At 33.9% G+C, this 72,089-nt stretch overlaps 2 protein-coding genes and 2 long non-coding RNA genes across 4 annotated transcripts; 1 reads left to right on the forward strand and 3 right to left on the reverse strand.

Annotated features, from left to right (window-relative positions):
• Positions 1–1,205: 1,205 nt before the first annotated feature.
• Positions 1,206–2,616, reverse strand: LOC123302435. Its single transcript, XR_006535516.1, has 3 exons — positions 2,503–2,616; positions 2,238–2,421; positions 1,206–2,054 (listed from the first exon to the last, which is right to left on the reverse strand). It is a non-coding gene; the product is annotated as an uncharacterized LOC123302435 (long non-coding RNA).
• Positions 2,617–3,910: 1,294 nt separating this feature from the next.
• On the forward strand, positions 3,911–4,603 carry LOC123302436. Its single transcript, XR_006535517.1, has 3 exons — positions 3,911–4,045; positions 4,152–4,315; positions 4,404–4,603. It is a non-coding gene; the product is annotated as an uncharacterized LOC123302436 (long non-coding RNA).
• A 3,974-nt stretch (positions 4,604–8,577) lies between these two features.
• Positions 8,578–13,372, reverse strand: LOC123302890 (apolipophorins-like). The gene is made up of 6 exons (XM_044885983.1): positions 13,014–13,372; positions 10,721–11,165; positions 9,899–10,010; positions 9,699–9,830; positions 8,668–8,867; positions 8,578–8,589 (listed from the first exon to the last, which is right to left on the reverse strand). Exons 1-6 carry the CDS (start codon positions 13,370–13,372, stop codon positions 8,578–8,580), a joined length of 1,260 nt encoding a protein of 419 aa, XP_044741918.1.
• A 44-nt stretch (positions 13,373–13,416) lies between these two features.
• Positions 13,417–28,086, reverse strand: LOC123302891 (apolipophorins-like). The gene is made up of 4 exons (XM_044885985.1): positions 27,807–28,086; positions 26,135–26,546; positions 13,797–14,178; positions 13,417–13,575 (listed from the first exon to the last, which is right to left on the reverse strand). Exons 1-4 carry the CDS (start codon positions 28,045–28,047, stop codon positions 13,432–13,434), a joined length of 1,179 nt encoding a protein of 392 aa, XP_044741920.1. The 5' UTR covers positions 28,048–28,086; the 3' UTR covers positions 13,417–13,431.
• Between the last annotated feature and the right edge of the window lie 44,003 nt (positions 28,087–72,089).

The following is a 72,089-nucleotide window of genomic DNA, read 5'->3' on the forward strand; positions in this document are numbered from 1 at the left end:
AAAATTTTTTTTTAAATTTGTGTTCATTCATTCCAAGTGAGAATTATCAAAAACTTTCAAAATGTGTCGTTTTTTGAGATTCTTCCGTAAGAGTCTAATAATGTATTGTATGTATGTAATGTATTTTATATCGATTTTCAATGACTTTTTTTCTTAAAAATTTGCATGGATATCTATGCTGAAATTTTAACCAGATATTCGTAAAAGTCTGCCTATAAAAAAAATGTTGAGCCTTTAAATCAAACGCTGTTGTCATGCTCATACATCCTTAACATCCCATACATTATCTATTTTTCTCTTATCGTAAAAAAACGTACAGCAGATTTTTAAGCTTATTAGTACCATTGTTACCAGATTAGTAGTTTTTTTGTAATCATTTAAAACTGTTTACATGCAATATCTTTATAAATAACAAGGACAAATTAGACAAAAAATTTAAATCAGGAAGATCGTTTGAGCTCAGAAAATCAGAACATCTGCGATTGTTTAAACGTAAGCATTCGGCAATTGCCAATCATTTGCTAGAAATCAATCATAAATTTAACACAAACGTTGAGGTAGTCCACATGGCGAAAGAAGGACATAGGCTTAATGTGTTGGAAGGTTTAGAGATTCATAAACATAAAAATGGACCTCTTAATCTATTAAATGAACAAAAAGATTGTTTCCCGTCGAAACTGTTTTAATTGATATAAATCTTGAGTTTATTTACTTATTTTTAAATTTATTATACTTCGTAATTCCTAGAAATTACCATCAATATTTTTATATATTTTTAACAACAATTGACTTATTTAATGGAGGGTGTTTCACAAGGTCGAAGAAATACATTTTTATTAGAAATGCTTGGTTTTAATTTTTATTTGCTGTTATCTAATTTGTTTTGTTATTTTAAAATATTTTTATTATATGACGTATATTGTTTTTAAAATTCATACAAAATTTTTTGTATAAATACTCTGAGTTTATTTCTTAGCCTGTTTATATTTCTTAGTAAGCTTCGACAATGGGATAAAACCCTAGACATGTTAACTTATTAAAATTTTAAAAATAAATATAAAAAATTGGAATGCAAAATTAATAAAAAAAATTTTTTTTAAATAATTTATTTTACAAAATTTATTTTTTCAAAAAACTGTTTAGTTTAAATATTATCTTTAATTTTATCAAGTTATAATCATGTTTTTCTTTATACTTGTTCTGCTTAAACTTATTGTATAGATAACGTTTCTTAAATTTGTGGGCTTGTTTCAGGAGGAACGGTAAATATTTTAGTTAAATCACGTATTCAGGGACGTAAGTAACCGTAAAAGTTATTATAAAGTTGAGTCCTATTCTTATTAGTATCAAAAATATGGGGTTTTTTTCTATAACATTTAAAAATAGAACCCATTATGTTTATAGGATCTTTAATATATATTTTAGGTGCCTATTCAGCGACGCAAAATAAAGAGACGAGCTCATTTAAACACATTCTCTATTCTTAAACTTATAAAAATAAAACAATCCTCTCTTTTTGCAACGTTTGAGAATAGTACAGGGGTGATGCGTTGTGAGATGTATTTTTTTTGTGTTGAAATTTGAATCGAGCGCCTACTATTATTACTAATTTAAAAAAATAATTACCTTTAAAACTCGAACTATGTAATGATAAATGTAACTAAATTTTATGACAGAGATACTAGATTATTCTCTCACTCTTATGGAATTGATATTAACATTTTCCGGCTTTGAACGATCACTCTTTTGTAAAAGAAAGGGTTAGCGATGTAGCCTTGATTGAATGATAGTGATTTGGAACCACGTTTCGTTGTGGTGGATTTGGATTTTGTTTAACTGTTTAAAATATTAAAGTTTTGTTAAAAAATAATTACCAATGTGGAATATTACAAGATTACAAATCCAACCGAATTTGGTTACAACAGTCTCCAGATTTATTTATTGAAAACGCTATTATCTCTAGAATATATTTTGGCGTTGGTTACATATGCTTTCGTGTTGGTTCAAGTTTGTTTTTCTGTCTTGGCTCCAGAACACGTTTTTTTTAATGGAATCTGAAATTGAAATGCAATTTATATGGTCGCAAGCAGTCAATTTTCAAAACCATAGGCTCGTCAACTCCGGGTATAACTTAACATTTTCGTTTTGAAATTTTTTTTTAAAATCTAGTATGGTAAGAATTATTACTAATTTAAATTATGGATTTGAGGGTCAAAACTGTAATTGAAATATAATACCTGTGATATTCATTTGCTTGTTATTTATCAAATATCTGACGATTTTGTTTAATCCATGATGTGATCACTTTCATCGATTTTCAAATTTTCATTTGATATCTTTAAATGGATGTTAATTTATTTCGTCGTATATTCAGCATTATGTGGTACTTTTGAGTGTAGTAATTAACATTTTATTATTAACCTGTTTCGATGGAGATTAAGTTTTTTCTAATTATTTTTGTTGTACATAATAGTAAAACCCATTAAAATAATATTTACTTACTTGTTTTACGTATGGCTTTTATTTTCTGATGCATTGTTATTTCATTCGATACTTCCATATTTATTTATTTGTGAAAAAGCGTTTTATTTTAAAGAGTTTTAATTTGACATTTTGATACAATCGTGAAGTTAGCCTAGGTAGTTTTTTTTTTGTCACTAACAATGTTTCACCAAAACATTAAAAAGTATCTAAATGTATTCGTAAAACTTTATTTTTATCGTTAGATTTTTTTATTTGCAAATTTTTATGACATTTAAAATTAAAAATTATATTATGGTTCATAAGTTTTTACCTGACACCTTGTGGTGTATTTCTAAAATTACTTAATTTTGAATCATGATTTATAGATATTCAAAACATAGTAAAGCTTATCATGACATCTACTGATGTATAGTGGAGTTAAATTTTTATTATGGATATATGTTACAGGACCACAATATAGTTAGCGTGGAATATTAATAAAATTTATTAAATCATGTATCAAAAAATGCTCCATCAGATTCCACAATTGCTCCAAATATTAAATTATCAATTAATTAAATATTTGCAATTAAAAATACAAAATTTTATTTTCCAATATCTGAGTAAATTGATAGTTTTTCCTAACATTTTTGCTATTAATAAATTGCTCCCGTTTATTTCTTTCGGGATATAACAATAACGGTTTATAAATATCTATTATGTTTGCATAATTAATTAAAATTAATAATTGCAATTCAAACAGTATGTGATGACATCATTCACAAGGGGAATGTCTTAAACTGGGGGGAGCGGGAAAGGAAAGAAAAACAAAAAAGAAATAATAATAGAAAGTAAATTATTAGCTGTATCAGTGAAAAATATCAAAAAATTGCTCCGTAAATACTCTTTCAGATTCCAAAGTTGCTCCAGTTATATAATTAATATGTAATTCAATATTTTCAATTAAAAATACAAAATTTTACATAAACAAGGGGAATGGGGGGAAACATGAAAATATATAACGATAGATTGTAGTTATTGGGTGCGTTTGGCAGAAAAAAGCGCTTGAGAGCGCTTACTAGCGCTGAAAAACGAACTGTACAGTTTTCGGCCAGGACATGTTTGCATTGTTTGCTAACTTCAGTTGCGCTGACACAATCCGCCATTCACAATATTATTTAATATATTATTCATTGTTGGTAATTTTTTAATATGAATAATTTACAAACATGTATTTAAATTAGGTTAGGTTCCCCGGTTAAAGCTAACTTAGCGCCCTAGAGGAATATAGCTATTTACTATTTGACAGCGCTTACCGCTTAACAATCGCCATTTTGCTTACAAGCGCTTCCTAGCGCTTTTTTCTGCTAAACGCACCCATTATCTACGGTTATGATATTTGTTTATTTTATTTTTTTTGAGGTTAATTATATCATTTTTATTCGGCGTTGTATTTTCATTAAAACATTTTTAATTTAAATAATGTTTCAATAAAGTTACTTTAAAAACGTTAACGTTACTTGAAATGTTTAAATAATGTTCCTTGAAGAATAATTATTTATTGTAAAGATGGTTGTAAAAGGTGAGTCGACAAACCTTTATTTGTTTACATAAATTATCGACGTCTTAGGTTATTTGTTTATAAACTTTTATTTTATTTATATATAATAATATTGTTGAATTTTTAGTTTTCAGATAAAAATATTGGCAAGCAGTTGGACTAAAATTATATTTCTAAAAAGAGATCAATCATCGAGATGATATTGAATCCGGACAATTCCTATAACTCGCCGATGTACCTATTAACCCGAATGTTTAATGGAAACCTATGGAAAAATATGACCAAGGCATTGTAATTACTAATTTCTCATGTTTTCTTTCATTAGTATGTTTTATTGCGTATAATTAGTTTTAATTTTTATTATTATTTCTTTTTTCAGTTATGAAAATACTGATTCGTCAAAACATTTACGGAATAGCTGACCGAGCACGCGATACTAAAATCGACCAAGTTGTTGCCTTGAAAAAGGAAAAATGGAACATAATAAAAATTATAACCGATGAGCAAAGAAATTTCAGTCGTTCTACTTCATAAAGACAAAATTGATAATATATAATTTTAATTGTACACATACGTATTTTTATGGATTTTCAATGTTTTATTAAATAAATTAAAGGTGGAAAAAATATTATATTATATAAATCTATTGAAAATAAATTATCTTTATTTTAGAAGTAAATTATTTATATACATATTAAGTGCAAACAAATAAACATAATAAACAAACATATTGCACATATTAATTACATTTTACATTTTTTTACATAAAATTTTTCATTTTGGTCCGCTCAAAATAATAATAATGCTTTTGCGTGAACTTATTCAAAGTCTCGGAAGTGCCAGGGTTGAGATAATTAACGCTATATATACATAAATAACGTTTTTGGACAATATTTCAACAACCAACTAGATAAAAAAAAAAGGTTCAAACGAAAATTGCCGAAAATTTTTTTTCCTAAGAAAAATGTAAAATAAAAAATTGTGATATCTCAAGTCATTTTCCCGAAAATAGAGAAAAACGGCCAAATATATATATTTATATGCTACTTAACATTATCTTGAAACTGATTGATTTTATAACAAATAAAAATGTTGAGTGAACATTTTTGATATCTTTGGCCGTTTTCAAAACGATCAATTATACAGTGTGATCAAATTGGAGGTATTTTTTCCAATAGAGTTATATTGACATGTTACGCGTGACTAATGTCAAACTAAATACTAACTATTATATATAAATACTAACTAAATAACTATTATTCAGTTTTCATTGACATTTCATCATGGAAAGAGTTATGCCTCAACAACGTTTACAAATCGTGCAATTATAATCGAGCGTTCAGGCCAATTTATGGTGTACATAATCGTCCTACCGAACGCACTAAGCTTACCATTGGCGCTTAACTCGAGAATAATTTAATATTATTGGATGGTACTTGACCGATTAGAGCACGTACAGCCCGAACTATAGAGAATATTGCGGCTGTAAATGAGAGTTTTGCCGAAGACCCAGAAGAATCGATTCGGCGTCGATCTCAACAACTTGGCCTATCTTATGGCACTACTAAGGCGATTTTACGCAAAGATCTAGATTTGAAAGTGTTAAAATACAGCTAGTTCAAGAATTGAAGCCGGCCGATCTTTCAAAGCGTCATAATTCCAGTCATTTAGTTCTTAGAAAACTCGCAAAAATTTATCTAAATCATACTTTTGAACTTTTATTTGTGGGGGGTATATAAAGTCTAAATGTTTTGTGGATAAACCAGCTACTATTGAGGAATTGGAAGCCAACATTACTGAAGTTATTAGCGAGATACCGACCGAAGTCCTCGAGCGAGTCATTCAAAATTGGTGTTTACGGATGGACAAATTAAAGCGCAGTTGCGGCCAACATTTGAAAGGGATTATCTTTAAAAAATAAATGTCGTGAATGGTTTTACATAAAAATAAAAAAGATTGCACTATCAATTTGAATTTTCCTTGTTTTATTTCAATTTAAAATCCTATACCTCTAAATTAATCACCCCTTATATATTTTTTTTAAAATTTTATCCAATCGTTATCCTTAAATTATTGATAGAAAGTCCCGAATTTGGTTACTCGGATGTTTTTGAGGCCCTTGATTGCAAATATGACGATAAAAATATCCAGAGCGCACCTGGAGGCATGTTGATTTGTAAGAAATCTCGTTAATGTTATATTGAAATATTTTTATTTAAATAGAATTCCTTGAAATATATATATATATATTTCAAGGAATTCTATTTAAATAAAAATATTTCAATATAACATTAACGAGATTTCTTACAAATGAACGATTTTAGGAACTCAATTACAATTAGTGTTAGAATAGCTATACTCTTATATGTTTTAGTTTAAATAGAATTCCTTAATATATATATACATATATATATATATATATATATATATATATATATATATATATATATATATATATATATATATATATATTTATATATATATGTAAGTTTGGTATTACCCTGGTAACACCACTTTCATTAATATTATTTCCTGATAGATAAAAATACAAAATGTCTGAAGAATAATTAAAGACGTGTGTGAGAATATTGTTAATTAATTTTAGTTATCCACAATAATATTGAATCAGGTAAATTAATCATTAATTATTATTGTAAATAGTTATTAAGAATATTGTTTTATTAAATTACAGTTATATTACTGCGTCAATCTGTGTTTACTATTATAACCTCACACTCCTTTCAAAGTCTCTGATTTCGGGACTTTATATATATATATATATATATATATACATATATATATATATATATATATATATATATATATGTATATATATATATATATATATATATATTTATATATATATATATATATATATATACATATATATATATATATATTATACATATAAATATATATATATATATATATATATATATATACATATATATAAATATATATATATATACATATATATATATATATATATATATATATATATATATATATATATATATATATATATATATATTTCAAGGAATTCTATTTAAATAAAAATATTTCAATATAACATTAACGAGATTTCTTACAAATCAACGATTTTAGGAACTCAATTACCCAGTGTTAGAATAGCTATACTCTTATATGTTTTAGTTTAAATAGAATTCCTTAATATATATATATATATATTAAGGAATTCTATTTAAACTAAAACATATAAGAGTATAGCTATTCTAACACTGGGTAATTGAGTTCCTAAAATCGTTGGCAATGGTTCCAAAGCATTGATTTGTGCCCATCTATCATTTATTGAATGGGTATATGCAATATAATGCCCCAAACCGTTAGGTATTATGGACGGACTGAATTCAATTACCCCAGATGAAATATATGTTTTATTCACTAAATTTAATTTTTTAGGGATATCGCTCAAATTACTTTTCAGAAATGGCTGTTTGTTATTTTGAGAAAAAAAATTGATTTTTCGTAAAAATGATTTACGTCCAAACATAAATAAGAGGAAAGTGTTTCCGTTCGTCCGACCATTCGTCGTGCTTGACAGTTTTTACAATAAAAACTTGTTATTTCTATTTCATTTAAGATTTTTCTTTCTAAACTATCGAAGCCATAATTCCAAACTAATGTGGCATTCACATTTAAAATTGACATTCGCCTTACTTCAAATAATCCGCAATCTGAGCAATAGTTTTTTTCATTTATGGCCAAGCATAAGCCCCTCAAACAGCATTGAAATGTCTTCTCGGCAGTCAATGCGGTTATTTATTTGCAGTCTTTTTTCGTAAAACTTAAAATTCGCGCCATTTTCTGCATACAAAATTACAGTTGAAAAATTTTCTGATTCGCTAATTTTAAGTTTTACGAAATCTCTAAAATTTACATATTTAAAATTTATATATTTCAATTGATCCGTAAGAAACTATAAAAAAAGAAGTTTGTATTGGAAATTTGATTTGATTTGTGTAGCTAAAGTGTATTTTATTATAAATTGAAATGGAGATAAATTGAATATGAATGTGCATTAATATAATAAAACTAGCAATAAAATATATTTGCATAAATGTACGGAAGAAATCCGGATTGGATCAAAAACAATCTATAAAAAAGTTATATGCAAAAAACAAGAGGTGTTGTGGAACACCCGTTTGGAACTATGTTATCGTATCTACGTATGTTTTAAATGTAACGCTTACATTTTTACTCAGATTTGCTTTGATTTCTTTGTTAGTTTAAATGATTGTGCAAGATAAAAATTATTTGAAAATACAAATAACTGCATGAGTACCCTAATAAAAAAATCCGATTGATGAATCGGAAATTTCCATTCCAACCAATCGGAACGATTCGGATTGAATTGTAAAAAAAAGTTTCGATTCATTCCAATTGAAACTAATTACAATTTTGAATGAAAATTAAATTGAAATGAATCGGGTTTAATTGGAAACAAATTTCCAATTTATTCCGATTTTATCCAATAGTACCAATCGAAAATTTCCAATTGGTTGTAATTCATGAATGGGATCGAATTGGAAATTTCATATTGGGTTCTATTGGATTTAATTGGAATTTAATCGGAACAAATTGGAAATTTTAATCGGCCTTTTTTATCAGGGCAATAAACTTACATAATCAATAGATAATGCCGTTGGATACTCGCATGGTAAACATTCGATGTAAGATGCACCATCACTGTTTGCCGTACATTCACATGTTTGACAACTATTTGGAATTGCTGATTGTGCAACACGTTTTGCAAATACTGTTGCGAATTTTTTAATTGCTCCACGTTTATCATTCTGTAATTTTGTTGCAGTAAATACTGACCCTATTCACACAAAATAAAAACTTTGTTATTTTCGCAAAAAATAAAAATAATTCGTCGGAAAATCAGCAGGTCCAGCTCTCAAGAAAAGGTCATGGGCACGACACAGCTCCCCAAAATCGGCCAAATGCGAATCGTAATATTAACTCGCTCATGATCGATAGAGTAAATTGTGTGCGGTTGTAAAATTATTCACGTTTGTAGCAGAATCAAGTTTACGGAAAAATGTTTCGAACACAACATGTTGATTTTCTTGAGGGATTGGGGGGGGGGGCGGTGATAGCAACGGTAGACAAATGGCAGTAAGCTTTAATTTCTACCCAATAATAAAATTTAATTTTCTCTGACTTTACAGTGAGTGCCAAAAAACATATACTTATTTTAACTCTAGAAAATTTAACCATTTAGCGAAAGTGTTCAAATTCTGGCTATTGTGGTCCAGGCATAGTTGATAATTGGTTTTTCGGCAAATTTTTTTCTCAACAACTCCTTTCAACTCGTCAAACAGGTTCTCTAGAAGATTGGTGAAAACTTTCAGAGAATTTTCTTTCCCTTGTGCAACCAGTGGACAATCATGGTATTTCGGAACGGCCCTTCAGAAATCTTATCTCACATCTCTCATAAGTGAGTACTCGAAAATCCTAGAAGTTTTCGATAATCCTAACTAGAATCTCGATAATCCTGACTCAATACTACCAGGGGGTTCAGATTACTGGGATTGTAGAGAAAATAGCGTGTATACAAGTGTGAGTATAATTAATTGTGTTCTCAAAAGGGGGGGAGGAGACAAACCTTAATAAATCAATAAACTACAAAAAAAAAATGCGTACTTACCATTTGTTTCCAATGCTAAAGGTGAACAGAATCCTAAATCTGCTTTAGGTAATTTCACTTGTCTGCGTAAACCTGCGTCTCCCTTCAACTCTTTGACATCTTTCTTCGTATACGCTGTATTACTGTCAATGCCTGTAACAAAGAAATCAATTTGAAAAAATTTCGAAATTTTGGAAAACAAAATTTTGACTAATATTTACCGTAGAATATTTTGTTGATACGTGATTTCGGGAAAACAAAATCGTTGTTCATTAGAATATGTAAAGTGATATCGTTTTCTCGTAATAATTGATGTAAGACTGGGTAATCGAGCTGTAAATAACAAAAAATAAATAAGGTAAAACAGTATGAAAAATTCTTTTTTTACAATCAAATCATATTTTAATCGAGTTTGATGTAATTTTTTGAGACATGCTAAATTCTGTGTAATAAATTCATTTTCTTTTTTTTTTTGGAGGGGGCGGAGTGTTAGGAAGTTGACCTAAAGGCAAATCATCAAAAGACACTTCCTTGGCGCAAAGCCAACTCAATTCATTTAAGATGCGCTGAGGAGGTGTGCAAAGCCTTAAACAGGTCCGTGCTTATGGGCCCCTAATTGAGAAAAACACTAAGAAAGGGGAGTACATCCCCATGATAACTTCAGAATCGTAATCAGTGACCCCAAAAACCTCTGAGTATACTTTTTTTTATCCATTTTGTTGAATATTTACAGAATATTGAAATTTTGGACCAGCGAGGTAAATTACCTTAAGAGGGGGAGATTATATCGAAAATCTGATTACGGAATAGTGATAAATGGATTCTAATGATTAGCCTTATTGAGCCCATAGCAAAAACTAAAACTTTCTAGCGGCAAAAAGTTAGATGTAGCTTCCGATATATGGACCTTCTTGATCATTTAAAAAAAAAACTGGCTCGATAGGTTTAGATCCAAAAAATTATCTATGAAATGCTAAAATGACACGACTACTATATTTTCGAAGAAAATGAAAATGAGTATAAAAAAAAACTAGCAAACTTACTTTCATATTATCTGCTTGACAATCTATACACGGTAACAAAATCATTGTTTTCGAAACACCAGGTCGGAATATCAACTCTTTGGCAAAACTAATTGCATGGAATATATCCGAACTTCCATTACCGGTTGGTATGTTCTCGAAGTAATGTGGTATCACTTGCGATGTTGTAAATATTTGATTGTTGACAATGATACTTCGTGGCTCACTATAAATTCCAGGACCACCGAACACAACTAAAGCGTATCGATTATTCGCTAATTTCAAATCGGTCAATTCTTTTTGGATTAACGATACAACTTGATTGATGTTCCGTTTTGTTGAAATATTCGCATTGCATTCTTTTGCCTCCACAATGAAAACAATATCAGCTGATTTTGGTACACTTTCAGCATCTAAGTTCAAAAATTGACCTTCGGGAACTTCTGTACCATTTATTAATTGACATCTAAAAGAAAATGAAATTTGTTTCTGGATTAGCTTTCATTAATGGGGTTTTATTGTAGTTCCGTTCATCTGAATAATTCAGTCGTCTTATAGACTGGCTACAAGAAACAACATTGAAAATTACCCAATAATCCCGAATTTTCCAGTTAATTACCCCTGGGAAAACTGTCGGTAAAATGCAATATAGACCTGAGGGTTCCGGACCAAATATGAGCCATTGCAAACAATTACGAAGCCAGGTGGCATAACTAATTCGAATATTTTCTTTGGTATTGCCGGAAATCCTATTTGCCATCTTAAAAATTGGAAGAGATTTTCAGGGGAATCTCGGGAACTACTCATCTATTCGTCAAATGAACTAGATATGTTTTTTTATAAAAACGACACGACTGTTGAAAACAGAATTTGTTTCCCCAAAAGAATTCAAAAGATTGTTAGAAAGTTCAAAATCAAAGCTGTCTCGTTTTCAAGTTACAGAATCTCTCAATTTTTTTTGGAATAGCTTTCATTAATGAGGTTTTACTGTAATTTCGCTTATCTGAATAATTCAGTCCTCTTGGAAATTGGCTACAAGAAACAACAGTGGAAGTTACCCAATAATTCCAAATTTTCCAGTTAATTACCCCTTGGAAAACCTGAGAAATATAAACCTGAGGGTTCCGGGCCAAAGGGACATAGCAAACGATTACGAAGCTAACATAACTAATTCACTCCATTCTAGTAATGGCACAAAGTTGTCGGACACAAGATAGGTATTCGGAAACTCCGTTTGCGAAAGCTGTTCCTGAATGAGGATATCTTAAAAAAAGGCCAATCTTAAAAGTCACTTGTGCTACTCCAAGACAGATATGATCTGAGTAAAATCGTAGGTCTTCGGAAGACCTTATATCGTTTCAAAGGACCTCCTCCCTTTAAAGGAAGCAGTGGTTTAGATAAAAAATGTTAGTTTTTTTCTAATTTAAAGTATTATTGTATCTCTTCCCTTTTAAGATACAAATTGACTATTAAAGAAAGTCGAAGAACCAGGTTCAATCTGATGTCAGAACATGGATGTCTCCCTTCAAACTCTATATTTATTTTTTGATTATTTTTACAACACATCTTTTCCTACATCGCTACTAGCGAGAAGCGACCGTACGTAAAGAAGTGATATTATAATTGAATATAATTAAAATTTTACTTTTTTTTTTGTTTTTAGAAGCACTTCTTTTCATTACATCGCTACTAAGGATGTAATGAAAAGAAGTGTCGTAATTTATAGTTGAATATGATTAAATGTATGTATTTAGTACACCAGTTTCAACATACTTCTAGCGAGAGGTTGTGTCTATATCACAGTTTATATTTGATTTTAACTAAAACTAAAAGCTCAACGACTAAATTAATTTTGCTAATTTATTTTAAACTTCAATGGCCACAAGTAAACATGCTTTTTAAGTACCATCGTTTAATCTATTTTGATAAAAAAATCAAAATAATATTTTCTCATAATAGTATTGATAAGTGACCTGAATGCATAGTATAGTTAAGTTTATAGTTGCTCCTTTAAAAATAAATGAAACCTCGTTTCAAAGGGCCGCAAAATCGTTGCGGCTATAACAGGACACTTGAGGAGCTGTCACAATAGGAAGAAATAGGAAGCGATGTTTCGTCTCCTCTTCCCACTTCTGGCAAAGAGAAGACTGATACTTTTTGATAAGCCATTCTTTGGCGTTCTCTCGGTACGTAAATCTATCGACTATCCAAACTTTCTTGGTGTTCTTACCTAGCTCCAAATTATTCAAAGAGAAGGAGCTTCTTAAAGAAGGCTTCTTAATGGGCAGCCGTTGCAACTTAAATGATTACTTACTGTACACAAACATCGGGTATTCTAAGCGGAGTATTTTCCAATTTACAAGCCTCCATATAAGCGACAGCCGCGGTACAAGATGTCCGGTTGTCCCCATTTGGATAATTCATACACAAATTAAAGTACGGTAACGCATTCACAATTGGGAAACACGTGTTCAATGGTGAAACTTTATTCCTGAAAAACGCCTCACAAAGTTCTGTTAAATTCTCATTTAATGGTTCCATAGCAATTTTCGCTTGATTATTTGTTGAACGGCATTTTTTCGGTTGTAATGACCAACTTTGAGCGAATCGTCCACTATTATTGTTGATTCGTTTCGTTGATGCTAAGTGATCGTCGCGCGGTTCGTTGTTCATGGTACCCTAAAGACCTGCTGTCTTACCAAAATACCAACCGGATATATGAAATTTACATACTATATATCGAATTTTAAGTTACATTTTAATGTGAAACACTTTAAGCTTTCGATCATTATCGTGTCTGCTTCGCGATAAATATATGCTTTGTCTAATTGTAAAGGTAATTTTGTGTTGACACCTTTCTTCAATAATTTAACGTTCTGAAATGAAAAAATTAAAATCAACTCAAGTTTGTGCAAATTTTATGGCTGTTTTTGCTTCGGTTTACGACCCAAAAACAGAAAAATCCACTTTCTTAACTATTAGACATATTTTTTTGAGAAATAGGGTATTATCGTTGTCCCTTAGACAAACGGACAAAACTCTGAAAAGCACTGTACTAAACTTTTGGAGTAATTGGGGGAAAATTCAGAATACTTACATCTGCAAATAAGTCGACCTCAATCAATACATCATCAATCAAAAGATCAATTTTATGCTTAACAACTTTATCCTTAACGATATAATTAATGATCATCGAAAATTTACTAACCATAAAATCGTTTGCCAAAAGATATGAACAGGATCCACTAAAATCATAATGTTGCCCATCAATATACGGTTTATATTGATAGTATAACATCCAGAAACTCTTATTGGACATAACTAAATAATTTTGGGCATCGTTTATAGCACGAATTTCTGGTATTTCCATAAATTTGGGTGTTTCATTAAACGCATGCCATGACATAGGTAATTTTTGTTCTAATTCCATAATACCAGTTTCTGGATTGAATATAAACTTCGTTTTTGCTTCACGATATCTAAAATTCAAAGGAACAAGTGAAAATAAATAATTGACTGAGTTAATTATTGAAATACCCTGTACTTAGGACTAAACTTAGTATACCTTGCATATTACATATATATATATATATGTCGTGTCCCAAATATATTATACTTCGATGATTAATTTCCAATCACTTTTGACCGAATTATAATGCTCGAGAACGACTTGGCAATCTTGTTAAAAAGATGAGGAGGATCGCCACTTAGTTTTTTCGAGAAACATAAGGAACGGAGCTCTAATTTAATCGTTAGTTCCGGTCGCGTTCGATTACTGTTTTTAACGTCGATAATTTATTTCGGTGTTTTGATTTAACTGTGCGTCGATTTATTTATAATTATTCTATTTAAAAACGACTGAAGGTTTTGTTGAAATAATGAATAATTTATTTTACACAATATTAAATCTTTAATTTATTAAAACAAAATTAAACCGATTATTAAAATTATACAATAAAAATACAATGACATAATTTGAATTTGACTGACAAAAATTTTATTAGAACTTTACTAAACTTTATTAGAACTTTACAATATTTTAATTAGAACTGAAAAAAAATGGTTTCAATTGACTTATTTATACAAAAATTATATTGGCTATTTTTGCTTAAGTAATGAAATTCACACAAGAATAAAAAATAATTTTATAATATTTTTGCAAATTTATGATTTTTTATTTCAACAGGATGTGCCATTTCCGATACTCCACATTCCTCCGCCATTAGAGAAGTTACTAAATTTTGGAACAAGATTTTGGAGCTTCTCGAGTCTGTGGTGGTCCCCTTCTTGATTAGTTTCCAGGTGTTTAAAGTTGTATTGGTCGGATTGATCGTCGGCCTGTTATACTTGAGCTGGAAGTTGACCTTCTGCGATTATTTATTAGACAAGTTTCTGTTGTCGGTTCGTAAGTTACTTCTGATGATATCGGTTGTACTTGATTGTGCTTGTTGTCACCAAAAAGACAGTTATAAAAATTGAATGTGTCTCCATTGCCGCCTTTTTTACATGGAATGAGACAATTAAATAATTTTGATAATAACTTGATTAATACTTTTATGATCCCATATTTGTAGATGTAATAGAATAATAATGCTGATAATAAACCAATTCCACCATAACATGCCCATTGATATATCGTACTTTCATATTTTATGACGAATGGTTTATTTAATTGTGATTGTAAATTTTGATCTATTTGTTCCAGTTTGTGGTGAGTATACTTGATGTCATTTAGATCCAGATTGGTAATTTTTACAGGTTTGAGGTATTCTGGAGATAAAGGTTTGGTTCGGTTTAGGTATTTGCAGCAATCGTCTTCAAGGATGTCTACTTCAGGAATTTTTATGTAAGAGGAAATATTTTTTATGGATATTTCAGGTTGTAGGAGAATATTCGTTGTAATAAGTCGACAGTTGTTGGTGATTTTCAGTAATCCAATACCATTTATTGTTACATCTTTGTCTTGCCCATCATTACAGAGAAGGTTGCCTTTTGTAGGTTTACTAAGAATGAATAACCATTCATTTTCTGACACAGTTTGCCAGATTTCAGGAATTGCGTTGATTGTTGTAATTTTGCATATTTTTGGAATTTTTTGATCTTGTAGATCGAATATTTCCAATTCGCAGACGTTGTCCGATCTTCTTTCCATAATTTCCACTTTGGTACAAATGTAGGTGGTATCTGCTAATTTACAATTGTCTATGTTTTTTAGTAAAGCGAATTGACTTTTACTTCTACTAGAAATTATGTAAGGGTAATCAATTTCTATGTAGGATAATGAACTTGAATTTTTATGAGGAGTGGGTAAAGGAAAAGTTTGATAGAGAGTATATTCCATAATTTGTGCGATAGGAATTTTGATTAATACAACTAATAAATCATCTTTCATAAAAGATTTAGTTTCCATTATTTTGTAATAGTTTTCTATGTTTTCAGGATTAACTTTAAGTGGCAATTGAAATTGTTTAAGACAAGTTAATTCTTCTATTAAGCTCGTTGGATTGATAATATTATAGTCAACAATACCATGTCGAACTAATGTTAGTGTCATGCTATATTGTTCTAGTTGCCTAAAATTTAGATCATTTAATTGTTTGATTAGTAATAAATGGTCTAAAATTTCTAATTGTAAATGGTCATTATTAATAATCTGAGTAGCGTTATTAATAAATGAGTTAAATGTTTGAACGTTTGAATTTAATTCGCGTTCAGTGTCTTCCACGGTATTAAGTGTTTTGTTTAGAGTATTCATGGTTTCTGATAAAATTTTAATTTGATCTTTCATCATGAGATGTGGTGTCTTTCTATCTTCGATTAATGAATTCATAGAGTTTGTATAAAATATACCACCATCAGCTGATGGGGTACCTACTAACCATTTTGATACGCTTGAACCGGCATTAATTAAACCTCTTTTTTTGTATAGTATGGCTATATGTTTGATGATGTAATTGAAGAGACTTTAATAACGTTCTTATCTCTTGTATTTGTTGACTTAATAATTTCATTTGTAATATGCATGTTGCTGCGTTAGAATTATTATGAGGTATCAAATTACAAAAATTGTATGATTTTTGATAGTGTTTCGTAGCTAATTCTAAATTATTTTTAAATATAGTTGTATTAGTGTAGTGAATTAATGTTAATTTTTGGCTGCATACTTTTGCTTCGCCTAGTTTCTTGAAAAATATGCCCGATGATTTCGGTATTTGTTCCACCAGTATTTCTGTCATCACGTGGTGTAGAAGTATTGACGAAATTAATATTTTCCACATCTTCATCAGAAACATACAGTTTCACATTATTCATGTGATATGTTTTTTCCAATTTTTTCATTTTTATTGTTACAGTGTGTTTTTCAGGATTGACTTTGGTTATTTGGAAAAGACCTTTATATCTTTCAGAAAGTTTACCGGGTGCACATTGTCCTTCCTTAACTAATACGTAATCGTTTATTTTGAAATTTCTAATTTTGTTGCTTGCTGCTTTGTCGTACTGTTGTTTGTTAACTTGTTTTGATTCTTTTAAATTATTTCTAGCTACTTCTCGAATTTTTTTAATTTTGTCTTGTACCTCTTGTGAAAATTTGTCGTAAGTTTTCCCTATTACTCCTTTCTTGAAAGACATTGGTATATTTGGTTCGATTCCAAAAACTAATTTATATGGAGTTTCACCTGTTGATCTGTTTGCGTGTGTGTTATACGAGTAGGTAGCCAAATACAACATTTCGTCCCAATTGTCCATTGATTCGTTTACATATGAACGGAGGTAGTTCTCCAGATACGTATGACTTCTTTCCAAAGAGCCATTGCTTTGCGGATGGTAGCAGCTTGTTGTCTTGTGCTTGATTGAAAATAGTTTATTTACTTCCTTGAATAATGCACTCGTAAATACAGGATCTTGATCAGTTAGTATGGCTTTTGGAAAACCAAATGTACTTGCGTATTTTAGAAAATAAACCGCAGTTGTTTCAGCTTTTCTGTCTTCCATTGGAAATGCTTGGAGATGTTTAGTAAGGTTGTCTTGCATAGTAACTATAAACTTATTTCCACTTTTTGTTTGTGGTAAGGGCCCGACAAAGTCTAAAGAGATTTCTTCATTAAAGTTCACTGCTGTTGTTGTAATAACCATTGGGGATTTCCTTATAATTGAATATTTGTTTTTCTGGCATGTGAAACATTTTTTGATATAATTTTCGACATAACTTTTCATGCCTTTCCAGAAGTATTTTTGACGTAATTCTTGATAGGTACGAGCCTGTCCTGGGTGACCTATTAGTGGACTATCATGGAACTCTTGGAGGAGTTTTAATTTTTCTTCTTCGGTTCTTACGATAGTTGTTGCGCCGTTATTAGCTTCAGGTGTGATGCTGGCTTCGCTTTGACTTGATTCATCATCTGTTTCGATTTCCACAGTTTCTGGGGGTTCTTGATTGGCTTCAGAACTAGGGCCTGGTTCGCCTATTTCAGCTAGTTCATTGTCCAAAACGTCTTGTATTTCGTTTTCAGAGAGATAAACATTAAAATTTATATTTTCAACGGGTATTATTTGAATATTATTTTCGAAGTAATGATGTAGCAAATTATTTAAATAATTATTATTTAATTTTTTATCTATTATACTAGGATGAATAATAGTATTTTTATCAGTTGAAGTCAAGGACACTTCATACAATGTTTCATAGAATAGTTTTACGTTCATATTATTTTGAATTGTGTTTTTTAAAATGATTAATATTATTGTTTGGGTGTCGTTTTCGTTTCTTATCACTTGACCGATATTTGCGTTGTTTATGTCCTCTCGGGTGAAGTTATTTAAAATAAATGTTTTTAAATTATTATTTATATTTAAATCTTTAGTTAATGGAATTATTAGAGTTTTTAAATTATTTATATTAACGATGTTATTTATGTATGGAATTTTAACGTTATTTTTTATCGTTTTGTCAAAATCTTCAAATTTTTTCGATTTATTTACGATAGCCACAAGAATTGGTCTGCTAAGTAGATCTGTTGTGTAGTTGGTTTTACCAGGGGTGTATTTTATTCTATATTGGTAGTTCATTAGCTTCAGTCTCCATCTTACTTATCGACTAGTTGGGTCTTTCACTGAATGTAGCCAAACTAAAGGTCGGTGATCAGTTTTTATTTCGAACAATCTTGCGTACAGAAAATGATGGAAGTTTCTTACTGTCTTAATTATTGCCAAACATTCTTTTTCGATTGTGGAATAATTTCTTTCAGCTTTATTCAACGTATATGAATAAAATGCAATTGGCATATCGATACCATTGTACTCTTGCGTCAGAACTCCGCCTAGAGCTTCGTTACTAGCATCGGTGGTGATAGAAAACATTTTGCTGTCGTCAGGATGTCTTAGAATAGGGGCTGAAGTAATCTTTTCTTTCAATAAATTAAATGCGTCTACACAACTTTTATCGAAATCGAATTTTATGTTCTTTTTCAGTAGTTTTGTAAGTGGTTTTGTTATTTTACCGTAATTTTCGATGAACTTACGGTAATAACCAGTTATTCCCAAGAAACTTTGAATTTGTTTAATATTTGTTGGTTGATTTAATTTTAGTATTTTTTCTATTTTTTCTGCTTGGGGTTTGATGCCATCTACTGTTACGATGTGTCCAAGATACTTTAATTCTTTTTGTAGAAATTCGCATTTTTCAATATTAAGTTTTAAATTGTTTTTCTTTAGGATACTTAACACTTCATTTAGATTTTCAATATGATTTTGGGGGTTTTTGCCTAATATAATTACATCATCAAGGTAGCACATACACTTTCCTTGGTTTATTTGATCAGCGAAGATTTCATTCATTAGAGTTTGGAAACTGGCTGGGGCGTTTACCAAACCAAAGGGCATACGTAGAAATTCCCAGTGACCGTTCCCGACAGTGAATGCCGTCTTTGGGATGTCTTCCTCTTTGACCATAATTTGGTGAAATCCGCTGGCCAAATCAATTGCTGAATAATATTGGTTACCTCCCAAATTACTAAGTATTTCGTCTATACGCGGTATAGGATAGTTGTTTGATATCGTTATCTCATTTAGCTTGCGATAATCGATTACCATTCTAAATTGTTTAGTATTTGAGTGTGGTGTTTGTTTTTTGTCTACAATCCACACAGGTGAGTTATAAGGTGATTTACTCTTCCGAATAATGTTGTTTTTTAGAAGTTCATTTACTTGACGTTGAGCTTCGTCTTTCAATGCTTTTGGTAATGGATAAATTTTATTTTTGATGGGTTCTAGGTCTTTTAATTTGATTTCATGCTGAATAACGTTTGTACAACCCGGCGAATCGTCATCTAGCTTGACAATTTCATGGTGTTGTAAAACCGTTTCAAGTAATAATTTTTGTTCAGTTGAATTTAGATTATTGATTCTTAAGTTTTCTAAAATATTGTTTTTTCTATTGATTTGAATGTTGTTAAAATTATAAACATTTTGTTTTAATACTGGCTCCAATTCTATAGTATTATTTTTATAATTAATAATTGCATTGTGTTTACTTAAGAAATCTGATCCTAGAATTCCATCATATGGTATATTATCTGTTTGAACTAAGTGAAAATAATGATGATATGGACTTTTGTTTTTATTCATAAAAATTGATACTACACCATATGTTTCAACTAGACCTTGAGTAATGCCTTTTAAATTTATTTTTAAACGAGAATCTATATCTGTTTTGTGATTGGGATTTAAATTATTTGTTTTTAAGATAGAGCACGATGCTCCGGTATCAATTAAAAATAGAAATTCGTTAGTTTTCGAATGGTTGCTTGTAAATGTTATCTTTTTATCATTTACAACGTTTGGAAGCTGAGTGAAGCCGACTCTTTCGATGTGCTCTGAATTGGGGCTTCGTTCAATCCGAGCTGCTCGAAGTTTAAATTTAGGCTGTCTTGTGAGTTGACATGAGCTACTTTAGGATTTGGATTATTAAGATTTTCGTTCCTTTTCTTTTTCCTACATTCGTCTATTGTGTGACCTCGAAAGTGGCAAAAATCACACTTTTTGAACGAGTTATTATAATTTTTTGACTGTGGTGGATCACCAGAATGTTTAAAATTTTTATTGCGACATTCCTTTGTATTGTGATTATTTCTTTTACAAATTTTACAGTATTTTTTATTTGTTTGAATATTTGTTTGTAAAGAAATTTTAAATTGATTTTGCATAGAGATAAAAGATTCTTCTTCGCTGGCTATGCTTAGAGCTTCATTAATTGACATAAAAGTTTTATGCCTTAAAATGTTAGAAATTTCTGGCTTACAGTGATGTGTAAACCTACGTAAAGCCATTTCATTTATTAAGGCTAACTTGCCCACTAACATTGAATTCGAAATGGTACTTTCTTTAATTTTTTGAATTATTCGTGAGTTTAAATGCTCGATACGTAAGAAAAATTCTTTTACGGTTTCATTTGGTTTTTGCCTACAAGTTTCTAATTGCTCTTGTAAATACGTAAGGCTTTCAGTTATTTGAAATACTTGTTTTAATTTTATTTTTAAATCAGTGAAAGTATTTATTTCGGAAGCATTTATTTTATTTTTAACTTCTGATGAAACTTTTGAAAATATTAAGGCTGTAAGTGCCGTTTTTTGATTTTCCTTTGCTATAGATAATGCATTTTCTGCGTTTTGAAGGAAATTAGATAACTCTGACGAATTACCGTTAAATGATGTAATCATTTGTGCAAGGAAAGTAATCGGGATACTTCCCCTGTGTTGTGTTGTATCATCATCATCAGATAAATCAGGAGAAATGATTTCTGGATCAAGGTTTTGTGAATCAGCGAGACTCATGTTTATTGATAATGAGGATAGGAAAGTTGTAGAAGCAAAAATAAATCAATTCGCCTACCTTATTGGTTTAATCTTGACCAGTCCAGTGGGATAGCTATAAACTCTTGGTAGATGATATTAATTCTGCTTCAGTTGATTTGGTTCGATGATACCCAAAATTTACACCAAGCTGTTAGTTGTTACACCGTCTTGACCTGGGATTGGATATCCTGGCAGGATCGCCAATTTTGTCGTGTCCCAAATATATTATACTTCGATGATTAATTTCCAATCACTTTTGACCGAATTATAATGCTCGAGAACGACTTGGCAATCTTGTTAAAAAGATGAGGAGGATCGCCACTTAGTTTTTTCGAGAAACATAAGAAACGAAGCTCTAATTTAATCGTTAGTTCCGGTCGCGTTCGATTACTGTTTTTAACGTCGATAATTTATTTCGGTGTTTTGATTTAACTGTGCGTCGATTTATTTATAATTATTCTATTTAAAAACGACTGAAGGTTTTGTTGAAATAATGAATAATTTATTTTACACAATATTAAATCTTTAATTTATTAAAACAAAATTAAACCGATTATTAAAATTATACAATAAAAATACAATGACATAATTTGAATTTGACTGACAAAAATTTTATTAGAACTTTACTAAACTTTATTAGAACTTTACAATATTTTAATTAGAACTGAAAAAAAATGGTTTCAATTGACTTATTTATACAAAAATTATATTGGCTATTTTTGCTTAAGTAATGAAATTCACACAAGAATAAAAAATAATTTTATAATATTTTTGCAAATTTATGATTTTTTATTTCAACAGGATGTGCCATTTCCGATACTCCACATATATATATATATATATATATATATATATATATATATATATATATATATATATCATAAATTTGCAAAAATATTATAAAATTATTTTTTATTCTTGTGTGAATTTTATTACTTATATATATATATATATATATATATATATATATATATATATATATATATATATATATATATATACATGGTATAAAAATCAGGTTGTTGATTAAAGCCACGGGTACAGTAACTCCGGACGGGTCGAGCTAGTATATTATAATACCAATAGTGATACTCGAACACTGTCTATTCTGTGATCAGTGTAACTCAGTCAACGGTTAATTAATTGTGTTTGAATTAAAAGAACCCCAGTGCGACCATAATGATGGCCAGCTTAGGGGTTCTATCCAAAAATTTATGTGGATAAAACCACACTGCTTCACCTGCGAAATGTGCGATGTAGTTGGATGTGATTAAATGTATGTATTTAGTAAAACAGTTTCAACAAACTTCTATCGAGAGGTTGTGTCTATATCAAAGTTTATATTTGTTTTTAACTAAAACTAAATACTAAAAGACTAAATTAATTTTGCTAATTTATTTTAAATTTCAATGGCCACAATTAAACATGTTTTTTAAGTACCTTCGTTTAGTCTACTTTGATAAAAAAATCAAAATAATATTTTCTCATAATAGTATTGATAAGTGATCTGATTGCACAGCTTTAAAAAAATGGCTACGAATTGTATGCAAGTATGCTTTTGACAGTTTGTTTCGGTGTGGCTATCCGCACAATACCGTCTACGGTCTAGACCGTCCACGGTATACCGTATACGGCCTATTTAGACACGGTATGAACTTATTTTTGCCCTTTTATACCGTGGGGCCCTTATACCGTGCACGGTATACTTTTTCACGGTATACTCTTTATGCCGTCGAGCCCTTATACCGTGTGCGGTATAGTCTCGTCCACGGTATACACAATATAGATTGGAAGGCTTATTTGAAGCAAATGAAATATACCGTGTGCGGTATAGTCTCGTCCACGGTATACATTATACAGATGGGAAAGCGTATTCTACAGAAAAGTAACATACCGTGTGCGGTATACTCTCGTCCATGGTATACATTATACAGATGGGAAAGCGTATTCTACAGAAATGTAACATACCGTGTGCGGTATACTCTCGTCCACGGTATACATTATACAGATGGGAAAGCGTATTCTACAGAAATGTAACATACCGTGTGCGGTATACTCTCGTCCACGGTATACATTATACAGATGGGAAAGCGTATTCTACAGAAATGTAACATACCGTGTGCGGTATACTCTCGTCCACGGTATACATTATACAGATGGGAGCGCGTATTCTACAGAAATGTAACATACCGTGTGCGGTATACTGTCGTCCACGGTATACATTATACAGATGGGAAAGCGTATTCTACAGAAAGGTAACATACCGTGTGCGGTATACTCTCGTCCACGGTATACACAATATAGATTGGAAGGCTTATTTGAAGCAAATGAAATATACCGTGTGCGGTATAGTCTCGCCTACGGTATACATTATACAGATGCGAAAGCGTATTCTACAGAAATGTAACATACCATGTGCGGTATACTCTCGTCCACGGTATACATTATACAGATGGGAAAGTGTATTCTACAGAAATGTAACATACCGTGTGCGGTATACTCTCGTCCACGGTATACATTATACAGATGGGAAAGCGTATTCTACAGAAATGTAACATACCGTGTGCGGTATAGTCTCGTCCACGGTATACATTATACAGATGGGAAAGCGTATTCTACAGAAATGTAACATACCGTGTGCGGTATACTCTCGTCCAAGGTAGACATTATACAGATGGGAAAGCGTATTCTACAGAAATGTAACATACCGTGTGCGGTATACTCTCGTCCACGGTATACATTATACAGTTGGGAAAGCGTATTCTACAGAAATGTAACATAACGTGTGCGGTATAGTCTCGTCCACGGTATACATTATACAGATGGGAAAGCGTATTCTACAGAAATGTAACATACCGTGTGCGGTATACTCTCGTCCACGGTATACATTATACAGATGGGAAAGCGTATTCTACAGAAATGTAACATACCGTGTGCGGTATACTCTCGTCCACGGTATACATTATACAGATGGGAAAGCGTATTCTACAGAAATGTAACATACCGTGTGCGGTATAGTCTCGTCCACGGTATACATTATACAGATGGAAAAGCGTATTCTACAGAAATGTAACATACCGTGTGCGGTATACTCTCGTCCAAGGTAGACATTATACAGATGGGAAAGCGTATTCTACAGAAATGTAACATACCGTGTGCGGTATACTCTCGTCCACGGTATACATTATACAGTTGGGAAAGCGTATTCTACAGAAATGTAACATAACGTGTGCGGTATAGTCTCGTCCACGGTATACATTATACAGATGGGAAAGCGTATTTTACAGAAATGTAACATACCGTGTGCGGTATACTCTCGTCCACGGTATACATTATACAGATGGGAAAGCGTATTCTACAGAAATTTAACATACCGTGTGCGGTATAGTCTCGTCCACGGTATACATTATTCAGATGGGAAAGCGTATTCTACAGAAATGTAACATACCGTGTGCGGTATACTCTAGTCCACGGTATACATTATACAGATGGGAAAGCGTATTCTACAGAAATGTAACATACCGTGTGCGGTATACTCTAGTCCACGGTATACATTATACAGATGGGAAAGCGTATTCTACAGAAATGTAACATCCCGTGTGCGGTATACTCTCGTCCACGGTATACATTATACAGATGGGAAAGCGTATTCTACAGAAATGTAACATACCGTGTGCGGTATACTCTCGTCCACGGTATATATTATACAGATGGGAGCGCGTATTCTACAGAAATATAACATACCGTGTGCGGTATAGTCTCGTCCACGATATACATTATACAGATGGGAAAGCGTATTCTACAGAAATATAACATACCGTGTGCGGTATAGTCTCGTCCACAGTATACATTATACAGATGGGAAAGCGTATAATCTCGTCCACGGTATACATTATACAGATGTGGAAAGCGTATTCTACAGAAATGTAACATACCGTGTGCGGTATAGTCTCGTCCACGGTATACATTATACAGATGGGAAAGCGTATTCTACAGAAATGTAACAAACCGTATGCGGTATAGTCTCGTCCACGGTATACATTATACAGATGGGGAAGCGTATTCTACAGAAATGTAACATACCGTGTGCGGTATAGTCTCGTCCACGGTATACATTATACAGATGTGGAAAGCGTATTTTACAGAAATGTAACATACCGTGTGCGGATATAAATCACAGTATTATACGTCACAGTATTTTACTATGACTTGTGGAGTGGAGCACAAGTCACAGTATTTTACTATGACTTGTGGAGTGGAAAACAAGTCACAGTATTTTACTATGACTTGTGGAGTGGAGCACAAGTCACAGCACGAAACAGAAGTACAAGTTTTTAAATTAGTTACTGTAGCATTTATTAAATTCGATGATTTTTCGTAGAAATACAGCTGTTTGAAATTTTGGAAAAATTTTTTGTTAGAAAAATGTTTTTTTAATTCTTTATTGGGTACATGACGAAGAAAACTGGATATATTGGTCTAGGATTCTGAGCAGATTTTCCTCAAGACGTCTTAGGAATAATCAAACAAATTTTTGGGTCTTTATTAGCTAAATTTTGGACAGAATGATAAATTTAAAACTTACCTATTTTCTTTATCCAAAGCAGTTTGTGTAATTTCCGTGATTTTCATATGTAAAACAGTGATAACTTTCTGGACCAGATCTCCAATTTTCATGTACTCGTAGAACCAGACCAAATTATCATACATTTCATCATATTTCGTAATTAAAAATTGCAACGATGGTAATTTCTTTAATTCTTGTAATTCCGTAACGATTTCATTGAATACTTTCGATAATTCTTTACCAAATGGTATCATTGAGAAATATTTATCTTTAATAAATTGCCAGACAATTTTCGAATATTTTCGTATATTCGATATGACACTGTTATGGATCATATCTTTATAAAATCGATCAATATCTTGCGTAAAGTTTGCGAAATGCATAAAATATGGTGATTCTTCAATTTCATGTTTACGTTTGTACAGGAAATCTGAAAATTTTTTTATACATGGTGAATCATTACATACGCATACGGGTCCTTTGAACCTAATTTGAAAAAGTCCTTTCTTTTCAATTTAGCATTCTTTCAAAAGTGTTTTCCTTGAAAAGAAAATGTCACCAGGGGCAAGAAGCGTGTCTAGATCAAATGAAGTGATTCTATCCAGGCCGGGGGTACTGTAGAAAGCCTACAAACTTCTCTACCGGGATTACTCCCAGAATCGATAAGCCCTAAGTTTCAAACCCAATCATTAAATATCCGACTCCCTGTAGGCTTCTACAGATGTAAAAGCTTGACGCGTTCAATTTAAAATATCAAAAATGAATCGTAAAGCCTCATCTACTCCATACAAGCCTAACTATTTTTCGTTTCATACTCGATATTAAGCACCTCAAGCTTTTATAAATAGTCGAGTATGACTGACTCATTGATAAAATTATTTTCTACTTTTTAGTATAATAAAAGCTTGTCCCTTAAAAAGTATTTTTTATTACAATTTTTAATTTGACTAAAAAAAATGTATATATATCAAATATGATGGAAGAGATGGCAAAATCAGGACGCCACAACCTTGCCAGACATTGTCATCCAAACGATTTGATTACAGACAGACAACGGGGCAGGTTATTCAACCAATAATGCCCTGTCAAAAGACCCAATATAGTAAAAGAAGGCTTGACGTAGTCACTTTTTGATTCATTAAATTACGGAGCAGCTTACTGCAGGATTATTTAAGTCGACAGGAGTGTTTCGAACAGCTCCTTCCGTACTAATAAGCTTACTGTCTCGTGTCCTTTTATTTGAGAGTTATTGGTTCCTTCCTGGACAGTCTTATTCAGATTTTTAAATCATTTGTTGACAATCTGGGAAAATTTGGACTGCCTGAGAAAATTCTGATATTTGTCCCACTATAATATTTCGCATGACAGATCTGAGCACCTTTCAACAGAGTGATTTCTATATGAAAAGCTACCGCATTTTGATCTAGAAAAATCCATTTTCATTATCCCGATTTCAGATAGATCTCTGGCCTTGACTCTTCCGTGTGTAAGGATAGGATTTGTCAGGAATGAAAAATCATGTACATTTGAATCCCAAGCCTCACGGAAGACAACCCTGAATTTGAGATCAAAACAGTACCTTGTGTTTTCCAACAATGGGATCATGGTTATCAGTTTGCTCAATATGTTCAGATAAAAAAAATTAAGGCAAAATAAGTTGGGTTTAAAGGATTTTGCTAAAATAGCTTACCTAAAAATTCCTTACTGGAATTCCAAATAACCGTTTCACCATAATGTATAAATTTCAAGAATGTTGGCTCAATGGCTGCCAACATACGATTCCAATGATTGATCAACATAACAGAAGTATCCGTCCATAATTTTTCCACATAACTGATAAACATTACATGCAAATCTTTGATAAATTTATCATATTTTTTGATGAAATATTCCATCATGTTGGAAATTTGATCTAAAGCTTCCCCGTGCATTAACCCGTTGATAAATTGTACCAACTTCGCGTACGATTCCTTAATCTATACCAAAATAACAATGCTGGAATTATTTCGCGGGCAGATATCGCTTCTCGGCCCTATGGCTAAGATCAAAGTGTAGTTCTCCAAGGAGGAGAACGTGCCTTAAACGTTCCGACGTGCCTTAAACGTTCCGACCCCGGCTGCGTAGTACTTTCTGCAATCTTCGACCGTTGCTTCCGTGAGGAAAAAACACCACTGGCTTGGAATGACTCCCGCACCGTACTGCTTTATAAGAAAGGTAACCGTGATGAGCTGTCGAACTGGAGGCCTCTTACTTTGGGGGGCACGATCGCCAAGTTGTATGCCGGCGTTATCGCCGACCGTGTCACCTGTTGGGCGAAGCTCTCAGACAATATCTCACCAATGCAGAAAGGATTTCTGGAGTATGAAGGCTGTTATGAACACAACTTCATAGTCCAAAGTGCATTGGATGACGCGCGCCGAGATGGCAGACAGATCGCATTGGCATGGCTTGACCTAGCCAATGCTTTCGGCTCTGTACCACACGACCATATTCGGCGGGTATTGGAAGAGATGCGGCTACCCAACAAGATACGCAGTGTGATAGCCGAGCTTTACGCTAATACCACCACCACAATTCGCACTAAGGACGGAGAAACCCGTCCAATCCACATTCGTGCGGGCGTAAAGCAAGGTTGTCCACTTAGTCCTATTATTTTCAACTTGGCTATCGAGCCGCTCATAAGGGTGGCGTCTGGATTGGCAGCTCAGCATGGTTACAAGCTCCACAACCATAGCTTCTCTATTCTCGCGTATGCTGATGACATCGTTCTTCTCGGAAAAAATGCTGAATCCTTGAGAATTCTCTTGGATGCAGTAGGATCAACTGCTGAGTGGATGGGTCTAAAGTTCCAACCTCCGAAATGCGCCTCACTGCACGTTGATTGCAGGCGAAGACGGGAAGTCTTTCCTACGGAATTTACCATCCAAGGAGGAGGACTAACGGTTTTAAAAGACGGGGAAGAGTACCAACACCTAGGTGTACCAACGGGCTTCCGTGTGACCCAAACCCCCCTTGATGCCATTCAGGCCATCAAGGAGGACGTTCAGAAGGTACACGATTCTCTTCTCGCACCCTGGCAAAAATTGGAAGCCACAAACATGTTCATCCTTTCTCGGCTAGACTTTATTCTGCGAGGCGGCAATGTCGCCAAAGGACCTTTGACTGACGCAGACAAGACCATCAAAAGGCTAGCCAAGAAATGGATGAACCTACCTCAACGTGGCTCTCCGGAAATACTTTACATTACATCTTAAAAGGGTGGCGCAAATCTTTTACCGTTGGCCGATTCCGCGGACGTAAGCACCGTAGTGCACGCTTTTAGACTGCTGACCTGCAAAGACACCATTGTCAGGGAAACGGCCTGGTCCTGCCTTAAACGTGTAGTGAGACGTCGTATCGGAGAAGATCCAACCGAGGATATGCTCGCCAAGTATCTGTCTGGCTCACTAGAGGGTCGATTAGCACGCGACGGCGGAGACATTTCTAGTTTGTGGTCACAAGCTAGAAATGCGTGCCGTCGCCTCAACAGCAAAATTAGTGTGGGTTTCCATTGGTGCAGAGAAAAGCGCGATCTGTCTGTCACTATCAATCGTCCTGGGCAAACACCGGAGCGTATAATTGTCCCGGAGACGGCGCGATCCGTTGTTGTTCGAATGCTACGTTCAGCACTTCGAGCATTCTACCTTGCTAGACTGCTAGGAAAACCAGATCAGGGAAAGGCGTACTCCTGTACAAATCTAAGGGAAGCGAGCAACCACTTCCTGCTGAATGGTCGGTACACTCGATTCTGTGACTACCGCTTTATCCACCGAGCCCGACTCGGCGTCGTTCCATTAAATGGAGCACGGCGATTCGGGAACGGGGATAAACGGTGCCGACATTGTGGTTATGTCAATGAGACATTACCACACGTACTGAATCATTGTACCGTCCATTCAGCGGCGTGGCAACGGCGACATAATGCCGTCCAAGACCGTCTTGCTCGCGGATCGCGTCTACCCCCGGGTGCTGTCTTAAACATCAATAGACAAGTACCCGGCGTACGGAGTACTCTTCGTCCTGACCTGGTGGTCCTGGATGAGGCTAGTAGGGAAGTTAAAATCATAGACATCTGCATTCCCTTTGAGGGTGCCCCGGATGCTTTAGAGGTGGCTCGGCAGCAAAAGCTCGATAAATATAACCAACTTGCTGCTGAGTTATCCTCGAAAGGCTATAGGGTCTCTTTGGATGCTTTTGTCGTTGGTTCGCTCGGGTCCTGGCTAGCACAGAACTACAGGGTTGCGAAGTCTTTGGGAATATCTCCAAAATATACGCAGACCATGGCACGGTTGGTGGCGTCAGACACGATCCGCTGGTCACGTGACATTTATATCGAACATCTAACCGGACAGAGACAGTACCATGATCAGCCTCTGTGAACCTGCACACAGGTATGGATGGCCCGAACACCTGAGCCATCCCTCCCCACAACCATCTGTGATATAAGTGCTTGTGTTATGTGTGTGCTGTGCTATTTATTTAATTATTGTTTGACTGTGATAATGGACACTTTTATTCTTCTGTTTTTTTTTTAAAAAAAAAAAAACTCTTTTAAATTATTTATTGTGTTTTTCTATTTTAAATGTGTAGCCTAATTTTATCTATTTGTGTTTTTTATCAATTTTAACCTGTTTTTTTTACCAATTTTCTTTTATACTACACTGTGATGCGATTATTTAAGTTTTTATATTGTATATTTTATTATTTGTATCTTTTCAAGATTATTAAAATAAACGTTTTATCTGTTCTTATCAGCTTAATTTAAATACGTGGAAAATTTAAAAGTGAAAGTGAAAATTTTTACCAAAAACTATGGATTAAAGCAATTAATGACCGAGCAACAATAATAGGCCAGTGAACCAGGCCGGGAAGAAGAAGCAGAAGTTGAAAGTAAGTGGTACATTTTACACATCAAATAACCCACCACCACCTTTGGGTCGTGACACGGCTCACTTAAAGGAGTGTGCACTCTCCTAGCGAGAGTGTACACTCCCATCTACTATGGATGCCATCAGTAGCAGCACCAACCGTGAGGTCAGGATGACTCTTTAGTCTCCTGACCTCACCTTCGATAATCAAAAATTACTATCTAACATCACAAGACCAGGACTCTACTCTTTATAATGTCCTCGGCTGAAGACGTGGCAGTTGAGCCTGCAGGGACGGTTAACACGACCATCATGTTTCCGTTCCCTGCAGAGTTTCGCTGCGAGATGTGCTGGGTGGATGTCCCGGATACGCATCCGGCAGGTCGGGGTGTTGCTCTTCGTTCCATCTTTAAATATAAGAGCCACTCCGACCTTAAAAAGCATATAAAATCTCACCACGGCACACCGATCTTTACGTTTCAATGTGCGGAATGTGGATTCCGGTCTGAGTCTCTGAAAATTTTAAAAAAACACCATCAGACTCACCAACCGGGTGCGGCAACTGCACCACCTAAGACAGCCGCACCCCGGAAACAACCAGTAAGGGCCGCACGTAGTCAACCACCACCAACTAGGTTGGCTACGCAAACTACACAGATCTCGCCGGAATCCCAAACTACAGTAACCCCGCCAAGGCGCATTACGCGCGCAAGATCGGTGTCCCAGGCAGGAGCCTCCAACATCGCTCCACCATCTGGGCCTCAACCCAGCACATCCACCGGATTTGACATCACGACAAGGATCATACATCAAATACTGGAAGACAGCAGTGACGACGAGCTACCATCCACCGTCAACCCGACAAGTGCCACTCAACAGCCCCCGCCCCCTAAAACCGATAATGGCACAGGGGCTGCTCTTGGTACTGTAACTGAAAGGTTGTGTCACGATGTATCGATGGATCCCCACACTTATTTAGACCCACCGCATTCAGATCACTTGGTTGGCATAAACTCGTATCCACTAGGATCACTACCCCAACCACTCAGCCAAACTAGATCACCCGCTGAGCTGAACGGTGTCACCAGCATTACTCGAGAAACGGAGACTGAACTTCCACCGGTTGCTACAGCCACCCAAAACCAACCAGACCTTGTCACCATTGATCCCGGCGCTACCCCGGTAGTTGCCGGAACCAATGTTGACGAGCTACCAACACCAACTCCACCCACCGACTTGGCCGACAGTCAACTGACCAAAAACCAAGTTCGGTGGCTTGCACTATTAAATAACGCCGCCAGCTGGGAGGAATTTGAGGCGGCAGTAGCAACCATCACAGCAGACCTTGCGAGAGGCACTCCAGGCCATGTGGCCGAAAGACCACCACCAAACGTGCAGCGTTTTCAAAATAGGCCTCGGCCTATGAGAAACCGCCCCCGCCGTGCACAATATAACCCTGCGGACGCGGCGAAGATTCAGAAATTATATAAGATCAACAAGAAAAAAGCCATGACCAGCATACTGAGTGACCCAGGTAGCTCACCATTTTGTCAGGTCAACACGGAAACGGTCCATGAACATTTCCGTGGAATATTTGCTCATAAGGATCAGGAAATAACACCAACTCCTGAACAAATCCGGCAAATATTCAGACCTGACCAAAATGATGGCGGAGATGGAGACGAACGCTTCACGTTCCTACTGGACTCCATCTCAAAAGAATCAGTATGTGCGCGATTGGCTAAAACCTCTAACACCGCTCCGGGGAAGGACGGTATAAGGTACTCGTGCCTTAAACGTTCCGACCCCGGCTGCGTAGTACTTTCTGCAATCTTCGACCGTTGCTTCCGTGAGGAAAAAACACCACTGGCTTGGAATGACTCCCGCACCGTACTGCTATATAAGAAAGGTAACCGTGATGAGCTGTCGAACTGGAGGCCTCTTACTTTGGGGGGCACGATCGCCAAGTTGTATGCCGGCGTTATCGCCGACCGTGTCACCTGTTGGGCGAAGCTCTCAGACAATATCTCACCAATGCAGAAAGGATTTCTGGAGTATGAAGGCTGTTATGAACACAACTTCATAGTCCAAAGTGCATTGGATGACGCGCGCCGAGATGGCAGACAGATCGCATTGGCATGGCTTGACCTAGCCAATGCTTTCGGCTCTGTACCACATGACCATATTCGGCGGGTATTGGAAGAGATGCGGCTACCCAACAAGATACGAAGTGTGATAGCCGAGCTTTACGCTAATACCACCACCACAATTCGCACTAAGGACGGAGAAACCCGTCCAATCCACATTCGTGCGGGCGTAAAGCAAGGTTGTCCACTTAGTCCTATTATTTTCAACTTGGCTATCGAGCCGCTCATAAGGGTGGCGTCTGGATTGGCAGCTCAGCATGGTTACAAGCTCCACAACCATAGCTTCTCTATTCTCGCGTATGCTGATGACATCGTTCTTCTCGGAAAAAATGCTGAATTCTTGAGAATTCTCTTGGATGCAGTAGGATCAACAGCTGAGTGGATGGGTCTAAATTTCCAACCTCCGAAATGCGCCTCACTGCACGTTGATTGCAGGCGAAGACGGGAAGTCTTTCCTACGGAATTTACCATCCAAGGAGGAGGACTAACGGTTTTAAAAGACGGAGAAGAGTACCAACGGGCTTCCGTGTGACCCAAACCCCCCTTGATGCCATTCAGGCCATCAAGGAGGACGTTCAGAAGGTACACGATTCTCTTCTCGCACCCTGGCAAAAATTGGAAGCCACAAACATGTTCATCCTTTCTCGGCTAGACTTTATTCTGCGAGGCGGCAATGTCGCCAAAGGACCTTTGACTGACGCAGACAAGACCATCAAAAGGCTAGCCAAGAAATGGATGAACCTACCTCAACGTGGCTCTCCGGAAATACTTTACATTACATCTTAAAAGGGTGGCGTAAATCTTTTACCGTTGGCCGATTCCGCGGACGTAAGCACCGTAGTGCACGCTTTTAGACTGCTGACCTGCAAAGACACCATTGTCAGGGAAACGGCCTGGTCCTGCCTTAAACGTGTAGTGAGACGTCGTATCGGAGAAGATCCAACCGAGGATATGCTCGCCAAGTATCTGTCTGGCTCAGTAGAGGGTCGATTAGCACGCGACGGCGGAGACATTTCTAGTTTGTGGTCACAAGCTAGAAATGCGTGCTGTCGCCTCAACAGCAAAATTAGTGTGGGTTTCCATTGGTGCAGAGAAAAGCGCGATCTGTCTGTCACTATCAACCGTCCTGGGCAAACACCGGAGCGTATAATTGTCCCGGAGACGGCGCGATCCGTTGTTCTTCGAATGCTACGTTCAGCACTTCGAGCATTCTACCTTGTTAGACTTCTAGGAAAACCAGATCAGGGAAAGGCGTACTCCTGTACAAATCTAAGGGAAGCGAGCAACCACTTCCTGCTGAATGGTCGGTACACTCGATTTTGTGACTACCGCTTTATCCACCGAGCCCGACTCGGCGTCGTTCCATTAAATGGAGCACGGCGATTCGGGAACGGGGATAAACGGTGCCGACGTTGTGGTTATGTCAATGAGACATTACCACACGTACTGAATCATTGTACCGTCCATTCAGCGGCGTGGCAACGGCAACATAATGCCGTCCAAGACCGCCTTGCTCGCGGATCGCGCTTACCCCCGGGTCCTGTCTTAAACATCAATAGGCAAGTACCCGGCGTGCGGAGTACTCTTCGTCCTGACCTGGTGGTCCTGGATGAGGTTAGTAGGGAAGTCAAAATCATAGACATCTGCATTCCATTTGAGGGTGCCCCGGATGCTCTAGAGGTGGCTCGGCAGCAAAACCTCGATAAATATAACCAACTTGCTGCTGAGTTATCCTCGAAAGGCTATAGGGTCTCTTTGGATGCTTTTGTCGTTGGTTCGCTCGGGTCCTGGCTAGCACAGAACTACAGGGTTGCGAAGTCTTTGGGAATATCCCCAAAATATACGCAGACCATGGCACGGTTGATGGCGTCAGACACGATCCGCTGGTCACGTGATATTTACATTGAACACCTAACCGGACAGAGACAGTATCATGATCAGCCTCTGTGACATCCGCACACAGGTATGGATGGCCCGAACATCTGAGCCATCCCCCCCCCCCACCAACAACTGTGATAAAGTGCTTGTGATATGTGTGTGCTGTGCTATTCTTTTTTTTTAAATTGTTTGACTGTGATATGTGACACTATTTTATTCTTCTGTTTTTTAAACTTTTTTTAAAATTATTTATTGTATTTTAAATGTGTAGTCTGTTTTAATTATTTGTTTTTATCAATTTTAACCTGTTTTTTTTATCAATTCTTTTTATATACTACACTGTGTTGCGAATATTTAAGTTTTTATATTGTATATTTTATTATTTGTATCTTTTAAGATTATCAAAATAGTGTAACTATTTACCAGTGTAACTATTAAATAACGCCGCCAGCTGGGAGGAATTTGAGGCGGCAGTAGCAATCATCACAGCAGACCTTGTGAGAGGCACTCCAGGCCATGTGGCCGAAAGACCACCACCAAACGTGCAGCGTTTTCAAAATAGGCCTCGGCCTATGAGAAACCGCCCCCGTCGCGCACAATATAACCCTGCGGACGCGGCGAAGATTCAGAAATTATACAAGATCAATAAGAAAAAAGCCATGACCAGTATACTGAGTGACCCAGGTAGCTCACCATTTTGTCAGGTCAACACGGAAACGGTTCATGAACATTTCCGTGGAATATTTGCTCATAAGGATCAGGAAATAACACCAACTCCTGAACAAATCCGGCAAATATTCAGACCTGACCAAAATGATGGCAGAGATGGAGACGAACGCTTCACGTTTCTACTGGACTCCATCTCAAAAGAATCAGTATGTGCGCGATTGGCTAAAACCTCTAATACCGCTCCGGGGAAGGACGGTATAAGGTACTCGTGCCTTAAACGTTCCGACCCCGGTTGCGTAGTACTTTCTGCAATCTTCGACCGTTGCTTCCGTGAGGAAAAAACACCACTGGCTTGGAATGACTCCCGCACGGTACTACTGTATAAGAAAGGTAACCGTGATGAGCTGTCCAACTGTTGGGCGAAGCTCTCGAACAATATCTCACCAATGCAGAAAGGATTTCTGGAGTATGAAGGCTGTTATGAACACAACTTCATAGTCCAAAGTGCATTGGATGACGCGCGCCGAGATCGCAGACAGATCGCATTGGCATGGCTTGACCTAGCCAATGCTTTCTGGGGGACGTTGTTGTATGGCTACGAACCACATATTAAACTGATCGGAAAAAATTGAGTTTTTTAAAGGGTGTAACAGTTTCTATATAATAATAATAATAATGGGGGTTTAAACTCCGTTTTTCTGACGCATGCCTAATCACAGAGGCCACCCACATCATTATTTGTTAATCTTTATTTAATCAATTACAAACATATACAATTACATTTTTGATGTGGGTGGAGTCGGTTACTTCGTTCTTATCCAAGCGACGACAATGTGATCAAATCTGCACTCCCATTAATTATAAATTGTTCACACTGCCGCTGCCTGGTTTCGAACCCGCAACCTAAGTCTAAATAATCCCACGTTCTAAAACTAGCGCCTTAGACTGCTCGGCCATTTAGACTCTGAAAGTATTTTAATTACCAACTGAAAGTAATTATTCAATAGTGTGGAACGCTCTTGTAGAAAATCAAGATAAACGTAAACAAGCAAACGCTTATTTAGAAAAAATTCTCAAATTCAAAACGTTTCAAATTGAATCCGTTGCAAATAACAACTCATTTATAGATAATTTCGATTCTTCTGTGTGCGTTCTCAAAAAATTGCAAATGACGGACTTAGGAGATTTTATTCTAGCTTTCGTGGCGTTATCGAAATTGGATCCACAGAGCCGTCGGGCCTTTGAGATGAAAAATAACACGTCCGAAATACCTACTTTTGACGATGTCATAAACTTTGTAAAATCTCATATGAAGGTGCTTAGTCATACAGATAGTGGAAAAATTCAAGCTTATAAAAGCAATTTAGATGGAGCTAAGTCAAAGCCTGAAGCTTTCATGATTCGCGACTCCGAAAAAAAATGTATACTGGATTGCCATGAAAACATGAGGTGTCTCAATGTCCAAAGTTTGTAAAATTGAGTCCCAAATTACGATATGAGTTTGTAAAAAAATCCAAACTATGTTTGAATTGCCTTTCTTCGCATAAAATAATTAATTGTCGTTCAAAATTTAATTGTTTCACTTGCAAACAACATTATTACACTTTCCAACTTCGAAACCGTCTAATTCTATCAATACAGCACCTGATATCCCTAGTACACCTTCCGTCTGCGGTAATATTACTGCAGGGGATGCAGTTGCAAGTAGCTATTGTTCAAGGGATAATGAAAACTACGTTCAAAATTCGACAGTTTTATTATCAACGGTTTCGGTCAATTTTATAGATAGATTTAGAAAAATTCACAAGTTACGATTCCTTTTACATTCGGCTAGTCAAGCAAATTTTATAGTAAGTAGGAATGTAAAAAATAAAATTTGACCGTGAAAAAGGCACATAGTGTCGTTTTAGGTCTTGGGTCGAATGCAAACTCTGTGGAAGGTCATGTTAAAATAGTTGTTTCGTCGCAGATAAATAGTAAGGAAATCCATTTGTTAAATATGCTCGTTATAGACAAGGTTTCCAACAATCTTCCCAATTTTAGAATTAGTTTGAAAACGCTATCGTATCTCCAAGAATTACCCCTAGCTGACTCTTGTTTCCATATACCCGGTGGGATAGATGGAATTTTAGGTGCTAACGTTTCAGTAATTGGTCAAAACAAAGTAGATGGTCCACCTGGTTGTCCAACTGCGTTAGAAACAAGTCTTGGATATGTTATAATAGGAAGTGTTTTACCCTCATCTATTGTAGAACAACCCGCTTATTGTAGTGTGGTTAATTTGAGTGTTGAGGATATTCTTCAGAAATTTTGGGAAATTGAAGAAATTGAGGTTGCTTCAAGTCTCAACGCAGAGGATGTAGAATGTGAAAAATTTTTTACATCTACTGTAAAGCGTGAGCCAAGTGGTAGATATATTGTAGCACTACCGTTCAAAGAAGAACCAACTGTTTTGGGTGATTCTTACACTGCAGCTTGTAGACGCCTATTAACAATAGAAAAGCGACTAGAAAATTCAGATAATTTACCCAGATATCCTGGATATTATATACCCCACCATGGTGTATATATAGTATCGTCTTCGATTCCTCTACGAATAGTTTTTGATGCTAGTTGTAAAACCTCAACGTCGAAATCCTTAAATGATATTCTTTTTGTTGGTCCCAAATTACATTCGGATGTATTCGTAACCTTACTTAACTTTCGGTTGTTTGTAATTGCTATGACAGCAGACATTTCTCAAATGTATAGGCAAATTAAAATTCAAAAATCTCATAGGCGATATCACCGATTAGTTTGGAGATTTTCGAAAAATGAACCAATATCGGTTTATGAAATTTCAGTGGTTGCGTTTGGTGTAACTTTCTCCCCTTATTTAGCGTTACAAACGATGCACCATTAGCCTCAGATGAATCTTCATCGTACCCCTTAGCTTCCATTGCAGTCATGAACGACATGTATGTAGATGATTTTGTAACCAGTGTTCAGGATACACAAACTGCGATAAAATTATTTCAACAAATGGTTAATTTATGCGAATCTGGTGGTTTTCCAATAGTTAAGTGTAATACTAATTCGAAAGTTTTACTAAAAAATATTCCAGAAAAGGTTCGTTTGAACCAAACTTTAGAATTTAATAGCGGTAATATGCAAAGTGTTTTGGGTCTGCAGTGGGATCCTGCGTCGGACACTTTGTCCTTTAAAATAAATTCGGTTGTTTATAAATGCACGAAGACAAATATTTTATCCACGATAGCACGCATTTTCGACCATCTCGGAACTATAGCACCGGTGATACTTCAAGCTAAATTAATGATTCAAAATATTTGGATTTTGAAGTTAGGATGGGATGACGTTCCACTCGATAGTGTAGTTAAACTTTGGTCACAGTTCGTCCTGAAAATGCCTCAGTTAGTTAGTTTTAAAATACCTCGCTCTTTGAGTGTTGGAGATAATCCAATTACGCTTGTAGCTTTCGCAGATGCCTCTTTAAAGGCATATGGTGGAGTGATTTACATCAAAACTAGAAATAATGTTGAACTTCTCTGTGCAAAATCTAAAGTAGCACCGTTGAAAACGGTATCCATTCCCCGACTTGAATTGTTAGGTGTCCACTTACTGGCTAAACTTATACACAAAGTAATAGAAACGTATAACCGGCGTAGTTTTATTGAAAATATTTATGTGTTCTCGTATTCGAGTGAAGCATTGTGCTGGATACATTCTTCACCGCATAGATGGAAAACCTTCATTGCAAATAGAGTTACTAAAATAAACGAATGGTTACCACCTAGCGTACAATGGTTTCATATTCCGGGAGCTGAAAATCCGTCAGATTGCTTATCTCGTGGCCTAATGCCGTCTAAACTTATAGAAAACACATTATGGAGAAAGGGCCCGGATTGGCTTATTTTAGAGCCAGAGAATTGGCCGGTTACCCCTTTTTCGGTGAACAAATTTAGTACCAATTTAGAATCCAAAGTCACTTCCCTAGCAGTTACAAATCATGACGATAATTCCCTTTATAGATTAATTAGCAATAGTTCGTCATGGATTAGATTAGTTCGTAGTATGGTTTATGTTTTACGGTTTTCAAAACTTTTACCTAAACGCGAAAACATTTCTTCATCGGACCTTGAACAGGCTGAACATAAACTCCTTTGGCTTGTGCAGAAAAAACATTTTGCCAAGGAAATAGAGTTGCTAGAAAGGGGGCAGGAATGTTCGTTTCGCGTCCGCTCTTTGAGACCATTTATGCATAACGGAATTTTACGTGTAGGAGGTCGTTTGTCAAATTCAAAACTAGAATTTGAACAATGTCATCCTGTTTTGCTACCGAAAAACGATCCCCTAGTAAATTTGTTAATAGATTATATTCATTCAAAAAACTTACATACCGGCAGTGGATTAGTGTTAGCTCTTTTGCGGCAACGTTATTGGATATTAGCGGCCAGGAGCATAGTTAGAATACGTGTTAGAAATTGTAACCGTTGTTTTCGCGTCCGGCCAAAACCTACGTTCCCCATTATGGCAGATTTACCAAAATTTAGAGTTCAGGAGGCAAAACCTTTTGTACATACGGGGACCGATTATTGTGGGCCATTTTCTATTACTATATCTCGTAGTAGAGGAGCTCGCGAACAAAAGGCTTATATTTGTATATTTATTTGTTTAGTTACAAAAGCATTGCATCTCGAGCTGGCCTCTGATTTAAGCACGGCAAATTTCTTGCAATGTTTAAAACGCTTTTTATCTCGAAGAGGTCCAGTTTCAATTCTTTATTCCGATAATGGGCGAAATTATATTGGTAGTAAAAATGAATTAGATAGTCTGTATAAGTTGTTGACTTCAGTAGAATATACAGAAAAGTATTGCAACGAGCTATCCCATAGAAAAATAGAATTTCGTTTCAACACTCCAAGAACAGCTCATCAGGGAGGAATTTGGGAGACCCAAGTAAAATGTGTCAAGTCCCATTTATTCAAAGTGGTTGGATCCCAAATTTTGAGCTACGAGGAGATGAATACTTTGCTTATTCAAATCGAAGCATTGTTGAACTCAAGGCCCTTATGTACTCTTAGTGATGATCCTTCCGATCCATTAGCACTCACCCCTGCACACTTCTTGAATTTAACGCCACTAAAATTTTTGCCAGCGGCTGACCTGACAAATGAGTCAATCAATCGTTATCAGTTAATAGACCGATTGGTACAAAGTTTTTGGACTAGATGGCATCTTGAATATTTGACTACGTTGCAAGTGCGACAGAAATGGCAAACCAAAACGAGCGATGACAATGTCATTAGACCAGGTTTAACAGTTTTGATAAAGGAGGATAATGTTGCTCCGCTGCAATGGCCATTAGATGTAATAGAGGAAATATTTCCAAATAAGGATGGAGTCGTGCGCAGAGCTTCAGTTCGAACTAAACAGGGCATCTGCCAACGACCCGCCGTACGTTTATGTCTGTTACCCTCCCAGTAATAAATCCGTAGTTCAATTGATCGTAGTTTGATGTAGATATAATATTCTTAAATTAAAATTTTATAGTATGAAAGTTTCAAATTTGGTTTTCTTGAATATAAATTTTTTTTGTTTCTTAGCCAGAGTTCAGAACATTTGCTCAGGGGCGGGAGAATGTTTGGGCCGTCGCTAAAAGTTAATACAATTCTGCTCTTTTAAGAATAAATTAAATTAAGGTTTACGTAATTTTAGTTCATTTCATTACAAACAAGTTGTTTTTTTTTGTGTATTTTTTTTGTATGAGAGAAACCAACCATTCTCGTAGAAAGTTTCGTTCACTTAGAATAGTTTTTTCGTGCAAATAGCATTCAGTTAGAAAGTTTTGTTTAGAGAGATTCTGAACATTTCCACTAGTAAATTTCGGCTAGCAAGATTCGTTTAGTTTAGTGTTCAGAATTTTATAGTTAGTGTAGTTAACAATCTAAAATTGAAAACATTTTACATATTAAAACCCAGTGTGTTAATGGCGGCAAGTAACATCAAAAATTCGACATCCATGTGGTAAGATATCCGAATTCCTTCGTCCCTAATTTTACCCTACCTTAAAGCGATATCTTACAACGCTTTCGTCACCGAGAGTTGCAGGAATATATGTAAGTTCATATTTTCATTTTCTATTATTTGGATTGTTAATTACTTCTCGTAAAAGTCCATTAAAAATTAAAATTATATTGTATTTTATATCGAAGGAAATAGGCCAAAGCAGCCTTAAACTAACACTTATTATTTTATTCTAAAACATGTTTTTGCTTGCATTATTGAACAACATTCGTAAACAAATTATTCTTATTATGACAAATAAGTGTTTTTATAAATGATTGAACAAAAGGAATAACAGAGGGAACAAATACATCATTTGGACTTATTTCAGTCTATATGACTAAAAACGGTCACTTCCATCATTTCTTTCATTTAGTGGACAGTGACATTGAACCAGGTGACGGAATTTTGGATACGGATTTTTTGTCCAAACATAACGCTATAATCAATTACAAACAAATTCAATATCTTTAGATCCTGTACAAATTTTTAATATTAAAGATGAACCATCAAAAACAGATGAAATATTAAAACTTCTACGACGTTACAGACAAACTTAATTAAGAGAAAAAGTCCAAACTAAGTAACTTATGGAATATAATTCGATCGTTAAATTAGGAAATGATACACCAGGTTGCACTAGCAAAATTGAACACGAAATTAAATTAACTGACGAGAATATTGCAATAGAATAGAAGAAGCACAAAGACAAATCGACGAACTTTTAAAAAATAGAATAATCCGTAACGAGTAAGAGTCCATAAAATTCGCCTGTCTGGATTGTCCATAAAAAACTCGATTATTCCAACATTAAGAAATATCGTATGGTAATAGACTACAGAATGCTTAACCCAAAAACCATCCCAAATAATTATCCAATTCCACGAATTGACGAAATTTATAGTAATAAAATAAAACAGCGTCTGTTTTTACTATTTTGTAGAAACAATGCCAGTTTTAAAATTTTTAAGTTGACTGATAGATTATTGCTTTATTTGGCAAATTTAATTTAAAAATCAGAATTTATTTTAGACAGAAAAATCTTTTTATTGATGATAGTATTGATTATTGTTTATGTTAGATTTATAAAAATCTTTTTTATTTCCAACTTTAATATTAAGAATATTTCCAAGATTAAGAATGAAAAACTTTTAAAACTGTTGAAAAATATTTTCAGTAGATGTAACAAGCATTTAACTATGAATAGTACATGAGACTTTATTATGAGATTTTCCACTATAAATTTTTTTTTACTTACAATCACTCAAGAAATTGAATTGTTTAATATTTATCAAAGTATATATTTACATTATATTTAAATTTATATGCACATAAATATATGCAAATATATACTCATCAACGCTTGAAATTTTTATAATGGCATATTTAAAAAACAAATAATATGCCGTATGATTATTCTTCAAATTTAAATGTAACGCCACCGATGATAATCCACTCTCGAAACACGTCAAAAACACTACTCAATGATCTTCTAGAAGTTGGAATCAGCCATAAAAAAACCAAACATTTTTTAAAATTAAAGACTAACGCGACAGCATATAGAAGCAATACAGAAAGCTTTGTTCGTGAATATGCAAAAATATCAAGAAGATTGATCTTATCGTCTCACGATAGTCATCCAATGAACACTATGGCAGACCCCACCAACTCTTCAACTTAACCTCCATCATGACAGAAAGATGTTTTCGTTACTGTTTATAGAAAATCGAAACGCAGAACTCAAGTAAACGTTCGAGAGTTCGGCAGAAACAAGATGCTAACACGTCTAATTTCATAACAAAAATCGATTTGAACCACTGTTATCCGAGTCTGTAAACGATAACTTAGATGATGAACCTCAAAGCCCAAAATCTAAACAATTTTGTAGACTTTAAGGGTTTCCAGCACGATCTCAATTCCAACGGTTTCGAAAATAAATACATGACTAAGGTTTTCAACAATCAAATTAAAATTATCCCTTAAGATGTCAATACTAACAAGAACATGGTAAATACATTTCAAATGAGAAAAGTTAACTACTACACTCATTGTTTGAAACAATCATTCCGGGTAGTTCTGAGAAATGTCCACAGCTCGACTCCATCGGAGGATCTCGAACAAAATCTAACGGAACTTGGGTACGCTATCGAAAATATCCTTAAAAGTAATCCCGATAAGAAATCAATTTACTCGATAACCAAATTGATAAACAAAATTGTAAAATTCGAGCCTCCAAACTTTAAACGAGACCTTCCTCAAAATCACTGTAGAAGAACATATAGATGTGTTAAATGTGTAGGCAACCACTCGACAAAGGATTGTCCAAAAACAACCAGCGAAGATCCAATTTAATGTTAACGTGCCAGTCATAACGAAGAACAAAATGTATTAGGTTTCCTGAAAGAGTCATTCTCAGAACTAAAGGAAATGTTCCGCGATCTTTTGTAACAAAATAACGTTATATGATTAATTTATTAACTGCCTTAATCAGCAAAATAAAATAAAATGGCTCAAAATATACATATGTTTTATGGAACAAGATTGCCTTGACGAATCGACCTCTTGAACTAGAAACATCTCTACGCAAACTAGGTGGATCCTGGGCAAGTTGTAAAGAAAACGCTGAGACTGATTTATTTGCACAGGACTTGAAGGAAATTTTTTCCAATTCACGCGACGCACGAAACCATGAAATTTTACAATTTTAAGCGCCCCCTCTGCAGTTGTTTCCACCCATCGAATCTTTTTTTTTTAATTGAAATTAGTACGGGAATTGAAAAATCGTAAAAAAACACCAGGATATGATCTTACAACAACAAAGATTTTAAAGGAGCTTTCAAAAAACGGAATGATCATCATTCAGTATATTTTCAATGCTATCATAACACTGGGCTATTTTGCGTGTCTTTGGAAGATATCGCAAATTAAACTAATTACTAAACCTGGTAAACCGGTCAACGCAGTTAAATCATACCGACCTATCAGTTTGTTGCCAACATTGCCTAAGCTATTCGAGAAATAATAAAACTAAAAGTAATATTGAAAGAGTCGCAAGTCATTCATGACCATCAATTTGGATTCCGTGAGATACATTCCACCATAGAACAAATGCACCGTATAAAAGATTATAAATAGTTTTAAACAAAAAAAATACTGTACATCGACATTCCTTGACGTCGGCAAAGCCTTTCCTATTACTTCTTTTCAAAGTATAGCATCCAGGCCTGTTGTACAAATTAAAACATCTAATTCCGAGTTGTTATTTCTGTGTTTTAAAATCATACTTAGAAGACAACTTCCAAGTCAAAATTCAAGAAGAACTCTCTTCCAATCTGGTGCACCTCAGGGAAGTGTTCTGGGCCCAACTCTTTATTTAATTTATACCGCGCATCTACCGGTCGATGACACAAACATAACAGTTACATTTGCAGATGATACTGCGATATATCCATTGATGTGGATCAAAATTCAGCTTCTCAAAAACTACAGACAAGTATCCATAAAATACAACATTGGTTCAATAAATGGCGTATTCAAGTTAACGAGATGAATCCGTTCAAGTAACGTTCACTTTGAGAAAAGAAAAGTGTCCAGCTGTTATAATGAACGGTGCCAGTTTTCCACAGTCAAATGTAAAGTGTTAGTTTATAAAATAATACTTAAACCTGTGTGGACCCATGGCATTCAGCTATGGGGAACTGCTAGCATTAGCAATATCGAAATCATGCAAAGATTTAAATCAAAAGTGTTGCGAACAATTAGTGATTCTCCGTGGTATGTGCGTAATGACGATATTCACCGAAGTCTCGAAGTGACCACAGTGCGCGTTTCTGTGATAGATACGTGGCATGCATTGAGCAGCATCCAAACGCTGAAGTGATCAAACTCTTAGACAAGTGTGGCAGTGTGATCAGGCTAAACAGACAAAATGTGCTTAATTTAAAATTAAGCTTTATTTAACATAAAAATTAGATTAAGACAGTTCATATACTTAATTTAAGCATATTAAGATGATCACCATTGGGTAGATTAACGTTTAAGTCAACCTTTTAGTCAATAGATCTATTTATAGTTATTTTAAGAATTGATAATAGAAAATAGCAATAAAAAAAAAAAAAAAAAAATACAGTGTTCGAATCCTGTAACACCTCGACTATATTGCTTACCCAAAATACACAGGTATAAATTTTTCCAGATTTCAGGTTTCAGGTATAAATTCTACAACCTACAAAATTGCAAAATGGCTAGTAAATAAATTTCAAACATTAAATAAGGAATAAAAGATACCGAATTGGCACCAAGTTCAGTTCTAATGTCATTTGATGTCAGAGCTTTGTTATTCAACATAATGCCGTGCACTCGCAGCCAAGATCGTCTATTTCGTTCTCCGCCGAGCTAATCTGGTGGTAACATCCCTACACCTAATGTTGATGATATTTTCAACACACCAAATGCTGCAGAAGCAATTAATATGTCTACCATCACCACTCAAGTTGCAGTCACCACTAATCTACTGCATAACTCAGGTCAACTTACGAATATGCAGACAGCGCTACAACAACAAAGTGATCAGATAAGTCAATTAACTAATAATTTGTCCGATTTATCGACATATATTACTAACAGTTTTTCTTCGAGTTCTAATCAAAATCGAACTGCTAACTCAGCCAATTTTTATGCAAAACCTAGCATAGACACCGTCATCAATGGGGTGACTATTCTTGATGTTTCGACATCTGAAAATATTATAAAATTCATTTCTGATACTCAACATCTAATTGAAATCGATTTTTTACCTGAGGATATTTTAAAGAAGGATCTATTTAATAGATGCGCTTCTAACCCACAAAATTTTTGGGCTGATCGCATTTCCCAATCTGTAAATTGGACTCAAACTAGACACAAGCTATTGGAAATATACGTTCCTTCATTTACAGAAAAACTTTTATTGGATAAATTCGTAAGACGTTCTAAAGTTGATAGCGAAAAATTTTCCAGTTTTACGTCCAGCATAATTAAATTTGCTAAGATTCTGTCACCTGAGTTAACAGAAGCGCAAGTCATTGAAATAATTTTTGCTCACGCTAATAAATCAGTGCTTACAATTATGAGCTTAAATCCAATTCCAAGTCGCTATACTGACTTTTATAAGCTGATTATTAAAATTGAAGAGGTCCAATCTCGAATTATTCTTCTTGGACCGAACTCTTCTAGTTCAACCAACCAGGAACCTAAAACAAAGGGTAAATATTTTTGCAATTACTGTAAAGCCAAAAAGCCGATACTCATAAAATTCAGTATTATGGTAAACGTAAAGCTAAGGAAAATAGAAATCTTCGAAATGTCAAACCCAAAAAACTAATTGATCCCAGATTTTGCATAATTAATGAAACTTTAAATATCTCCATTCTTCTCACACAATTTTTATTCAGGGACCCATTCAATCTCGTTTTGATTTCGGCGCAACTCTCAATTTAATTCGATCTTCAATTTTAAAAAAGCTACAATTTTTTAAATAATAATATTGTCACCATTGCCTGGTAAAAATTTTTTGAATTGTACCACGCAAGTAGATTTTCATTTTAAATTGGATAAATTTGCCTGCACCCAGACATTCTATGTTATTAACATTCTTCCTTTTGAAGCTATTTTAGGAGTTGCAACTCTTCGGCATTGCAACATTCTTTTAGATTTATTTAAATCCGTTATTAAATTTCATTATGATCCCATTGAGTTTAAATACCATTTTCCGCTTTAATTATTCTCATCGTGTCATCAACACTATCTGTGAAGCTAAAACAAATATTACCTCTAAACAAGCCAAAATATTGGATTCATTGTTAGCAAAATTTAAATGTATTTTTTCAGAAATTCCTGATATTGCAAAAAATTTTGAGTACAGGATTAAACTAAAAGAGAATATTCCGGTTTTTAAGGCGCCATATTACTTACAAGCACCAGATAAAGCAAAACTTCTTGAACAGCATATTCAGGAGCTTGTTAAACAGGGAATAGTTAGCGAATCCAATGCTAACTATAGATCACCGATTTTCTTTGTTAAAAAAAGACTACTCCTATAGACTGGTAGCTGATTACAGGTTTCTGAATAAGCACATCCAATTTGATCCAATGAGTTCCGCTAATATGCCTCACATTTTCGCCAGTTTATGTAATTCTAAGGTATTTTCACTTTTAGACATGCAATCAACATTTTATCAATGTCTGACGACACGAAACATGTCACCGGCATCGTCGCAGTACGGAATTTGGCATTATAACGTGTGTCCTTTCGGTTTGTCCATATCTTCTCAAGCTTTAGCTAAATTTCTTAATTCCAGTTTGGGCGAGTTTCGGCATAATTTTCTCTTTATATATTACTATGACTTAATCGTTCATTCACCAGGCATTGATTCTCATTTGAATCATTTAAAATTTTTATTTACCAAATTTAAGTCTGTTAAAATCACTCATAAAGCAAGATTCTGTATGTCTAGAGTACCGCCTTTTACATCTGTGAATTTTTTCGAAAAATTCACAGATGTCTTGATTGACCGCCATTTTACGCTCCAAACCGACTGTTTAAGTTTGTTATGGCTCTTTAATACGCCAGCCAAGTTCAATAAACTTTCCTCCTAGATACTTACAATCTCCAGATTCGACTTCATCCCGGAGCATATTAAGGGTGAACATAACAATAAGGCCGACTTTATGTCTAAACTCTATGAATCACAAGATTTGGCGGTGAATAACAATGATCAAAGTCACGATGAAGCTAATTCTTCATTTATTAAAATGAAAGCTAAACATAGCGATGATGCTTGGCTATGCTGCTTTTATTACGAATTCTCTGAATCAATCTAATATTAAATTGCTTAGCAAACAAATGCCAAATTTTAATTTCCTCAAAATTTAAGATTGAAGGGCTAGCAAAAAAAAAAAAATTTTGCTGGACAAAAGTGGACAAACCGTTTCCTAACGAATGACATTTCTACTTTGTGAAAATTCTCATTTGGGGGTGCTGGAGAAAATTTTAATGTCCTCATAACTTAAAATTACAGGTGGACAAATAAAATTTTGGGTGGAAAAACGTGGATTAATAATGTTCAAACGAATGACATTTGAATATATAAAAATTTGCATCTGGGGATGCTAATATAAAAATTTTTAATTCGGCCATAACTTCTAATTAGATATAAATATTATCGAAGATAATAAATGAGAACTCTAGGATAAATCGAAATAAATTTCGATTTTTGCCCCAATTTCCTAGATCAATTTTTTTTATTTTTAAAATACGTACTTTCGACTACCAAGTAGTCATCATCAGTAACAATTAGCTGTTCACAGTATCTGTCAAATTGTAGTATCAGTGGCGCTAGCCAATCAACTTCCATCAGTTGACTAGTGCTTGGCCAATGAGCGTGATACTTGTGCGCAAGACTATTCAAGTATTTTTTGGCGTTTAAAATAATAAATTACAAATCAAACCTAAATTAAAAAACTATAAATGAATCATAAAAATAAATAATCCTTTATTTTTACATAAAAATAAATAATCCTTTATTTTAATCCTTTATTAACAATTTTTATTAGATCCGAATTTGGAATAGGTCCTTTGTCTCCAAGTTCATTGTTTCATTTCCCAGCTTTTGAATGAAGATGCTTTCATAAGCGTCTAATTCGCAAGGATTGGGTACTGATTTCAGGAGCTTAAGATTTGATTTGTCAATTTTGTGGTCGTTTTCGATAACGTGAGCGGCTACACATGATTTTTCAATTCTTCCATATTTTAAATGGCCCATATGTTCTTTGAATCTTGTGATAATTTGTCTTCTACTTTGACCTACATATTTCTTCGAACAATTTTGACATCCAATGCAATATATTCCCGATTGTTGCTCCATGTTGTTTTTATCTTTGGGATTTCCAAGTAATTGTTTTAATTTTGTTCTACTAATGGGTGCTATTTTTAGGTTATGTTCTCCAAGTTCTTTTGTTAATTTATTGACGTATGGCTGAAAATATGTAAGTTTGCACCATTTCTTCTAATCGATGCTGTTTTGTTCTGGTTTCAAAGTTGTCGAATTGTTTCTTTGTATTCTGAATTTTGTTTTTCGGATCATATTCTTGATTATTTTTGAATCAAATCCGTTGTATATTGCAACTTGGTGGATGTGCTTTAATTCTTTGAAATAGTTTCTGGTGGATAATGGTATTTTCATTAATCGGTTCACTAGGAAGTTAAAAATGGCTAGTTTGTATTGTGGTGGGCTGCTTGAATCTGCTGCGATGTACCTTTTAGTGTGTAATCAATAAAAATCAAAAAAACTCAAAACAAAAGCAACAAAATTGTACAAAAAACTAAAAATGCTAAAAAACAAAAATAAAAAACCAGAATCAATATTCACAGATCAACAGCTCGTCCCTAACACAACCAATATCAAATTCTCAGAAGATGAGATTAATCTATTAAACAAAGGATTGAACTTTTCAATCCAGAAAAATGAATGTCCGTCCGTAAATATGGCTGTGGATATTGAAACAGGAATCAAAGCATTTGATGAAGCAATCAAAAACCAAATTAGAAAAATAATAAAATAAGTTTTATTAATATTTATTAGATTGTTAACTTATTTTGTTTCGATATAATGCAAGTACGTTCAGTATTAAGATATGCTTACCATATTCAAAAGTATAAGACATTTTCTCTAAAACTTTAATTATTTTATTTTATTCACTGTTTCTTTCCTTTTCAGATATTTTTATATTTTTCCACTGTGAATACGCTAAGCAATAAGGTCGACGTGCCTCAATCGTTTTAATTCATGGACCCACACTTATTTAGTTAATATTAGTTTCTTTTAGATTGTTACAAATCATTTTCTTTTTTTATTATTCCAAAACAGATATTAACATATTTTTTCCACACCCACAATTTTTTGAATATCGATTGATTGTGATTTCGCACTCTTGCTTTTCTCTTATCTAAAAATCTTTATTTATTATTTTTGTTTTGGCACCTTTATGGTTCTATTTTTTTAAAGTTATCAGTATTAGCAAATATTACTAACTCATTTATTAAAGAAAAAACTCCAGATTCTGATGTATTTACGTCATGTCAAATGTCAATACTTGAACTTGTGATCGCGATTTGGAAGACTTGTGTAAAATAGCTGAAATGGAAGAAGAAGAGGATCGTGAATTTGAAGCTCCCATTGCCCAACAAGACAGTAATAATTTACTAGCCTCAGCTGAATGATTGGGTTGTAGTAAAATTTCCATTTAAGAAATCTGTGCTACATTTTGTTCACCAGTTTTGTTGAAACCGATCCTCAAGTGAAGTTCACAAGAGTCAGGGGAAAAACTTAATCAACTACTGGAAAGAGACAGAAGACTTGTCTGTTGTTGACTCTTTTGATATCATAGAAAATTTGCGAGAACCCCAGCATGAACTCATTTTCCTTCTTACTTTCAAAAACTACAACATTCAATAAAGAGGAAAAAAGAAAAATGTAAATAATGTACATAGCTTAGTTCATGCTGATATTCAAAGCTTAACTATTATTTCATATTTTAAATGATTGAAGTGCTCTATTAAAAATAAATTCAAAGCTTGTGATTAAAAACCACAGAATTTTTTTTTTTTTTTGAAAAGTGTTACTTGAAGAATTAACATTATTTTAATCTAGAAGTATTTTTCCCAGAGGCACCAACACCAGTTTGTTTTGTTCAGGTATGTACACAGTAAATTTAAATTGAATAAACTAGATTTTGACCTTGTTACATCCAAAAAATCTTTTGAGTGTCGGTACATGTCAACATTCCAACTTCCATAACCCCGAGGCGGTTGATAAAAAAAAATGCTATCCATTGCTACTATGCACTGAAATACAGCACTGTATCACTTTAGCGCCTGCCTTGTATCATAAATAGCCCCATTGGGTGGGGCTAATAAGATACACACTTTATTTTTTTTTTCTTATTTTCAATCGTTCAATTTTCTTATCGATCAATTACTTAATTCTTAAGCTTAAAAGGCTATAATAATAATAAAAAAAAATAATTTTGGTACTACAATTGTATTTTTTATTGAAGTCTCCTGGTTTTGGCCACAGTCTTTTGTATATTTTTTGCTTAATATTCTCTAAAGTTATGGAAAAATTTGTGGTTCATCTGCCGTATATTAATAAATAGAACGGATACTTGTTCCCAAATAAAATTTATTATGTCGAAGCAAAAAAGTTGCCTAAACAGTTTCCTTACAACGAGTTGCCCAGTTTACAGAGCAACGCCCATTTAAAAATATTTAAGTTTTTGTTTATACATCAAACTTAATTTTTGTAAATTGAAATTCTTATTTATTAGATTGAATTTGATAAGAAATTTTTTATAGGGATGTACATGTAGGATGGTCGCATCCCCGCTTTTTTTCATATTACTGGTGACATTATTAAAACTAATAAATCATTATTGCCTGCGAAATTATACTCTTACATACACAGATATTATTGACGATTTTTATTTTTTACATCACCTTGGTACGGTAATACCACAAACATTCGATAAACTTTATAATTTATTTTAATTAAAATCTAGAACATCACCGCATCGATATTAATTTGATTTTTGATAAATATTTTTTCTCTCGATTAAATATTACAAGTGCCATAATCGAGAAGTTGGTGTATCTTTTAATATAACTGGGTTATATTAAAAAAGACCCAATAATTTTTTGAAAGCCTTACGAAATTATAATTTTAAAGCAGCCCTCGTGAGATTTTTCTCTGGTAATACCTACAATCATGTAGTAACAATAATAAACAATAATACAAATATTCTTAACAGTCGATCATAATTGCTACTGCCTCAGAGTCGTTGATGGTGTAATCAAAACACTCGAAATATATTTCAAATGCTACCATGAAGAGGCGGACACAAGCATGATATTTCTTTGAGCAAATTGAAAGATAATTCCAAAGTTATGATGGAGTGTTCGGATAGATATTTTAGTAATATTATTGAGCAACATTAAATAAATTTAAACATTTAGAGCTTTTTTTAACAACAATAGGATCAAAACCTAACATAATTTATTGCAGAAATTGTACTGACTTATCAAACGCATTGGGCGAGTATTTGGAGGTACTTATGAAAGAAAAAACCTTTAGAACTACTAATAAAAAATAAAAAAATGCAAGAAGGTTTTGCATCATTACTCGATCTTCCAGATGTAGAAAATTTTGAAAAGATGGAAATCATCCAATAATTTACATCAATACTTCATTCAAAAGAAAAACTGTAAAAGCGTGGATCTGGCGCCATTGTCTATTTTTCAGAAATTATTTGGAAAAACTTCAGCTGCAAATTTCTTTTAAGTGTTCAAAGTTTTAACTCGAGTACGATACAACCCTGTAGGAAATCTTTGAAAAAAATTGAGAACGATTTATATTAATTCAATGTGGAAAAATGCTACTGAACGAGATTGCATGGTACTCGACATTAATCAGCGCGGATAGGTTAAATCAGTATATACAATTAAACCTACATGGTTCGAAGGTGATACAATATCTCTCACATACATATAAAATAATAAGCATATTTATAATTCTAAACAAATCGGAATTCGTTTGTTAACAAAATTTTCAAGTTTATTTATTTTGTATATTACAGAACTTTAATTTTTCCACATTTTATTCATGTAGATTATCCAAAATCCAAGAGTTGCAGTTGCATCGAACAACCCAAAACTAATTTTTGTTTTGCTGATTTTCATCTCACGGGGTTTTATAAAAACTTTTTAACAGTTCTTCAGTTTCAGTTCTTTATCAGTTCATGAGCGGAGCTGTAAAGAGCCATAAATAGTAAAGGCCGTTAAAGAAATGATTTTGGCTGCACATGATGCCGGATTTGACAATTTCGGTACTATATGTGACCAAGGGTCAAATAATTTCAACCCGGTCCGCCTCTAATACAAAGAAATTATTTGGACCGTGGTAAGGAACTGAAGGATTACGTTTTTGAAGGTGGCAATTCAACGATAATATCCCTTTTTGATACACCCCATCTATTAAAAGGACTAATCAACAATTTGGTGTCTTAAAATATTTCTTACGAACAGAATTAGAAATAAAAGCTATTTGAGGACTTTTTGAAAGTTTGGACAATCCATTCTATACAGGTGAATGTAAATATGATACCAAAGTTAAAACGGAACATCATGTCAATCCAAAAAAATTTAAAAATATGAAAGTATCAATATGCGCCCAAAAACATTAAAACGACCTTTAGTAGTAAGTTAATTATCCACAATCGAAGCTACATGAAACTACCCAAAACTAATTATTTTGACTCTCCGTTTTTTCAGGTTTTCAAGTTCCAGGATATTAAAAAAAAAAAATTGAAATAGCCAGTTCTTTACCAGTTCGTGCGCGGAGCAGTAAAGGGGACACAAGTAGTAAAGGCCGTTAACAAAATAATTTTGTCTGCACAATATGCCGGATTTAACGTTGTCAGTACTATTTGTGACCAAGGGTCAAATAACGTCAACGGGATCCGCCGCTTTTACGAACATACGAGAGGAAATTATTTGGCCCGTCGTAAAGAACTGAAGGATTACGTTTTTGAAGGTAGCAATTCAATAATAATGCCCCTTTATGATACACCCCATCTGTTAAAAGGAGTAAGGAACAATTTGGTCTCCAAAATTATTTCTTATGAACAAGATGGGGAAAAAAGTTCCTATGTGCGATGACATCGTGAAAGTTTGGACAGTTGATTCTGCACAGAGGAATATGATGCCCAAGTTGACGATAAATACATATACATTATGCAAATCCAAAAAAATTAAAAGAGATGAAAGTTGCAGTAGACATTCAAATTTTTAGCCACGCAATTTCGGCGGCAATAAACAAAGCACTAGTTAGTTAAAGCATATTTTATTTTAACTATTTTACAAATTTTTTAAATAATTTTCTAAACAGATTAACTTTAAAACTTGAATTTTTGTTTTTTAACATACATAAACAATGAAAATATTTAAAATGTAGTTTGCCCAAAATTTTTTTAAGATATTATCTCATTTAAATATTAAATAGTTTTAATTAATTTATTTTATCTAACCTTTATATAACGTTTCCAGCAATGTATGCCAATTAATCCCATAGTATGTGATTCGTTTCCACCAATGTATGCCAATTAATCCCATAGTATGCGATTCATGTCGCGACAGGTTTCAACAAGTTTTCTTCGTGAAACAATCACTGTTGTTTGTTGGAAAGTTATTAACCCATTAATGCATAAGGAGTAATATATATTTTACTCAAGATTTATCTTTTTAAAACAGTAGTTTAAATATATTTTCAACGTGGCAACATTGCTTTTATAAAATATATTAACGCATGCGCGACAACTGTCAATTTGCAAAGTGGCGCCAGGCAATTATTTTGTGTTTTTATTACATTTTGTTTAGTGTTATGGGTGATAATGGATAATTTTGATTGCTAAACTATTAGACTATTTATTTTCAATGTAATTTGTACGTAGCCACTGCTATTTTGAATGCTATACTTGCGAATTTTGTACCGTCCGATTTATCGCACGTTATGCATGTGGTGTTTTGTTGAATTGTTACAGGTTACATGTTCATGAAATATTACCTGCTTTGGAGTGTGAGGAGGATGACGATTATACAGAAAATATAATTTACGTTGAGCCCCCCATCGAGAATGCCGATCAGGTCACTGACGAAGACAGTGACAAATCCGATGACGAGCATGGTGCGAACCTAAATCACTTGAGACGACGACTGCTGCAAGCTAACTGCGAATTGCAACGTTTTTGAGGTGCAATTTTTGTTCTCCATCAACGTCTACTACTCTTGGTTCAAATACGCGACAATCGTCGAATGATAATTCTTTATGAAGTAGCGATAGTGAAGACGAGCAGTCCCTTTCTACGTTCATTTCCAATAACCGCAATAACAAGTCTGCACCCCCAACTAAAAAAAGAAAATCTACACACTGGACAAGAAACAAACCCGCTTTTATTTGAAAATTATTTTTTCACAGTGATCTTATCAAGCATATCGTCAAACAAACAAATCTGTACGCTTTGCAAAAAAATAAACCACTGATGGCAACGGAAGACGAGATTTACGTAATTTTAGGAGCGATGCTATTGTCAGGTTACGTCAAGTTGCCAAAAAAACGATTATATTTTTGCAAAGACAATGAAGTGCCTACAATTCTACAAGATAGCATTAGATGCAATCGGTTTGAATTGATTCTCCAACATGTGCATTTGAACGACAACAGCGAGCTCAGTGAATCTACAGATAGATTGCATAAATTGCGTCCTATAATTGAAAGCCTAGGAGAATCATTTCAAAAACACTACGGAATGGATGAGCACTATAGCGTAGATGATAGTATGATCCCGTATTACAGAAAACACTACGCCAAACAGTTCATCCGTGGAAAGCCAATTCGGTTTGGTTTCAAAAACTGAGCAATGTGTGCAAGTACCGGATATATGGTAGCTTTCAGTCTGTATACGGGAAAGAGTACCGAAAAAAAAGATTTTGGATTAGGTGGGGATATTGTTCTTAGCCTAATTACATGGGGCAAACTCCCGCCTAACAGTGGCATAAAATTGTTTTTCGACAGTTATTTTACGTCTTTGAGCCTGATGAGACACCTGAAGGAGCTTGGCTATTATGCCACAGGGACCTTAATAGCTAATCGCACTGAGAACTGCCCGGTCAAAGCAGTCAAGCAATTCAAGAAGGAGGTGGGAGGTTATTACGATTACCGACTAGCTGATGATGTCTTCGTATGCCGGTGGAATGATAACAATGTTGTCACAGTAGCCACTAACTTTGAAAATCTAGAAATTACATCTGCAACCCGCTGGTCAAACGAAAAAAAACCAAAGTGCAAGTCCTTCAGCAACCATCACTTATTTCAAATTACAATAAGTATATGGGTGGAGTAGACAAATGCCACCAGGTGGTGGCCCATATTTGCATCTTTAGTGGACGTTTCAGTAGTAAACGCCTGGCTACTTGCTCGAAAGAATGGCTACACAAGAGATACTCAGTCCTCATTCGTTTTTAGACGTTTCATAGCAAGAAGCTTACTTTCGTCACATGGCACACCACCACATCAAGGTCGCAAGCCAGCAAAACCATTATGTACAATGAGGTACGACGGTAAAGATCATTGGCTGGTTCCAATACGTACTGAACGCCGGTGTGCAAACCAATGTGGAGAAAAGAGTAAATTTTAGTGTCAGAAATGTGCTGTAGGTCTTCACCCGAAACGCCACGTGGCATATCACATCATAAATTAAAATATGTTTATTTTCTGTTGCTTTTTATAATAAATTTCTTCATAAAATCCGTACTTTTATTTCAACCCCTTTTTAACATCAATTGTGTACGCCATGCATAACGTCCGATTTATCGGATAGGCTATAAAATCTGAACTTTTACATAAACTAAATATTTTATGTCATTCAATCGTCAAAGATACTTTAAAAGATGATATATTATAGTGATCATAATGAAAAAGGCGTTAATAAACTTTATACACTAATGGGTTAATGTAAACAGTGCTGCACGTCGCTTTTGTTAAAAACTCAAGGTGCAATGGCTGGGAAATGTAAAAGGTATTCCTTTTCAGTCGGAGAAAAGCGCAACATCATTAATTATGTTGACGAAAAAACTAGCCATCGCTAATAAGTTCGGGATTCCAACAAGTACATTGGCTACAATTTTAAAATTGAAAGATAAGTTCTTTTCAGAAGGAAGTGCTTGGCCTGTTAACATTAGAAGATTAAAATCATGCCAGTACAAAAACAAAGAGTGTGTGTTGAAGTGGTTAAAACAATGCGGAGATAAAAAGGTCGCAATTGGAGGCCCTATCTTTCAAGAAAAGGCTCAGCAGTTGTCAGTGATACATTCAAAGTTTCGTGCTAGCAACTTGGTGGCTTCAAAATTTCAAATAACGGAACGAGACTGATTTTCGAAAAATTTTTTGTCAAAGTAGTAGTGTTGATGAAAAAATATGTGATGAGTGGAAATACAAACTGGCCGAGCTGACGGCCGGATACGATCCCGAAGGCATCTTTACGCAGACGAAACTGGGTAAATTGGGTTTGAAAACTATAAATGTTGACCTGACAAAACCTTATCGTTTAAAGGCAATAAATGTAATGGAGAAAAAAATAGGAAACTTAGGTTAATTGTACTGCTAACAAATGAACAAATGTACTACTTGGAACAAGTTGTAACGGAACCTACAAACTTAAGCCACTTACCAGAAAATATTAAACACCTCGATGATTTAAAAATGTCAAGAATCTGCCAACAGATTTCACGTCGAAACTTAAAGCTTGGATGATCAGTGATGCTTTTGGTAATTTCTTTAAAAGTCTAGATATAGAGATGAATCATTTTGAACTGCATTTTGGAGATCCGTTGGCCTGCGTAAATGCCGTTATTTGAATTAGAGATATTTTTAAAAAAAATCAGTAGGATGAATTATGTTCTACTGCGGAATCTGACAATTCATTAGAAGTGTGGGCTAATTACAAAGTAAAGTTCTCAAAGTTTTACAATGTAGCATTAAAATATTTAACAGTTTCATCCGAAAGACTTTTCTCAAAAGCCTCACTGGTTCTAACTCAGCAGTGAAGCAGAATGCAAGCCAAGAGTAGATAAAATTTTGTTTATGCAAGGTCTAGAGAAAAATTATGGAAATTATAAATAAATAAAGTTGATTTGTTTCTTTAACCTAGCTGTTGTTACTTAAATTAACCTGATGATATATTTGATATGTATTATAGACTAGCTAAATACGAAAAATAAATTTTTTTACGATACTTCGAAGATATCGATATATTTCTACGATATTGCAAAGTATCGATATAACACTAATTATCGAAAATTATATCGAACAAAATACTTTTTTTACATGAACATCCCTAATTTTGTATATTCGGCCAACAAAGTGCCTATAATACAATACTTGATAGTCTTTTTGATCAATGTTCTTAAATTTTGTTTTAGAAATGTGTACAACTTCTGTCAGCTCTTGGGGAGCCTGTCAATCATTTTATAATTGCCACATAATATTTATGAATTATAACATAAAAGACTTAAAAAAATTAATAACCTAAAAATTAATTTGAAATTAATTGTGAGGCATCTCTTTCGATTGTAAAATGTGCAACTTTTCTCTTTATTTTTTGTTAAATAGAACAAATTTATGCATAGCATATTCTATACTACTGTTTAGTAGTATATTACTGTGATTATTATTATTATTATTAATTAGGTTTAAGTAATATTTTTAATTGACAATTTAGAATCACTTATTTAATTAATAATACCAGTTATTGTTTTTATTTTATTGCTCAGCATGCTATAATTTGTAATTGTCATTTTAAAGTTTGATGATCAATAAGTATTTCACACACACACACATAAATATAATTAGTTATCTACATTAGGATCCCTTATAATTGTTTCCCTTTTGAAGCACTTGTTAAATGCTATGTTTGCGAATTAACGTCCTATGAGTGTATGTATGCATTATGCGTAAATTTTAAGAACTTGTATTAGAAGACGCAGAAGCATTTTTTGAAATGTGTTTAGCGGAAATCTGTAACTAACGAAAATACTATTAAGAGTGTTCTGTACTCATTTTATATAAATGTATAAAATTTTCGATCATTTTTCCTACCAATCTCTTTAACCAAATATTATTTCAATTTGAAATTTGGATATGTTGTAGGAGTTTCAAATCTACCCGCCTTGTCTATCTTGATTTGATTAATTTTCATTAATTTCTCCAATTTTCATTTTTAAAACCAATGTAAAATGAAATTCGAAAAAATTCAAGATAGCCTTTAGGAAGCAAATAGCATTACCATTAAATTGGCGAAAGAAAATTTCAAAATTTTTCCTTACTTTTCATTAGTGGTACGAAAAACACTTTCAATTTTATATATCTCATTCCTATCTACAATATAAGCATTGCGATGGCCCCAGCAGGTGTTGATACAATGTGATTTCTGCATATTGCTCTGAATGTCAACGTGAAGAAATTCAAGCAAGCGCGGGTAAACGACGGGAGTAAATATGATTCTCTTAATGCAAATCTCTGTTTCAAGTGCTTAGAAAAGCTTGCCTCTCTGAGTAAATTATGTTGTTTGTAAATTATGTAGAGGGGTTATACAATGCGACACGAACATCTTTGGTGCACCATGGGAGAAGTTGTAGGAATGTAAAATTAAGGAGAGGTGTTCGACAAGGCGATTCATTGTCTCTCTTGCTGTTCAACATAGTTATCTCCTGCGCTCTCAACCAGTTGAAACCAGAGGTTGGATTTCAATTAGATGGTAGTACCATCGTTGGAGCTCCAGCTTTTGCAGATGATGTTCTTCTGATCTGATCAACAACTGCTGGTCTCCAAGATAGCCTTGACCGGTTTACTGGCATAATCGATGTGATGGTACTTTATTTGAACCCTTTGAAGTCATTCGCTACAAGCCTGATAGCAAATGGACGGGATAAGAAGGTGAAGCATATTGCCGAACCCTTATTCTCGTACGCGGGTGAAGATCTTCCACAGAAATCTGAGCTCGATCTGTGGAGCTATCTTGTCATCAACCTTAGTAGCAACAAAGACCGTTCCAGAAACAAGCATCTTGAAGAAAATCTACTTAAGCTGACCAAGGGTCCGCTTAAACCACAGCAACGTCTCAAGATACTAACAACTGTACTACTCCCCAGGCATTATCATGTTTGGGTTCTTGGACGTACGACCGTTGGATACTTGAACCAGCTTGATCTTGAAGTTCGAAAGTATGTAAGACTCTGGCTCAGGCTTCCAAAAGATATCAAAAACGAATATTATCATACGCCTGTTAAACAGGGGGGAATTGGTATTCCGTGTTTAAAAACGGCTATCCCGCTTATGTGTAAAACTCGGCTAGAATCGCTTGAGAAGTCTAGTTTCCCGTACTGTGATTGTGAATAACACTTTGGCGAAAGCTTTGCATAGTTCTGTAGATGGTAGTGGATTGAAGGATTCACATCGTGTCCTACTGCCTCAGTGGAAAAGACTCTGTAGACTTTCATCATATTCGAGCGAACACCATACCTACACGTGCTAGAACATCTAGAGGACGCGACAACGATCGACCATGTCGAGCTGGGTGCCAAGCACCTAAGCACGATAAGATGGTTAGTATCGCAGCCGCAGAATTAAGGAGTATCGGGTGAGATGTCGTTTGTGAACGTGCGTTCCTTACGAATCAGGGTTAGCGAAAACCAGACATTATCGTTTCACGAGATCGCCGTGTTGTGGATATTGATGCCCAGATAATAGGTGACGGGTTTCCGCCGAATACTTAGTAGAACACGTTTCCTTTTTTAGTGGCAGAGGTTGATAGCCTAAATAACTCAGGCGAGCGAAATGGTTAAGAGTAACCGAGACTTAGTTTAGAATACTCTGGCTCGTTATCTTTAGGATCATTCCTTGAATAGTTAAGAGTGACTAACATGAGGTGTAACTCTGACTTATTCTCGCGACGTGTAAGTTGCGGATATCAACTCGGATGATGAGCTGCCTGACTCATAAACGAAGGTGACGATCCCGACCTGCAAAGGATTTTGAGAGCCGAGATGGACGATACACTAGAAGTCTTGGCGTGCTTACTGGGCCTATCCCAGTGACCTGCCCTATCGGAAGAGGCTCTTGTTAGACGGTATCATGACACTGTTCGACCGTGGGGGGATGGCTTTAAAAATAGCTAGGTACCTCACGTAAGACAAACACTTTTAGCTCTCCCTATCTACTCGGTGGCACAGACCGTAGATATTGATGAAGACTCAGATGAAGAATGTTGTCAAAGTGAATGTGATTCTAATGACCAAAGTTGCGACGAAGCGGAAATTGAAGATCCTTATGCTTGCTGTGAAGAACCACCTTGCCGTGAAGAAGAATCTGAATGTTGTTCAGAAGATTCAGATGGATGTGAAACTAACGATGAAGACGCAGAAGGTGATGCAGACAGTGAATTTTATGGTAATCATACCGAAAATGTAGGCGCCAATGATGATAACAACAATAATAATTTACCCGATAATAAAGAAAATAATGATGAAAAACATGCTCATTAGTGCTGTGGAGGAACTTATGGAAGAAATAATAGTATAGCCGATGAAAAAAATAAATCTAACAGGGACGATAAACTTTTCCGAAATAAAACTCTTGATTTTGTTCGACCAAAAATTAATGAATGTAATAAAGACAATCATGAATTGTGTCTGCGTCAAGTGAAATCTGCACAATTCGCTCCAATTGCTAATGATGGCCGAGCACCAACTATGGCAAATGACTGCAGGGAATATTCAACATATGCACCTGCACATAACTCAGGCCCAAATGAATGTACTGTAAATGCGAACCTTACCGTAATTACAACTGAAATAAATCAAAGTCAGGCGAATCAAATAGATCAAAATCAAAACTACTATGCACAACTGTCACAGACGGTTCAAGTAAGTAAACCGCTTGAACAAAAGATTTAAAGATTAATATTTTCTACACAGAAATGTTATCCCTGCATTGACTAGGAAGTAAAACAGGAGAAACGGAAACCATGCTGCTGTTGTTGTTGTCCTCCTCAGCAACCACCAGAACCCGAGTGTTGTATTATAGAACCACCATGTAAACCAGAACAGGAATGTATTAAGGAGCCCGAACTAGAAAGGCCACTTGAATTAGGAGCATAATGTCGTTGTATAACCACCATGCATTGAATTGAAACCAGGTTGTAAGAAACCGTATACAACATATGTACCACGGGGGGCGACGATACCAAACATCATTGAATGATGATGTCAAACAAGTAAGCTGTAATCAAGCCTATGTTTTTGGTTTATACTGCACCATCAAGATTTTATGAAATGGTCCACTTACATACTTTTATTACTTCCCAAGGGGGAGTAATTCTACTTATCAGTCTGTTCACTCGAGAGTTGAGTCTGCTATATTTACTATAGCTTCCGCAATTCCACGTCGTATTCATCGCAGACATTTCCCACGGTTTTGGAAATTTTTCGAAACTTTTCTCCAGAGTTTTCCTCCTTTTTCAATCAAAATCTGTTTCGCACAGTCAGCCTCAGTTCGATAAATGAATGCATTACGGGACTGTATTGTTAAGTCAAATTTATGTGAAGAAATTCTTAAAGATGTATGAGCATGACAACAATGTTTGATTTAAAGGCTCAAAATTTGTTTGTAGGTAGTCTTTTACTCAAAGAATATGTGGTTAAAATTTCAGCTTAGGTATCATTAGAAAAAAGTCATTAAAAATCGATATAAAATACATTGGCTCTTATGGAGGAATCTCAAAAAACGACATATTTTGGAAGTTTTTGATAATTTTCATTTGGAATGAATGAAAACAAATTTTAAAAAAACTTTTTAATAGAAAGTAAACATATTAGCAATGAATTAGAAAAGAAAAAAACTAAGTGTCACCGTCCATATAAGGGATGTAAGAGCAGGGTAGATTAAGGGTTGAAATTATTTTTATCTTATTTTCAACTTTGATGATGAATTTTGTTATAACTTCATGAATGTAGACGAAAAATAAGAAAAAAATTTTTCGATATGTGTCTTGGTTTTCGAAATATCGAAAGCTAAATAATTAAACAAAAATTTCAATTTTCGATATTTTGAAAATTAAGCCAGATATCGAAAAATTTATTCTTACTTTTCGTCTTATATCGTCAAGTAATAATATAAATTTATCATCAAAATTGAAAATATCTATTTTTAACTTTGTGCCCCCACTACCATGCTCATCCATCCTTAATTATTCATCCTAAGTGTTATGTTTATTTTCTCACGATGTTTTACCACATAAATTACTAGCTCTAGGTAACATTTTATAATTTCTCTTTTGGACAGATATCGTTTAAAATGTAACCTTATACTAGAAAATTTCAAATAAAGTCCTACCCGTTTTTTTAACAATATTTATAGTAAAAATTGGAGATAAAATGGATAGTGGTTGGGCTGGATACCTGATCCCAGCTATTCGGCGAGGTGCGAGGTCGGAGCGCCGGATATCCGACTACCGGATATTCGGTTCTGTAGTTTCATTTTTTTACACTTGTCGTCGTGATTTTGTGTTTGATTTATTAGCAAGAAATGTCATTATCATAAATGTTAGTCAATTTGGCAGTATTTTAATTTAAACAGTGAAGATAACAAGTACGCGGCATGTTTATTATTTCAGACTATTTAGAAGTTCTTGAAACTGAAAATGCCCGACAAAAAAACATGATAGAGTATATAAAGAAACTCTTGCGACCGACGAATATTCTTCTGACAGTAACAGATCATCGCCATCTTCATCACCTGTTAAGCGACTGAAAGAACATGCAACGGAATCCAACTTTACACGTGAAACTCATGACACTTTTTGGGACTGTTTCAATGAAGTGGCAAAGGGTGTTACGAATTTTTCTAGTAACTGTTGTGAAATGGAACAAAAATAAGGTTTCTGTTATCGAATACAACAAAAAATAGATGTTTATGCTTGCAACCAAATGTCGCGAACGACAGAAATGATTAATAATTAATTAGGTAAAGAATAAATAAGAGTTTGACGGACATTAGAAGCGGATATTAGATGTTAAAATCGGGCCCAAGCGAGGATTTGAGTAACAAAACCCAAAACCATTCCCAGAGGATTTATCCCAGATCTAATCTCTTGTCAAGGAACCCCAATATGCATCAATGTAGAGAAGATCGCAACATCGTCAACATCTGAAAGAAAGTAGTATAAAGAACCACTGTTTTTTGACCGATAACAATTTATTTAACAAAAACTAAAAATGTATTAGAACAAGCTTTAACATATTCTTAAACAAACTTAAAATAACAAGATTTAAATCTGTAATAACAGATGCTGCAGCTCTACATGACTTTACACAAAAACTAACAAATTTAAATAATTGAATTTAAATATAAATAAGCTACCATCTTACTAAAAGTATGAAGTTAAAGAAAAATAACAAACTTAGATACTAACTGATAAGATATCTAAATTCGACTTAAACATTTTTACACCTACCTAGATTTAAATTATAAGATAGGGCATTTGCCACATGAATCATAAGAACTAAACACGCTTAAGTATATTAAATTTTTGACCACGACACGGTGTATACTAAATAAATTATACCCAAAAACAATATGCATTTTCAGAATAAACTGACTATAAATTATATATTTTTACAGGCGTACTGTATTACGACCACAATTTAAATATTAGTTAAAACTAGACTACATTACTGTAATAATGTGAAATAGAATGCCAATTAAGAGCATTATTTTAACCCTACTCGGATGGCCTTTTCAACATCCATTCAAATCATTATCGGGCCAGTAAACCCGACATGATACCAAAATATATTTAAACGTGTCACGTTTCTTTTGAAAAACTAAGTAAATACTATAGCATCGTCTTACGACGAAGACCCACTGTAAAACTTGTGAATTACCCTTGGACCATTACATAACGAAATTAAAACTACTTAAAAGAAAAATATTACCTCGACATATTATGTATTTAGTAGAATAACATAGCGAGCAAGACCACACAAAAAACAATATTCACATCACCTTTACGACAGCATTATTAAATTCATTTTCCACACATTCGAGTATCGTATAAAAAAAACATGGTTTCTAATTATAAAATCCACCACGTTGTCTCCATCCAATCATATTAAAATTTCAAGTATATTATAATGGCTAACGAGATGCTTTTCAATCTAATAAATCTGTTTCTAAACACAAAAGCAGTTTAAGTATGTATACATATGTTCTATGTGTTACGAACGTTTTTTATAAAACGACATTTAACAAAAATATTTGTTTACATTGTCGTGTTGAAAAAATATAAATTCTTAATTAGAATTAAATAAAAAAAATATAAAAATTAAGTAATATAATTACTGCCACACACTAAAATGTGTATAGAAGAAAATGTGAATCCATCCTGGAATAAATAATTTAAATTAATTATTCCAACATGTTTCTGCTGTGACGGTTAGAATTTAAAGAGAACGATTTTAATCGAAATTACACTGAGCTCTGTTAGGGTAGCGACTGGTGACAATTAATAGAACTAACAGTTGAAAAAAATAAATAAAGTATAAGTTGAAAAATAAAGTACAGTCACAGAAAGAGTAAACTTTTCAATTGAATATGTACCGTCGCAGACAGATTTACAAATGTTTGATATTTACATTATTGTTTGCATAATTTATTTCTAATTAATGAATTTTAATTAATTTGCCAACAATTTGTAACATATGTAATAAAAATGGTAATCGTTCTGAGTTGAAGCTTCAGGTCATTACTGAAGAGAGTTATTCGTCTACAAACAGTTCACTGTTAATGAATCAACTTAATAATGATTCAGTGGCTGATAGCTCCTTAGATCTAAGTGATAATGTTGAAGGTGGCATTAACTCTTTCACTTTTACGATTAATGTCCAAGGATGGGATTTTGATGAAATGACCGAGACAAGGATTTGCAAAGATAAGAGTCGTCCAAATGGTACAAGAAAACGGCTTCGATTTAAGAAATGTATACTGCTATATAATTTTTTTTGTATTAATTTTTAATAATGATTAATTTTCTATTATTTAGATGATTGGTCACGGTGGCGTAACGAAAAATTTCAAATCATATTGACCAAGTCATGTCTTTAAAGTGGACGGTTACAAACCCAAAAAGAAAACAGCAATGTGGTAAAATTTATTGAAGCAATTAGCTAAAGAACGAACTAAAACGGCAACAACTTTACAGACTAAGAGTACGTACAAATTTCGTATCGAAAAATTAGATGAATTGATGGATGAAAAGGAAAATTTTGAGCCAGCTATCAAACTGCTAAATCAGAAGCAGTAAAACAGACGTATCTTGGTCCTGATTCGGTCAAGGCTGTCGATAAGATGAAGCTGACCACAATGAATAAAACAATTTACAACATTGGTATGAATCCTGTTTGTGTTTATTATTCAACAAAACATCAAGACACAATTTATAAAACATTAGCTGTACGTAACAATGTAAGTGTTGCAATAGATGCTACAGCAGATGTAGTATACAAAATTCGTCGTCCTGATAAATCAGAGTCTGGTCCAATTTTTTTTGTATGCCATAGTAGTTTGAACTCCAAGCTTATCTTGCATCGTCGCGCAAATGCTTAGTGAACAGCACCATACGACTGCTATTTCTAATTGGTTAAACGTGTGGATCACCAATACTGAAGCTCCATGTCCGAAAGAAGTTGGATGTGATTCTTCAAAAGCGTTATTAGCGGCTTGCGTTAGGTCATTTACTAATCTGAAAACCCTTTATGAACACGCTGCAGCTCTAGCAGCGCTGATGCTCTAGCAGGATATGTGAAGCCATGTTGTTATATTCGAATTGATGTAGCTCATTTTATCAAAAACTATGATGAATTGAAAGGTGTACGTAGAGAGATTCGAAAGTTCTATTTATCTTGTATTGGGAGACTTGTTATTTCTGAAGACATAGAAGAGGCAAAAAAGAATATCCACGCTTTATTTGTCGTGGCATCAAGCAATAATGATGAGACTACTGTTTCAAGTGATTTGTCTGAGTGTGAAAAACAGAAGCAATATCTTATGGACTTCTTGACTGATAACCGTTTGAAAATTTTGATCCATGTGATGTCGAATCCGATATTGACGATAATTGGAATAACGAGAAAGAACAAATTCCCAAGAATAGCCAGGAAGCAAATTCTGACACTAATATTAATAGTCACAATAAATGGTATAATTTAGGAAAGGCTTTACTACAAATTGCATTATTCAAGATCCAAAAATCGCCAGGAACAAGAAGCAACGCTTACCATCGAAAAACGTTTTGTGATCGTTTACTCGAAGCTTTAAAATTATTGCCTCCGTGGTCCTGCATAGTTCGTAACAAGTTTGGATATGGTCGAGTACCCGCAGCTAGTGCATATGTAGAATCAGAATTTAACAAGATTAAAAATCTTCTTCCTGCACCACTATCATTACCGATGAGTCTAGTCTAGATAAATTCCTTGAGTTTCATATCAAGCTTCTCAGTGGAATTTTAAAATTATGTAAAGTAAAAATAAACGATCAAAATTGTGTAGACAACAGTGATCAGATTGCCACTTAACCAACTTCACCAAGTCTCTTCCACGAGTCTCTTGTCTCACAAATTTTATCGGAAACCCATGATGATTTGGAAACAACAACAGAAACTAAGATAGTCACTTGTAACAACATGGTAAGGAAATGAAGATCTAAACGAATTTTTTGTTTCTCTTGTATGTTATTATTATTGTTATTATTTTACATTATGTATATTATATTTTCTTTGCGTTAATTTCAGATTCATAACTTAGATCGTCACAACTTAGCAACAGAAGGCTTAAATTTGACTGGTACTAATGTTAATAAATTTTCAAGGACTCTATCAATGCTTCAAGTGACCATGTTTTGAAAGATTTAACAGAAAGATTTATCGACAGCCAGTACTCAGCTTAAGTCGCCTTAAGTCAATACAAAGAAAAGTAAAAGATTCCTCAGTATTAACAATGTCTTTATGTCTAGCTTGTCAACAAGGTGACGCTCCGTCCGGCAATCATAAATGCATTGTACATTGAAGAAAATTTTTTTATTCCAATCAAAGGATTTGCTTTATCATTTTTATGACAATCCTCTATTTTTATAATCTTTAAACTAACTTGTGTTAATAATTAACACAATTATTTGAATGAACTAATTATGATAATTTTTTCATCGTATCTTAAATAGTTTTTTAAATTCCAACAGTAAATTGCTTGAAAATTAAACATATTTATCCAATTAGGTGTTCTAAACTTTATATACTCTATACTCTGAAATCTAGATACTGTAGACCGAAAATTATTCGTGTTTTTATTTTATTTATTGCAACATACTTTAAACATGCGTGTTGGCATAAAAGAAATAAAATTATGAATAATTTTTAATCTTCAGCATTCTGATTTTTGTTACGTATATTAAAAATCAATTCATATAAAATTTAATTGCTCAAAAATACCAGTACAATCTTATTCTTGACAAGTTTTATCTAGTATACATTTTCTCAAATCTGATAAATTACCAAAAATCTCAAAAACTAAATATGATTATTTTTTTAAAAGAACATTACATTTTTGAAACATTACATTTTCGATGAATAATCTATTCACTCAATAAAAAAAATTAACTTCGTTGACATAAGTAGATGGAAAAATTGCTTATGGGGCATTTTTATGTAAACATAAATTACATGAACTGATATTTAGGATGACTATAAAAGAATATTGGAATAAATAATATGGCAATATAAAAAGTGATCAAGGACTCTTTTTTGACAGCAGTATATATAAATATATGTATAGAAAAGAAAAAGTAAGTGATAGACAACATATTTTGTCTGATTTAAGGTTTGTGGAATACTCGTACATGCCCTTGATGTCTGCTCTAAGCCATATGGCGAAGAAGGATACAGACAAACCCGTATTTGCAATTCATATAATAAGCTAAATAATTTAGCTCAGATACTTGAATCAAAGTAACTAACAGTTATGGAAAAATAGTTATCTTAACAAGAAGCATTCATTGCAAACTTTCAACTCAAAACCTATTTTCAAGAAAGTCCCTGTTTTTAAAAAAGGAGATGACAAAACATTGAAAGTCATTCGTGAGGGACAAAATAAAATTTATTATATTAACACCTGTGCATTTGATGCTTTATTCCAATTATTTATTATTGCATCATATGCTGTACCCGAATTTTTATGAACAAACTGTTAAACAATTATCTGAAATCAAGCCATTTTGTCATTTGTTTACAAAATCAAAACATAAAATTACACCTCATTCATACGTTCTTCGAGCAACTATATTTAAAAATTTGTTTCCTAAACACGGTAATAAAGAATTGAAGTGCTTGAAGATGTCCCGTCGTTTTTTGAAAAACGCAAATGTCAGAATGGTCACATCAAATTACGTCAACATTCTTCTTTGACAATAACAAAAGCAACGTTAATATCAACGACGCCAAATGAGTTTATTGACCAGGAACTCAATGTTAAATTGAGTCAATGCTTAATTTGTGATTAGACAGAAGTAACGACCACAAGTCTAGCAGGTAAAATTTTATTTAGATTTATAAAGAAAATTATTCATCAAGCAGTGCAGTAATAAATATAGTTATAATTAATTAACAGAAATAATTGTTTTTTATTTATTCTTAAAAAAATTGAAAAATTTTTTATCGTCATAAAAAAATTTATTGAGTCTTGTGATAGAGATATCCGTGCTCAAAACATCAATACACCAATCTAAATACCTCTGATATTAGTTAAATTTGGAAGAAATTAGTTGCAGGTTCGGACCCGTTTGTTTGTGTAGGAAATATGTAATATGTATCTCAGGAAACAAACTTAAAACAGCTGAATTTTTCCGGAAAGGGTGCGCCGGGGGTGAAAAGGGGTAACAAATGGTTTTTAGCGATTTTTGGCTAAAGTATTTATTTTAGAAAAAAAAGTTAAATTGGAAAGTTATTGGTAATAAAAAAATCTATAACTTTTGTATTTACCATTTTTTACATAACCTCAAATTTAACGAGTAAAATGTAAAAAACTAATTTTTTTGTTTTCAGCTTCTCTTTTTTAGAAAAAAAAAATTGGAAAATTTTGAAATTTTCAGAAAACGTTCTTTTTTTTATTAGCAATCAGTGGAATGTTGCTTTTTTTTTTTTTTTTTTAAAAGTTGAATATTTTTTTTTAGATATTCAATTTTTTAGCAAAAACCACCCCTTTCTTTAGCTGGATGAACAATCTATTTTTTTTCATTGTACAGAGTTGAACATGGTTTCATTTTCTTCGTAAGAATGTATATTTTAATTTAAAGAAATAAAAACGTATCATTGCAATGGAAAAACATTGTTGAAATCGCCAAAAACTAAAATTAAATTTTTTCATGTATACATTTTCAATGTATATTGCCTATGATAATTATACAATTAAACATTAAAAACGTTTTTATAATTAATATTTTTGCGTTTCCTATTTGATACCTGTCATTTTATATATAAATTTCTAAAATATTTTCATTTTCATTGCTAGGAATGAAATATTAGGTTTTAAAAATAATTTAAAGAAAAATCAAAAAGCTTCAGAAAAATCCAAATTCTAAGCTTTTTAATTTTTTTTTCAATTATTTTTAAAACCTAATATTGCATTCCTAGCAATGAAAATGAAAATTTTTTAGAAATTTATATATAAAATGACAGGATATAACTTTTCAATTTAACTTTTTTCTCTAAAATAAATACTTTACCCCTTTCCGGCAAAATTTAGCTGTTTTAAGTTTGTTTCTTGAGTTATACATATAATGTCCTACACAAACAAACGGGTCCGATCCTGAAACTAATTTTTTCCTTAACAAAATGCAATTCAGTTGGGCTGCAAGTCAAAATTGCCAATTTAATAATTTTTAATAACAGAACTTGAAATGTATGTAGCATAATAAATATCGATTTTCTATATTAATTGAGAAAACACAGCAAACAATATTCCAAAATGTGCTGCCCAAAATTAAGAATCCTTAATATTCACACAATTTTCTTATAATTTTTTTGAAATTTTTGCATTATATCTATAGTTTTGATCACGTTAGATGAAAAATTCTCATATTAAATACATACTGAAAACCTTTTTTTCCAATAATTTAGTATAAATTCAATTTTTTTAAGGCAACAACTACATAAGTGAACTTCGATTATTTTGCTTTATGAATTATATAATTTCTTTTGTCATAAAAAAAAGAAAGATTAATTATAACTGTCTTTATTTCAGATGACTCCGTTTTATTTGCAATTGTCCCAGGGTTTGATAAAACCACACTGGTAGAAAGTGATCCAGATATTATGCTAAAACAGATATCTTATAAAATAAAATTATCTTTTATGGAACAAGCATTTTATATGCGAAGACTAATTCATTTTAAGTCGCCATATATGACCACAAGGACCACCAGAACTGATATAGAAAAAAAAGATCTAAATAAAATAGGACATTATACACCTTTTTTTCTCAAAAATGGAAAATGATCGGAATATGATACCAAGGAAATATAAAGACCAGACGAATAAAAAATAAACCCAGAGTTGATTATG

Source organism: Chrysoperla carnea, chromosome X (assembly GCF_905475395.1).
Source record: "Chrysoperla carnea chromosome X, inChrCarn1.1, whole genome shotgun sequence".
Lineage (NCBI taxonomy): Eukaryota > Metazoa > Arthropoda > Insecta > Neuroptera > Chrysopidae > Chrysoperla > Chrysoperla carnea.

What these genes read in the sequence shown, in the direction of transcription:
- LOC123302890 (XM_044885983.1), bottom strand. Translation starts at nt 13,372, where the DNA reads ATGAACAACGAACCGCGCGACGATCACTTAGCATCAACGAAACGAATC. An exon ending in ATACCCGATGTTTGTGTACA is followed by an intron (nt 11,166 to 13,013) that starts GTAAGTAATCAT and finishes ATTTTCTTTTAG; the next exon opens with ATGTCAATTAATAAATGGTA. An exon ending in GTCAAGCAGATAATATGAAA is followed by an intron (nt 10,011 to 10,720) that starts GTAAGTTTGCTA and finishes TGTTATTTACAG; the next exon opens with CTCGATTACCCAGTCTTACA.
- LOC123302891 (XM_044885985.1), bottom strand. Translation starts at nt 28,047, where the DNA reads ATGCACGGGGAAGCTTTAGATCAAATTTCCAACATGATGGAATATTTC. An exon ending in GCTTTGGATAAAGAAAATAG is followed by an intron (nt 14,179 to 26,134) that starts GTAAGTTTTAAA and finishes TTTGAATTTTAG; the next exon opens with ATATCGTGAAGCAAAAACGA. An exon ending in AGGTCGACTTATTTGCAGAT is followed by an intron (nt 13,576 to 13,796) that starts GTAAGTATTCTG and finishes TTTTCATTTCAG; the next exon opens with AACGTTAAATTATTGAAGAA.